Source organism: Phoca vitulina, unplaced genomic scaffold (assembly GCF_004348235.1).
Source record: "Phoca vitulina isolate PV1807 unplaced genomic scaffold, GSC_HSeal_1.0 scaffold1, whole genome shotgun sequence".
Classification (NCBI taxonomy): domain Eukaryota; kingdom Metazoa; phylum Chordata; class Mammalia; order Carnivora; family Phocidae; genus Phoca; species Phoca vitulina.
In genome coordinates this window covers 524,502-587,404 of record NW_022589704.1, presented here as the reverse complement: position 1 = coordinate 587,404, position 62,903 = coordinate 524,502, and the positions used below count along the sequence as shown (strand labels likewise).

General features: G+C 61.1%; 4 protein-coding genes across 4 annotated transcripts; 3 read left to right on the top strand and 1 right to left on the bottom strand.

The window, feature by feature from the left end:
• Positions 1 to 5,920: 5,920 nt before the first annotated feature.
• On the top strand, positions 5,921 to 21,850 carry GAL3ST2 (galactose-3-O-sulfotransferase 2). The gene is made up of 4 exons (XM_032413105.1): positions 5,921 to 5,976; positions 18,862 to 18,945; positions 20,096 to 20,360; positions 21,032 to 21,850. The coding sequence occupies exons 1-4, from the start codon at positions 5,948 to 5,950 to the stop codon at positions 21,848 to 21,850; spliced, it is 1,197 nt and encodes a 398-aa protein (XP_032268996.1). The 5' UTR covers positions 5,921 to 5,947.
• Positions 21,851 to 25,824: 3,974 nt separating this feature from the next.
• On the top strand, positions 25,825 to 35,324 carry NEU4 (neuraminidase 4). Its single transcript, XM_032428577.1, has 4 exons — positions 25,825 to 25,907; positions 29,040 to 29,243; positions 29,340 to 29,595; positions 30,684 to 35,324. Exons 2-4 carry the CDS (start codon positions 29,043 to 29,045, stop codon positions 31,667 to 31,669), a joined length of 1,443 nt encoding a protein of 480 aa, XP_032284468.1. The 5' UTR covers positions 25,825 to 25,907; positions 29,040 to 29,042; the 3' UTR covers positions 31,670 to 35,324.
• A 1,752-nt stretch (positions 35,325 to 37,076) lies between these two features.
• Positions 37,077 to 48,466, bottom strand: PDCD1 (programmed cell death 1). Its single transcript, XM_032428704.1, has 4 exons — positions 48,366 to 48,466; positions 40,832 to 41,191; positions 40,133 to 40,332; positions 37,077 to 38,714 (listed from the first exon to the last, which is right to left on the bottom strand). Exons 1-4 carry the CDS (start codon positions 48,439 to 48,441, stop codon positions 38,484 to 38,486), a joined length of 867 nt encoding a protein of 288 aa, XP_032284595.1. The 5' UTR covers positions 48,442 to 48,466; the 3' UTR covers positions 37,077 to 38,483.
• A 7,562-nt stretch (positions 48,467 to 56,028) lies between these two features.
• RTP5 (receptor transporter protein 5 (putative)) lies at positions 56,029 to 60,097 on the top strand. The gene is made up of 2 exons (XM_032428448.1): positions 56,029 to 56,436; positions 58,359 to 60,097. The coding sequence occupies exons 1-2, from the start codon at positions 56,069 to 56,071 to the stop codon at positions 59,779 to 59,781; spliced, it is 1,791 nt and encodes a 596-aa protein (XP_032284339.1). The 5' UTR covers positions 56,029 to 56,068; the 3' UTR covers positions 59,782 to 60,097.
• Positions 60,098 to 62,903: the final 2,806 nt, after the last annotated feature.

Genomic DNA, 62,903 nt, shown 5'->3' with positions numbered 1-62,903 from the left:
CACACAGTACACGCAGCCCCTGCACAGATGTAGTGCACACGTACGGTACACGCGCACACAGTACACGCAGCCCCTGTGTAGATGTAGCGCACACGTACGGTACACGCGCACACAGTACACGCAGCCCCTGCACAGATGTAGCGCACACGTACGGTACACACGCGCACACACACAGTACACGCAGCCCCTGCACAGATGTAGCGCACATGTACCGTACACACACGCGCACACACAGTGCACGCAGTCTCTTTGTAGTTGTAGCGCACACGTGTGGTACACACGTGTGTACACGCACTCCATGTGTAGCTGTAGTGCACACGTATGGTAGACACATGTGCACACACAGTACACGCAGTCCCTGCATACATGTAGCGCACACGTATGGTACACACACACAGTACACGCAGCCCCTGCACAGATGTAGCGCACACGTACCGTACACACACGCGCACACACAGTACACGCAGTCCCTTTGTAGTTGTAGCGCACATGTGTGGTACACACATGCGTGTACACACACTCCATGCGTAGCTGTAGTGCACACGTATGGTAGACACGTGCACACACAGTACACGCAGTCCCTGCATACATGTAGCGCACATGTATGGTAGACACATGCATACACTATGCTGTCAGGACAGCGCCCCAGACCCACGGAGTGCTGGCCGCCTGCCTTCATGCGTGTGGCGAACAGGCTCTCCAGCGGCCGTGGGCTACCGTGAGTCCCGGGGGGGCGTCTCTCCGAGTGCAGTGAATTCCATACCATCCTGCCTCTCACGGCCACATGGCCACAGCAGACATTATGTGAAAAGAGCAGGAAGCCGGCCTGTCAGGAATGTTGACAAAGCAAAGCCTGTCTCCAGACGCGAACCCGGCTCCCTCTGGGACCAGCTCTGCAGCAGGTGGGGCTTCTGCCGAGAATAATCCCCGGACGTGCCTGGAGGAGTTGAGGCGTGCTCTTGTATCTGGATTAGGAAGACCTTATGATTTTCGCCTTACGCCTCTAAGCTGCTGCAGCACAAGAAAAGGGTGTACTATGGAGGGACCAGTGCCCCTCACCGCTCCTGGCCGGTGCCTGCCAGGCCCCCAGTTGGAGGGGCCCAGGGCGTAGCGAGGAAGAAGCCCTGGCCAGGGGCCTGAGCTGCTGGTTGAGGGAGGGAGGGAGCGGGCCTGGCGGTCTCAGCCCAGGGAACACTGGGGACCCAGGAGGCTACCCACCCCTCAACCCCAGGGACGTGGCTGGGGGCTAGGCAGCCCTCCTCAGGCCTGCAGGGAGCAGAGTCCTTGGGGGAGCTGACTTCCTATAAGCTCAGAGCTGTGCTCTCTGATGATTTTGGGCCCTGAGGGCTTGGAGGAAGAGTTTGGGGGTCCTGTGGCCCCGTAGGGCCCCTGAGGGCATCCATCAGGGTGCTGCCCTGTGGAGGGGAAGAGGTGACAGGCTGTAGGACACTGTGCCCACTGACCAGTGACTGTGCTCATGCTGGACATAGTCCCAGGACTGACCCTCACGGGGACTGGGGGTACACTCAGCAGGCTTCTCCCACCCTGTTCCTCCCTAGTATACCACCTGCCATCCTAGGCTTGAGGCCCTTTGGACCTCAGGAGTTGGGGAGAGCCACTGGGTCTTGTCCTGCCAAAGGTTCAGGCCCCAAAGGCCAGGTGGGCGGTGGGGACATGGCCTGTTCCCTGGGGTGGTGAGGAGGAGTGTGCTGGCTGGATCCCCCCGCCCCCCCGGGCAGCCGTGCCTCGCAGTGGCCCCTGGGCGAGCCTCCCATGTGCACTCACGTATCCTGCCCCCTGCTCTGTGGGGACAACCAGAGTCACTGTGAAGTTTCTAGAATAGCTCCTGTGCAGGGGTGTGTGAGGAGGGAGCTTCCTGGGTAGGTCTGGCTCCTGGCTCCCCTCCCTGCTGGCTGTGGCCCGTGGGCATGAAAGTACGTGCTCCATGGGACGGTAGCCCAGTCAGATCATGTCCCTTCATTTCTGGGCAGAGTGTGCATGGCCCAGAGCTTCTTCCGGGTGCTGTGGCTGTGGGCCTTGGACAGCAAGGGAGGTGGGTGGCAGGTGGATCCGAGAGGGTGCAGAGACAGGAGGGCTGGGACCTGTTTGACCTGGCTGCTTGCGTATTTACTCACCCTTGTCCCCAGAAGCAGAGAAATGGGGGGCAGTACCTCTTCCCCAGGCTCTGGTCATGCTCCCAACTCGGGCCCCAGGGAGAAGTTCGCGTATGTGGTTCAAAGCCAGGGCCCCAAGGGCATGCTCTGTGGACACAGGCTGGCAGAGGTCCTGGCACTCCCTCTCCTGGGCCCTGGGCCAGCAAGAAGGGCGTGCCTCCACATCCGTCCATCCCCTGCAGGACCAGACTGCACGCCCAGCACGCGAGTGGGAGCCCAAGCAGGGCCACGCGGTGGAGGCACCCTGCCCATGCTAGGTGGCCCCTCCTGTGAGGCAGGCCAGGAAAGCGTGGACAGGGACCCTGTAGCTGGGCAGCATGGAAGTGACCATTGGGCCCTCCGGGTGTGGTTCTGCACCTGCTCCCAGCATCCTCTGGAATCCTCTTGCTGTGGGTAAGCTAGAGCCCCATGGACCCTGCTCTCGTGGGGGCTCCGGGCCACGGCCCATGCGCCACGATGGTTCCTTCCCTCCGTCCCTGGGGCTGGGCCGCTGAGGCTCCACGTCACGTTGCTTTGTCCTGTTCTGCTCCCCAGCCCCAGTCCGAACTGGGGTGTGCAGCGAATGGCCTCGAGCCTCAGCCCACTCTTCCTGCCCGGATCCACGGGGAGGGACCCCAACTGCAGTGCCACATCCCCGGGCCCCAGCATCTGTAAGTGCGGGGATTGGAGAGGTGACTCCCGGCTGACTCCTGGCTGATGACATTCTCGGTTTGGGCAGCTGGGTGGAACAGCAGCGTCCCCCTTAAAGGTGGAGCAGCGCGGCCCCCCATGACTTCATGGAGGGCAGGATGTGGGGGCTGCACGGTGTGTCCAGGTGGAGAGTTGTCTGCCACCTGCCATCAGAATCACGACTTTGGGCCACAGGCATGGGAAATTGGGGAAGGGAGGCAGTGGGGCGTCTCTGGGGGCCCACATCCACGCTGCCCTCTGGGCCTCCCCGGACAGCCTGTGGAGGGTGACGTGGTGCTCCCCCATCCAGGGCCCTCCTCAGAGTGGACGCTGGGGCTTGTGGGTGCATCGCAGCTGAGGGGCAGCAGGACCCCCTCTGAGACTGGCCATCCCCACCCTGTCCTGCCTGTGGGGTCGCCCGGCCACAGGGCACAGGGAGACATCCGCCCCACGTGGGGCCTCTGTGGGGGCTGGACAAGAAGCCCACTGTCCTCTCACTGAGCCCACCACCTTGATAGGGGCATCCCAGGGTGGTGCCAAGGCCCCTTGTCTGCCCCATCCCGGCTCCGGGCCTTGGAGGGTCGAAGAAAGGGTCATCCAGCTAGGCCTCCCAAGTTCAGAGCCTCGTGATGCCGCTGCGGGGTGGGCTTGCGTCCCCAGGGTGGCTCCCGTGGGCGTCTCCTCCCCCGGAGCCCCCGCCCCCGCCTTCCCCACCCCGTGGTCAGTCCTTGCCCTGTCCTCCCGAGCTCAGCACCATCCTTCATTGTCTCCCCACCCCCCTTCGGCCTCCCAGCCCCCGGTGGCCCTCCAGCCTGCAGGGCTCTCCCGGGTCTCGTGGCTCCAGACACCAGGTGCCTCCAGCCGCAGCGCCCCTGGGCCCTGAGTCACTGCCCGGGCCATGGCGGGGCCAGGCCTCAGGACCGGCAGCTCTGTGGCTTCTCCAGCTGCTCAGGATGGAGCCGGGCGCTGCTCATGGGGCTTGGCACGGCGGTCTGACCACCATGTGCCGGAGAATCTGGCCCCGGGAGGGGCAGTGGATGCCCACCTGGGAGCTGGTGGACAGCCAGGGTCACAGAAGCAGCACATCAGGAGGAAGGGAATCGTTCCCAGCAACCACGACATCAGCAGCCCCGGCAGGCAGGGAAGTGGGGTTTCCGTGCTGGAGAGCCCTGGCCCTGTGCCCATGTGGGGGCTCCTTCCGTCTCCAAGTGGACAGACGGATGGCTGCCTGTCAGCCAGAAGGGTTCTCTCCCTGACGGGGCCGGGGGCCCTGCTGATGGGGATGCAGGACATTTTGAAGCTACAGTGATAGCTGTTTGCCCTGCTTTATCAGCCCCACGGTGGCCCTTCCCAACGGCCAGGCAAGCACCTGCATCCCCGCCCGGGGAGGGGTGACCCCAAGGAAGCAGAGGAGACCCTGCGCTGCAGGAAGGACCGGGCATCTCTGGACTGGGCTCCCTGGTGTGGGGAGGGGGCCGAGGACACGGTGGCCAGGACTGGACGAGGAACTCGGGCAGAGGGGAGGAGGGTCCACAGTTTGTCCAGGGCCCGGGGCCAGGCCCCTCCATCTGTGAGCACCCTCCCTGGGGCACCTGGGTTGGGCCTGGGGGTGTTGCACAGGATGCCCCACGGATCACACCCACCCCTAGGAGGGGCCTCCCGTGGGGGAGCTACTCCCCACCCCCTCCGTGGGCCGTCGCTTTGTGGTGGCCCCACACCCTTCCCCTTGACCTTGGGCTTAGCCATGTGGTTTCGTGGGTTCTGAGGTATAGGGCCTGGTTTGCAGTGGGGGGTGAGGTGCGCTCTGGCCTCCCTGTGACCCTCCTGGAAGCGAGCTGTCTGAGCGGCTGCTCGGGCCCAGAACAAACCCCCAACCTGCAGCGGCGCGGTGGGCCGAGCCCCAGTCCCTCAGACCCACGAGCCCGGGGATGGGTGCCTTTGCTCCAGCTCCCTGAAGACCCCTCCTGGAACCCCAGGGATGGTGGAAACAGGCCTCATCCTTCCGTCCACCCCATTTAGTTGAGGGTTGTCCTGGGGGTGCAGACTCCCTGCCCTCTGAGCTGGACCCAGGAGTTGTGTGATGCTGCATGTGTGGTGGGGAGATGCTCCCACTGGCCGATGAGGGGATGGAAATCCCGGCAGCAGAGGGCGTGGGCCGGTCCCCAGCCTGGCCTCCGCCCATGGCACCCCTCTCCTCCTCCAAGCCCTCGGCCCACCCACCTTATTTCTAATGCCCCCACTGTGCCACCCGGCCAGGGCGGGGAGGCTGCTGAGGGGCTCGGACAGTCTGGGGACTGGTTGGCCCGGAGAGGGGGCCGTGTGGGAAGGGGGCTCACGGGCCGGGGGGTGATGTCCTGTAGCTCGCTGGCTGGCCAGGACGCAAGAAACTGCAGGTGCTGGGCGGCCAGTGTGGTGAGGGGCCTCCACCGAGTGCCGCCTTGTTAGCTCTTATGGGGTTTTCGTACTTTTCTGATGGACTTAATGCTTGGGTGAGAGCTGCAGGCCATTTCCCCCTGCCGTCTGTCCTTTGTCTTCAAAGTGTATTTACTTATTTCCTGAAGTGAACTTGCATGCAGTACGATCTACTCATATTTCTGTCTTGCATTGCAATGTTCTTTTTCTAAAGTGCTTTTCCATCCCAAGATGTAAAAAAATAGTTAAACTTTCTCCCAGCATAAAGCGAGCTTTGAAGAAGGAGAGGAAGAGAACAGGTCTTACCTTTGATCTCGTGTTTCCCTTACTCATCCTCCGAGGGATCACTGACCCTCAGGCTTCACCTCATGTATGAATATTCCCATCTCACCCTGAGCTCTGGATCCAGAGGCCCTTGAAGCTGCCCACGGCTCCCCAGCCCACCCTGGGCTGACCGACCCCTGGGAGTAGGTGGGAGCCTGGTGGGGGGGCGAGCCCGACTCCCCGCGTCAGCCGGGCCCCAGGGAAGTCCAGTTCTTCCTAGAAACCGAAGTCTAAGCTGTCCAGCTGGGGTGGAGGGTGGGGCCTTGCACCTGAGCCATAAGCCAGCTGCCCTGGGAGTCAAGTTCACGTTCTGCCTGGTGCCTGTGTCCAGGGGCCAAGAGCCGGCTCCGTCCGCCTGGCCCGCCAGCATGCTGCCCCTGCCAGGGGGCACACGGAGGTAAGCTGGGGGTCGCTGCGTCAGCACAGAGACAAAGCCCGTCTTTAAGTCCTGGGTAGTCTGAGGACCTGGCAGAAGGAAGCTGTCCGTGTCTTTGAAAGGGAGTCGCTAGATTTGGAGCTCTTTCTCTCTAATGCTGCCCCAAACTCACCGTGCTGGGGCTTCATTTCAGACAGTGAGTGACCCCTCCCTGTCTTCCCAGGCCCAGCTCTGGTCCTGGGCCTCTGAGGGGATATGGGGCCCAGAGCCAAGAGGACGACAGTTTGGTGTCTGGGCTCAAGGCCTGGGTGGGTGGCGGCTGGGGGTCCGGGACTTCCGGGCCTCGTTCCTGTAGTCCCCGTGCCACAGCCAAGTCCCCGTATTTGCAGCAGGGGCTTCCCCGCATCGGTGGAGTCGGCAGCCTGAGCCCCTGGTCCTTCAGGCCGGTTACCTGTGTGTGTTAGGGTGCTCGCTGGGGTTCCGAAGGGCTTAGAGCGAGTCCCCTTTACAGGGTCCAGGTGCCCGGCCCTGCCGGCTCTGGGCCATAAGCGCTATGTTTCCTCTTGTATACACAGAAAGAGTTGGATGTTTTGACACAGTTTAGGTGTGGAGGGGAGGTGGAAATGTGTGCCTGGAAATGCTCTGCATTCTCCTCCTCTGTCTCACCCCACATGCTCTGGGGAGAAGCCAGTGCTTCTGGGTGCCCCCCCCACCGTGGGCCCCGGGCTTGGGCATGACCAATCTCTTCAAGACGTGACTCCCTCCCTCAGGTGAGGACCAGGGTCCCCCAGGAGCCAGCCGAGGGGGAAGGTCCAGGTGTCCCCCTTCCGCGGAGGTGGATGGGGTCAGCGTGCTGTGAGGAGGAGACATGGAGGCTTGGGAGGGATCGCTCTGTTAGCTGGAGGCCAAGCCCGGGGCCCACTGGCTGCTGGGCCTCTGGTGACGTGGAAGGCGAGGGGCCCCCGGGGAGCCCCAGGAAGCAGACTGCCTGGTGGGGCAGCAGGATGGTGTGTCTTAGTCCTGCCGAAGGGAACCATCTCACACAGGGCTGGAGCCACAGCGGCTTCGTGTGCCCCGGGCTCCCCGGTTTGGCTCAAAGCCCAGGAGGAAGGGTCTCCCTGGGTGGTTGTGGCCACATCACTTACTAGCCCCACAGCCTAAGAGGCACGGACCACCCAGAACCTCTTGTTTATTTTCCTCAAATTGTGCAAACGTTTGGAGGCTCTTCCCGCGTAGGCCAGTGTGCTTGGCGGGTTGACAGGTGAACTGAGCCACGGCCCTGAGGGCAGGGGGACAGTCCCAGGCGGACCTGGCCAGGTGGGTACACAGAGGCCCTGGGCACAGGGAGGGGACTGGGCAGACATGGCCGCACGGGTATCCAGCGGCCCTGGGGGTCTGAGGAGCTGCCTGGAGCAAAGACAAGACCTTCCCCACCAGGGGGTGTGGTCTCAGTGAGTCCCGGGCTTGTGATGGATCAAAGCACAGTCCTCCTCAGCTGCCTCAAGGTTTGGAGCAGCCCTGGACGTGGGTGGCATCCCCAGCAGGCTCCTGTGGCCCCGGGTGGCAGAGTCCCTGTACGGCAGAACGGAAACCCCAACGTTCCAAGTCCTGGTCCTGAGAATTTCACGGGGGCGCCTCCTGAAAACCTGTGTGTCAGCTCTGTTTCTGGGAACTGAGTAGCCGCTGGAGTGCTGAGCCCTGAGGAGTCCAGCCCGTGGGGGCTGTTGACCCCGTGTGTGACCCCGTGGGAGAGGTGTGTGACCCATGGGGGCTGTGGCTCCAGGCCTTGGGGTCAGTTCTAAGAGTAGTGGGGGGGGCGGTGCAGGGGGACCTGGGAAGAGTCTGCTGGTGCCCAACCATGGGGGCCGCGAACGGGCTGGGGCCCAGAGGGAGGGTGCGGGAGCGGGAGCCGGGGTGGGGGCTGACCGCCGCAGCCGGGACGCCGCCCCCAGTCTGTGGTCCGGTGGGTTAGTGCTGTTAGGGGTCACCAGTGCTCCTGGGAAAAGCCTGGCTTCTGCCTGAAACCTGTCCCCCCGCCACAGTAAGTGTGCTGGCCTGTCTGTGGGCATCCCTGACTGAGCCATGGACGGGTGTCCGCTGAGCTGGCTGGCTGAGACAAAGTGCCCCCTACCCCGGTTGGTGCAGGTCTCCCGGAGGCTCCTGCTCGAGGAAGGGGCGTGCTGGCGGGGCATGTGGGTCTGGGGACAGTGGACCAAGGAATGAACCATCTGGAAGACACCCTAGAGGGGCGCTCCTGCCGTGCTCAGGAGCAGTCAGGCCCACGCCTTCCGGAAGGCACTGTGTTTGCAGCTCTGAGATGTGGCCGCCCTGACCCCTGTGGCTGGTGCCCCGCGGGCCTCGTCTGTGCTGGGCAGGAGTGGGGTGGGAGGAGGGCGGAGGTCTGAAGACTGTGAGGTTGTGTCCTCCCCACTCCTGGCCCCGGAAGAGGCTTGGCTCCCAGCCTCCCGGCCAGGCACCCCTTGAGGGCTGGGCCAGGTCTGCCCCGAGGCTTCTCAGAGCCATGGAAGCTTCTGGGAGGGACAAATGGGACGTGCTTTGCAAGTTGTCTCCTATCTTCCCAGCATTGCGGTCCACCGGTGCCCGCCCAGGAGACAGGAGGCAGCAGCCTCGTATTTGGCCTCTGCAGCAAAAGCCACGACCACTGGCCGTCCCGGACTCCTGCCTGTTGGCCGTGCACGCTGCAGGGGTCCAGAGGGCAGGGCTGCAGCCCTACGGCCTTCACGGTGCTCTAGCGGAGGCAGGGTGTGGCCAGCACGGGACGCCACCCTCCACGGGGTCTGCTGAAGGGACCTGATGCTGCCTCCCCCCTGGAGGCCACCCCGGGAGCTCAGGGGGACCGGGAGGCCCTGCCTGCCCCCATCAGACCCTGAGAGGGTCCACTTGCCGGTGTGGCAGGACTTCTCGCCTCTGCCGGTGGGGCGTGGGCGGCGCCTTCCCTGGCCCACCGAGGCAGCAGGTCTCTGGGTCTGCGGGTCCTGAGCCCAGGACGCTGGCACCTGCGGGGCCAGAGGAGGGGCCAGCTACATGGCCCCCGTGCCCACAGCCCCGTGGCCGCAGGGCGGGCAGGCATCAGGCAGACTTTGGGGTCCCCTGAGGTCAATGAGGGGGGTGCTGCAGAAGGGGTGGGGCCTCCCTGGCTGCTGATGAGGAGGGAAGGTGCAGGCCAGGCGGGGGGCGGTGTCTGGCTGCGTGGGGCTCTGACGGGAGGGCCTGGCACAGAGGGGGCGTCCTCCTGGCTGGCCTGGTGGGTTCTGGGTTTGAGGAGCTGGTCAGCTCGCTGTGGGAGGCTCAGGCTGAGGAGGGCCTCGGGGACCAAGCTCTGCCCAGGTTGCTGGGCCGGGGCCTTGGGGTGTGGCGTCCTTTTCAGTGGGAAACGGACAGGGCGTGGAATCACCTGGGAGTCGTGCCATCCCATGTGGGCTCACCTGACACCCTGACCCCGCCTCACAGCAGAACACAGACGTTCCCGGCTTGTAAGACTGGCAAGAAGCTATTTCGCTCTTTAAAAATGTACACACATGTCAGGGGTACAGAGGAAGAATTCACAATTACAAGTTTTTAAAGTCCATGCTCTGAGAAAAGGAAGGGGGTCCCTTTTCCTTTCTGCACCAGGGAGGATTACATTTATTTTCAAAATGCTGGTGTTTGTCCTTGCACAACTGAGTGCCGGCTGGACTGGGCTCGGAGGTGGGAGGGTGGGGGCGGGGGGTCTGCACTGTGGTTGCTCATCCTCCCTCCTCAGGCAGGGTGGGGGAAGCTAGGGCGCCGAGCGGGAGCAGGGCCAGGCTGGGCACCACCCTCAGGCTCACCCACCCAGGAACCACCCCCAGCTCTGGGGTGGGAGGGAAGGAGGGTCTGAAGCCGCCCCTCCAAGCAGACGGCCTGTCCTGCCACCTGGGGTGGGGGAACAGGAAGGAGTCTGTGCCAGGGCACGTGTGGGGCTCAGAGGCTGGCCAGAGAGGCTGGATGAGGCTGGCTGCAGGGTGAGAACTGCCCACAGCCCGCACGTGTCCCACCCAGACTCGGACACCTGGGCCTGGGGCAGCCCTTCCCCAGGACTAAGCATGATGGGGGCGGAAGCAGGGTGGCACCTGCCGTGGAAGAGCAGATGGGAGGGAGGCAGCTGGGGGGTGGGTGTAGGGACGGGCGTCTCTCCTCTGACACACCCAGCAGACAGTAACGATGTGGCCTGCTCTTCTTTTTCTAGAAGAAGCCCCTGGGTGGAGGGTGGCCCACATGCCCCTCTGTTATTTGGGAGACGTTGAGTTTGGAGGTCTGCCACGCCATCCCTGTTCCTTTTTGGTTTGTCCTTTTTGTGGATGGCTCTGTGCTCCAGACTCCCTGGGCTGTAGCCTCTATCCACCCTGGCACTGACGGAGTCTTCAGCCTGGGAGCTGTGCCCAGCCTCGGGGAGACCTTGGGCAGCCCTGCCCTGGCCTCGCACTCATCGATCTACCGTGGGGGTCCCAGAGGCCAGCTCCTCACTGCGGTTTCTTGGGCTGCTGAGCCAGGGAGGGGCCTGCAGCCTGGTTTTCTGAGGATGCAGTCATTCAGGCCAAGTGTTTGGCTGTGGGGAGGGAGCCCTGGGAAACGGTCAGTCCTGTCCTTGGCCCCCACTAATTAATTTACCGCACCTGCTCCCCTGTGCTCTACGGTGCACTTGCGGCTCAGTGAGGACCATGTGAAGGGTGAACAGTGCGGGGGCTGCTTTATCTGACAACTTTGGATCCTACACATGAGCTCTGAGTCGGGGCCCTGGATGTGCTGAGGGAGAATGTGTTCTACGAAAGCCCGTGGTTGGGTCCGGAGGCCCAGAGGACAGACAGAGGGCTTTGTAACCTGACCATTGTGTACACGAGTGTGTGTGGGGGGCTAGCTCTTTCTAGTCCGTTCTGCTTCCCTCAGGCCGTGGGGCCACCGAGAGCCACCGAGGTAAGAGTCAGAGTGGCTGGGCAGGTGGCCAGGTGCATTTTGTGGGGCTGAGTTGTCAGCTCCTGAGATGAGGCTCAGTATTGTTCTTCTAGATTTTGGCTAAAATTGGTTGGCTACTGGATGTCCATCAGACACGTGTCCTTCTACAGTCCCAGTGAGGCGGATGTTCGTCTATCAGGAGCTGCTCAGATGGGACTCTGTGTGTTTGTGTGTATGTGAGAGATCCTGGATAGAAAAAATCCATTTCCATAAAAAGCCTCGTGAGTCTCCCTCATAGTAAACAAGCTCAGTGAAACCAGAAGCTCCCTGAACTGGTGATGGGGATGTCTTAACACTGTTTATTATCCATGATTTTAGATCTTTGATTGGTTCTTACCCAGATGCCAGGGAACTCTGCCTGAGGGACCAGAGGGCAGACCCACCTGGGGTGCTCCCCGTCCCCCGGCTGCTCACCTGGGGCTCAGGGGCTCCCCGCCCCCCTGGCTGCTCACCTGGGGCTCTGGGGCCTGGGGACCTTGAGTTCTCCCTGGGTCCCATCGGAACCGGGCCAGCACCGCGTCTGATGGACGACATTGGCTGTCAGGTCTCTGCTGCCGGGGTTCTGGTGTCACGGGCTGGGACTATGTGGCCCCTAATGGCAAGGCTGACCGAGAGCCTGCTGGCCCCCTGGCCACTGCTGGAAACGAGCCTTGCAGACATTCCTGAGGCAGGCAGCAGGCCCATCGCCTGGACTCTGGACCTGGAGCCCCCTCCCCGGTGATTCCAGATGCAGGAAGTCTGAGACTCTTTGGAATCTGTCCACTGAGCACGCAGGCCGACCCCCGAAGGAAAGGGAGCTCGGCAGAGACCCTCGTGCTTGAATGGCGAGGCCCCGGGGGTTGTAAGAAGCCCCTTTCAGCTAAGACCCCTTGGAAGCCATGTCACATGGTAATCATTTCCAGCTATATTTATTTATTTATTCCCACAATTATTTGCTTTCAATTTTTTTGGCAGCTGAGCTCTTTAAGAATATTTTTTAATTTTTTTTGATTGTTTTAGACAGTCTTATTGACGTGTAATTCACATACCAGACGATGCACCCATTTAAAGTTGCGCATGCACTGGGCTCTCCTCACAGAACGTGTGTCTGTGAGAAGCTCTGTGTGTGAGGAGCGCACAGGCCCTAGGGGGCTCGGGCACCCCATCTCGCCCCTCGGCAGAACATGCTGCCCACCTGCAGGCCCGGAAATGGCTCCCGGCCGCGGCCCCAAGACTTGGCCACCTGGCGCCCTGGCGGCTCCAAAACCCAGGACCCTGCGGACCCCGTGGCTGTTTGGACCAGAGGGCCTTTCGGCAAAAGAGGAGCCTCCCTTTACAAACAAACAGATTTCTCTGAGGACTGTTTGTTCCAATCGTACAGCTGGGAAGAGCTGAGACAGATTCCTGTTGCCTCAAGGCCAAAGGGGTGACTGTAAATGTTGAAGCAGAAATCTCAAACAGAAGGTCAGCGTGTGCCGGAATTTTACTGAGCCCCTCTGCAAGAGGCCAGTAAACACTGGGTTGGTAGAAGGGAGTTTTCTGTGGTGGATCAGTGCGGTGTTTGAGTAAGTTCGTGGGGTAGAACCAGCCTGGTTGACGTTCCTTGTGGACCTTACCCAGGTGGGGTTACAACACTCCCATATGGGGCTGTAAAACCATAGCCGGCCGGGGTTACAACAGTCACATGTGGGGCCGTAAACCTCTGTGGCTTCCTCAGCACTCGGGTCCAAGGGGGCCCCAAACTACCTTCCCCGGGAGGGAAGGGTTCAGTGGAAACAGCTCGACTAGTGCAAGAGCCCGTGACTGTGTAACCCCATGACCACGGTGTGGCCTTCTGGAGGACCCCTCTTTGGTCACTCGCTGCAGGTGCCCAGGCCCCCTGAGAATCACGCACGCCCAGCTGGGGCCCCGCTCCCGCACTGGTGGTGTGGGCGAGGGACAGAACATGCCAACGCGTGGCCTCGCTTTGGTTTTGTGTGTGCAGTGTGGACGGAGCAACTGAGGAAGTACGGGAGACTCCGATTCTGCCTTCTCCCATGAGGTTGAGACCACACTGCTGTTCAAGAAAGGGGGCGAGACGCAGTAGGAAGAGGTTCCTTCCAAAAGCTGCAGGCTTGGGGTTTTAGCTGAATTTGGGGCTGGACATACCAGTGTGAGCTCATGAGGGATTTTGGCCTCTGTCGCCCGACAGGGCCCCGAAACTACCACCTTCCCTGAGCAGGGAGCACCCCGGCCCGCCGATGGTGGTCCCTAAAGACCATTCCTGCCAGTAGGACCCAGGGCCCCTTTGAGATGCAGCTGGCTCCGGGCCTGGGCCAGGAGCGGCACAAGACAAGCCCGGACGGCAGGGGCACCAGAATTGTGGAATGAGACCTTGGCGCATGGTAAACAGGTGGCGTGGTGGCGTGGCCGGAAGTGGCCGCCGTAATGTGTAACACGTGGTCTTCTTCTCTAGTGGTAGGCTCCCAGAAATGGGAGCTGGATAAATATTTCATTGACAGCGGCAACGAAAGCTAGCAAACCAGGATACTTGCGATGTGAGGCGCAGGACCTCCGTCATGAAAACAGCCAGACTGTGATCCGAGCTCCCAGGTTGGCAATCTGGTTAAAGAGGACACAGTGCTTCCGGTGAGAGGGCAACATTGTAATGAAGCCCCGCCTCCACGTCTGCACCAACATCCCCCCATCTCCATTCCCGGGCTTCCAGGATCCCCCAATTTCTGCCCGCCCCACAACGGCGCTGCTCTGACCTGGCTCTCTCTACTGGACACCTGGCTCTCGACCACGGCCACGTCCTCCACCTGGAGTCCCAGCCCTGCTCCGTATGGAGGGACGCTGACGCGCTTCTTTGGTTGCCCAGCTGGGCCGCGGCGAAGGCTGCACACGCGGGGACGGTGGGGGCCTCTGGGAGCACAGCTCTGGGCCACAGGCCTCTTCGCTGCATCCTGGCGTGGGGCCTCGGGCCGGGCACGCGACTTCCCTCCGCCCAGTGGCTGGCAGCCACCCGTGGGGCCTCCACAGGGTAGAGCAGGTCGGGTGCTGAGGTTGGGGATCCGTGGTGACCATGGGATGAATCCTGGGGCACAGCACAGGGCTCTGTGCATTTTAATTCGGAGGTCCCAAGAGGTGGTGCCAGTCGGGACACCAGTGACAGCGAGGGACAGCCTTGGGCTCTCCACACCGGCCACGTTGAAATGTGGCCCATGTGGCCTGTATTCTGATTGATGGCGTGAGGTGGAAATCCAACCTCATCCTTTCCGAGAGCTACGCTCGTGCCGTCTGCTGTGCCCCCTCTGCCCCCTGCCCAGAAAGCCACCTGCCCACCCCCCGCCCCTGGGCTCCTTCCGTCCTGCACAAACACCGAGGAGCTGATTTTCTAGGCCTTGTAGTATAGACAGGGCGCTCCTGTTCATTATCACTTAGAATTTCCCTGGCTCTTACTGTATGATTTGCTTCCATTTGAACTTTAAAGTTGACTTACTAGTTAAAAATTTTCTTTTGGGAATTATGTTAAACTTCCAGAGTGTTTTGTATTTTATTTTATTTTATTTATTTTTTAAAGTAGGCTCCACACCCATTGTGGGGCTTGAACTCACAACCCTGAGATCAAGAGTCACATGCTCTACCAACTGAGCCAGTCAGACACCCCATTTTTTTTTTTTAAGATTTTATTTATTTATTTGACAGAGAGAGACACAGCGAGAGAAGGAACACAAGCAGGGGGAGTGGGAGAGGGAGAAGCAGGCTCCCCGCGGAGCAGGGAGCCCGATGCGGGGCTCGATCCCAGGACCCTGGGATCATGACCTGAGCCGAAGGCAGATGCTTAACGACTGAGCCACCCAGGTGCCCCCCCATTTTTTTTTTTTATTAAACATTGAGAGCGTCTCTTTCCTCCCTGAAAGATTTTGTTTATTTATTTGAGGAAGAGAGCACAAGCAGGGGAAGGGTCAGGGGGACAAGCAGACTCCCCACTGAGCAGGGAGCCCGATGTGGGGCTCGATCGCAGGACCCTGAGATCGTTACCTGAGCTGAAGGCAGACGCTTAACGACTGAGCCACCTGGATGCCCCTAAACTTGAGAGTATTTTCTGCAGAAATATGGTCACCTCCTTTCCCCCAGGATGGAGGGGTGCTGGGCACAGCCATGCAGGGGTGAGGGCCTCCTGTTGCTCTTCGTTCAGGCTCAGGGCCAGACGGCTGTGACTGGGCATGCTGTGCCCTCCTCCCCACTCCCCTGGGTGGTGCGTGGACAGACATTCCACCACTGAACCGTCAGCCCGTCCTAATCCACTTTTATGCCAGGGGAAGGTTAAGAGAGGTGTCCTATTAACCAAGTCTGGTCTCCCTGCTGCTCCAGTGTCACCCTGAGGGAGGTGCCCACCTCTTGCCTGGTTCTCCTAGGCCAGCTTCTCAGTCCTACTTCCCCTTAGTTGGAATTCCTTCCCCATTTGCTTGTCACACTCCTATGCACTCTGTAAAGCCCTATGTAAAAACCCCCGTCCAAGCAGGAAGCTCCTCTCTGTGTCCTCTCCAGATGCTAAGCTCTAGAGTCCAGCTGTGGCATCCAGTCCCCTCATAACCTGTGACTTGACCTCCTAAGGGCCAGGGACCCCATGGCAGAGCCCGCTCGGCCCCACTTCCCCTGCTCAGTGGCCTTTTTGGTACCTGTTGCTCCTCCATGTTGCTGGAGCCCATGAGACGTCTGACCTGCTGGGCACAGCCTGTTGGGGAGACTCAGGCCCGGGAGTCAGGCTCCCGGAGAGACCCATCTGTCCTTTTCCGTCTTCAAACACAGGGAAATCTGCAACTCTTCCTCTGACCGCAGATCTTGTCCAAGGAGAGGCCTGGGAGTCTGCTCCGTGGTATCGCATGTCTGTGCGGAACAGGTGGCCGGGAAGGTGTTCTGGAGAAGGCTGTGAAAACTCGGAACCCACCTGGGAAGGACAGTTGTGGAATCTTCCTGGGCGTGTCTGCCCAACCTGGAGGCAGGGGTCTGCGCTGGGCAGCCCCTCCCGGGTCACCCCTCTCAGAGCTCAGAATCCAAGCCCTGGTCGTCATCCGCAAAGTCGGTCTGTGTAGGTGCTTCCGCTCTCCAAGAAGTCAGGATGCAGAACGAATCTAGTCAACAGTCCACTAAACCATATAGGTCACTTGTCGGATGGCCGGGCCACATGTGGGGCGTGACGGGGGCTATGGGCTCCAAAGAGTTTGCAACCCCTCCTGGCGGCATTCTGACTCAGGCAGAAGAGCCCCCTGCCTCTCCCCAGCTTAACTCCCGTCTGCACAAGGGCAAGGCGCTGGTGAGACGTGCGGGGGTGGTACTGTCCACTGTCGAGTGAGCAGGTCCACGTGGTTCTCCGCCGAGCAGCCACGTGGGAGGTCAGCTTGCTGGAAATCACGGCCCAAGATACCTCGATGCACATGGACGTTTTCAGTGCTCGAGGGCTGGAATCAGTAACAGGCAGCAACATAACGGACATTTATCAGTCAGATGTCAGGAAAATAATTGGAAACCTGGACCGCCCGAGGCCCTGCAGACGGGGGCTTTCCCAGCTTGCTGCTGTATGCCCGTAGGTGGGGGGCCGCGGCTCCATGTCCCGGGCTGTCGGGCTCATGAATCCTGTCTGCAGAACCTGGCGTCTGGGAGGTGCCTGCCACCCCAGTGTTGGGATGAACAGAGGGCTGACTGCCGGGTAGCCCTGGGCTGCGAGGGGCCCTGCTGCTGGCCTGGCCATGTGGGTCCCGGGCCACCAGCCAGGCCACATCTGAGGCAGCCACTTGTATTTCTTTCAGAGATGTGTCTGCCTCCATGAGCAGGTCCAGCTTGGGCCCAGTCGGCAGCCCACCATTCCCACAGATTTACAGAAATAGAGCTATATAGACACTCACCACCTTCTCCCTGTTTCCCCACCACAGAGGCTGTAAACACTTGGATAACGCTTTCTCAGCACCCTCTTGCAGCTAGAGGTGATCATGTGACCGAATTTTGGTCAAGTAGAGGTTTGCTAGGGGCTTCTAGAAGGCTTTTTGAGTCTTTATCATGGCTGGCCCTGTCCTTTCTCCCTTCTTGTTGATCCAAATGTTGATGTGATGTTTGGAACTTGGCAGCCATCTTGTGACCATGAGGCAACAAGCCTGGAGAGGGAGAGATGTCAACGTCCTCAATGTGGAGGGGCTGAGTCTGTCAGAACCAGCAGCCTCCCCTCTCCAGACTCCTAGATTGGTGAGGAAAATCCGCCATTGTTTTCTGATTCTTGGGACCAAAGAGCTAAGTGACATGGCATTTTTATGCTGACGAGCAAATGTGTGTCACAGCCCCCACAATTCCTTGAGCTTTGACTCCTTTTCCAGCCACTGGCTGGTATCTCCACTTGGGGGTCCCAGCACATTTTGTACCAACAGATTTGCTCCCCCACCTTCCAAACCTGTCCCTGCCGCATCACTCTCTCTCCTCCATCCCATGCCATCTCAAACTGGGAAGTCTACAGCAGGGGGAGGGAATGTGTGCTTGGCTTCATTTATTCACTCAGCAAATGTGACCTGAGCATCTTGCACATACCAGTTGCTCTTCCAGGGACCGAGGAGCTTACGCACCAGTGGGCAGCACAGACTATAAGCGGACAGATTCGTATGCGACCCCTCCGGTGGCAGGGAGGCTGGGGCAGAAACAAGTCAGGGTGGTGGGCACTCCTGCAGGAGGGTCAGGGAGGTCACTGGGGAAGGTGGGGATGGAGCAGAGACCAGAGGAGCTGGGGGTGGGGCATGCAGCAGCTGAATCCTCCATAAGCACAGAGGCCCTGAGGCCTGATGTATGAGGAGTAGAGGAAGGGGGTGGCTGGAGAGAGGAGGGGCCTGGAGAGTCGCTTTTTAATTAAGGGTGTGGGTTTGAGCACACTGGGCTTCCGAATGCAAGGGTCATTTGGGCTGCTGAGGGAGAGTGGGCTGCGCATGGGAGAGCAGGAACACACGTGGACCACCGGAGCAGCAGGCTGCCATGGTCCCGGGAGGCTTGGAGGAGGAGGTGAGCAGCTGTGGCTCAAGACTGAAGGTGGGACAGATGGGAACTTTGTGGGGCCACAAAGCCAGAGCAGGTTGAAGGAACCGCTGTCCACCAAGGGCAAGGGGCTTTGGGGGGCAGATCAGGAGCTGCAGTCTGGACCCTTTGCCGCCCCAGTGGGGATTTGGGGCTAGCTCAGGCTGGGGATGTGAATTTGGGGTGGCCTGCACACCAGTAATACTTATAGAGGAGACCAGCAGATGCTTCCCCTCCCCTAACAGGGGCACCTTGGCGGGTGGAAGGCAGGTGTGGGGCCGGGTGGGATGGTGGTTTGGCTGCTGCAGCTCCCTTGTCCAGGGGATGGCAGGACAAGGGGTTCCCCACCTGACTCCGTGGGGCTCCCCTTCTCCCAGTCCTGTCTCTTCCCTGATCTGGTCGCAGCATCGCCCCTGGGTGATGGGGATTGGGAGGGACCCTTGCCCCCACCCCACCTGCTGAGTACCTGGCACGCACACAGACCCTTCAAAGAGCCTCTCTTGTGGGCCCCCCCCCAGTGGTAGAATACCAGGATGTCCTATCTCTCAGCCCCCTCCCCTGCTGTGCCCCTGGGGGTGTGTGAGCTCAGGGACCTCTGTTGGGCCACAGTCTCCCAGGCGACCCTGCTCAGAGCCTATCAGCTCGCCCATCTCCATACCCCCCGCCCCAGCTTCTCTTGGCTCCTGAGCCACGAAGGATGCCCTAGGGGGCCGAGGAGGGGTGGAGTCTGATGATTCAGGCTCTTCCTGGGCCTCAGCTCCCCCACCCCAGGGCCCCCATGGGATGGGTGCAGGTACATACTCAATAGGAACAGATACACAGTGATGGCTGGGGGGTATGGGGGGTGGCACTGGCCCTCCCATGCCCCTGACTGGGGGCTGAAGGGCTCCCTCTTCCCCACAGGTGCTTCCAGGCCGTTTTCCTCCTGGCCCTGACCATGCTCCTGCTGACCGGCATCCTGCACATGGACATGGGGCAGCTCACACAGTGAGTTCTGCGTTGGGTGCCTGCTCCCAGGGCAGTGCCCGCGACCCCAGCCTGTCCACCTCTAGGTCGCACCCAGCACTGGCTGGTGATCATGGAGGTTCATGTCTCTCCACTGGGCCTCAGCTTCCTCCCCCTGTGAGGGGTGGGCCCTTCCTTTTGGGGATCCAATAGCCTTCTGGAGCCCTCCAGTGTCTCCTGTGGGCAACAAGCTGCCCAGGCCTCTGGGCAAGGCTCTGGGAGGGTGGGAGTGGGCCCGGGCTGGGCATGTCTTGGGCAGAGCTGCTGTCTGCAGAGGGTGCCCAGGTGCTAGGAGGCAGGGCTAGGGTCCATGGTGGGTCTGGGAAGGTCAGGTCCCCTGCTCCCCTGCCTGCCGGTGGTTCATCCTCTGTGAGGCCCAGGGTCCACAGGGATGGCCATGTAAGCCCAGTGTTTGGCCTGGCCACTGCGAGGTCTTGTGGCTCCAGGCCTCCTCTCTCTGTCTCACCACCTCTCTGGTTGGGTCTCCTAGGGGGACACCAAACTCCCTGGGTCTCTCCATTCATCCCCCCATTGTCCCCAGGGCTGGCACAGGCCTCTGGACCCTGCCCCCCTCTATCCAGGGTTATCACTGGCCTTGCACTGGGGCCGGAAAGGTACCTGCTGCTCCAGGCTGGAGTTGCAGCTGGGTCGGTGCCGTCTTGGGATCACAAGAGTGGGCACCAGCACCCCTCTGAGCCTGCAGTCAGGTTGGCCGGTCCCGGCATGGAGGGTCAGCCAGGAAACGCTGGATGTGTGGTCCAGGCCACAGGGCCAGAGCCATACCGGGTGCCCTGGGGAGCAGAGAGGAGGCTGGGGGCCAGAGAGGGGGTGCCAGGGCCCAGGGGCCCAACCTGTGGTATGTGGGGGGACACAATAAGCGGCCACTTAGGGAGCCATCAGGTCTGTGCCAGTGGGTCCTCTGGGGTTGCAGTGTTGGGGGTCTCTTGGTGCGTGGAAACACAGTGATCGAGCGAGGTTGGAGGTGCAGAGTCTGGGTGTCACTGGTAGGGAGAGTGTGGGTTAAGGGATCTTGGATGGGGGAGAGGTTGGTGACAGAAGATGGTTTGGGGGTCTCCGGGGTTGGGTGTCCACGGACCCTCCCTGGTTGACAGTGGCCACACTCTCCTCCCAGCCTGCTTGGGGGCCAGGCCGAGGGGCCGCCCGTCATCAATGTCATGTTCCTCAAGACACACAAGACGACCAGCAGCACGGTGCTCAACATCCTCTTCCGCTTCGCGGAGACACACAACCTGTCCGTGGCACTGCCCGCAGGCTCGCGCTTCCATCTGGGCTACCCCTGGCTCTTCCTGGCACGCTACGTGGAGCGCTCAGAGCCCCACGGGCCACAGCAGCGTTTCAACATCATGTGCAACCACCTGAGGTTCAACCTGCCCGAGGTGCGGGGCGTGGAACGGAGGGGAATGGTGCGGGTGGTGGGGCTCGATCCCAGGCTCTCCATGCGGTTGTGCCTTCGAGGTGTGAGCATGCGGGGTGGTCGCGGCCTCGACCCTGGAGAGACTGAGGCCGTGCGTGTGTGCACGTGCAGACCCTGCCCAAGCCTCACCTGGGGGCAGGGAGAGGCCGCCGCGCACCCTGCTCCCCTCCCCCGCTGACAGTCGGCTGCCATCACTCTTGGAATCAGATGCAGGCACCCTCTCGGCCGGCTGCTCTCTCCATCTGCTTCTCTGGACCCCTGCTTTTGCTTCCCAAACCTGCCGGCCTCTTCCTACTAAGGACATTTGCACATGGTCTGCTTTTGAGGGGACACTTCACAACTCCTCATCTGGGTCATTCGCATCTCTCAGTTTAGAGGTCACTTCCTTGGTGGGGGTTTTCCTGATCTGCCTTCCAAAGGCTTGGGGGGGGGGAGAAGAGGATGGGGGTGCTAGGGGAAGGGCGGGGCCCACATCAAGTGTTTGAGGGTCCCTCTGGACAGTGGTGGAGGGTGCGGCCGGGAGGCCGGCGGCCTGCGCTGGCCGAGGGGAGGTGGAAGAAGAGAGCGTCAGCCTCCTGGGCTGCCCCAAGGAGCCCGAGAGTCACCAGCCCTTCCCCCCACATCTCCACACAGGTGCAGAAAGTCATGCCCAGCGGCACTTTCTACTTTTCCATCATCAGAAACCCCGTCTTCCAGCTGGAGTCCTCCTTCATCTACTACAGGGACTATGTCCCCGCGTTCAGGGACGTGGAGAGCCTGGACGCCTTCCTGGCCTCCCCCTGGACCTACTACAACCAGAGCGCGGGCTTGCGCAACGCCCCGGCCAGGAACAACATGTGGTTCGATCTGGGCTTCGACGGCGACGCGCCGGCGGACGACGAGGGCTACGTGCGCGCGCGCCTGGCCGACGTGGAGCGGCGCTTCCAGCTGGTGCTCATCGCCGACCACTTCGACGAGTCCATGGTGCTGCTGCGGCACCTGCTGCGCTGGCGGCTGGACGACGTGGTGGCCTTCCGGCTCAACTCGCGGAGCGCGCGCAGCGTCGCCAGCCTGACGCCCGAGGGCCAGGCGCGCGCCAAGCGCTGGTGCGCCCTGGACTGGCGACTCTACCAGCACTTCAACCGCACCTTCTGGGCCCGCGTGCGCGCCGAGCTGGGCCCGCGGCGTCTGCGCTCCGAGGTGGCGCGGCTGCGGGCGCGGCGGCGCGAGCTCACGGCCCTGTGCCTGCAGGACGGCGTGGCCAAGAACAAGTCGCAGATCACCGACCCCCAGCTGCGCCCCTTCCAGTCGGGTCAGGCCGACATCCTGGGCTACAACCTCAGGCAGGGCCTGGACAACCAGACGCAGCGGATGTGTCAGAGGATGGTCATGCCTGAGCTGCAGTACGTGGCCCGTTTGTATGCCCTGCAGTTCCCGGAAAAGGACCCCAAACGCATCCCCTTCCTGGAGTAGAAGGACAGCGCCAGGGACAGGGTCCCCGTCCTAGCCCCTCCTCCCCCCCCCCCCCCCCCCCCGTCATCCCTGGGAGACCATGGCACCAATTCGTGAGGAGGGGGGCTCCTGGGACAGCTGCTGGTCAGGGTGAAGACCCCTCTGAAGGCACCCACCCGTGATCCATCCTCTTGGAGGCACTGAGAACCCCACTCTGGGACAGTAGGCACACTCGGTCCGAGGGTATGAACCTGGTTAACAGGTAGAAAAGACTTACAAGGTGGGAAAGTCACTGATACTAAATTACAAGTTGACAAACTGCCCCGGGAAAGAACACACGTAGGCACATTGACCATCAGAAGAACTCAAACCCAGGGGATCCAGCAGGGCCTTGGGCAGCAGTCCCCGAAGGACCCCAGGTGGCTCCCTGAATGTGCTGGCTGTGCGACATGGTGCTGGTCACAGAGACCTTGTGGGACACCCACTGGCAGCCCTTGGAAGCTGGTATGAGGCAGCAAGGATCTGGAATGTTCGGCTTCCCATCTAGGGCTGGATGAGGCTTCTTTGCAAGTAAAGAATGGCTTTAGGTTGAGAAATGTTGAAACTGCTTACGAGACAAATGGTTTAACCGGAGTGAAAGCTGAGGAATTGTGCCGCAGCTCCCTGTTGGGGTAGCCCCCCTGGAATGTGTGGCGTCTGACCTGCTAGAGGAGCTCCCATGGACCTACAGCAGACCCCGTTGTCCTGGAGACCACCTTGGATGCAGTCCCAGAGGAGGCTGGCTTCCAGGCACCCCTGTTTGTCAATTGCAGGGAGGGACTGAGGGTCCCCTGCCTAGTAGGACATGATCCTGGCTGCCTGGGGGCCCAGAGGTTAGAGTGGGGTGCATACCAGTGGCGTAGACCCTGTGTCCCTTCTGCCCAGTACCCACGGTCTTCTTCCTTCCACGTGAGGGTCCTCAGCCGTGAAGACCCCAGGAGCCTGGCCGGGGCACCTGGGGAGGGGCTCCGTGTGTAGGCCCTCGCACGAGTTGTCCCGGCCAGCCTGCCAGCCAGGGTGAGGGAGACAGGTGGCCACCCCCGTCCCCGCCACCACAGCAGGGCGTCTGTTCTGGCACACCGATCAGGACCACGGAGTTACAGTAGAAATTCGAGGGTGTTTGCTCTGCCCTTGTGGCTGGTGGGAACGTAGACTGGTTCTGTCTCTTTGGGAGGAAATTCGGGGTTATTTATTACAATGTAAAGTGCGTGTGGTTTGCAAGAGAGCTCGGAAAACAGCCCGCTCGGGAACTCCATCCAGAAGGGAGGTTTCAAATGCTGAAGTCATCTGCAGCCGATAAACGTTGGGAGCACTGAGTCTGCAGAAACTCCCTTTAGGCGGGGGGATTTCGGGGCCTTGGTGATGCTGAGGGGGGGTTGGGGGGGCAGGTGGCCCGGGAGGGTCTATGATGGCCACGGAGGACGGAAGACGCCCAGGAGCCAGACCTTCTGATTTTTCAAGAGAAGCTGGAAATACAGGTTTTTATGTGAACTCTCCACATTTAAAAAGGCTGGTGTGTTAAAACATTAAGGGGGTGGGGAGGAGGGTGAATAGGGGGAGGGGATTAGAGATACAAACGTTCGGTTTAGCAGTGAATAAGTAATGATGATGACCAGGGGAGAGCATGTAGTCTGTCACTCTGCAGTGTCTTGTGTGCGGACAGACGGGACCACTTGTGGCTGTGGGCGTTTTGTGATGTCCCTAATCGCTGGGTCACTGTGTTCTAACGTGACACTAATATGATGTCGTATGTCCACTATACTTCAACGAGGAAACAAAAAACAAAACAAAACCCACAGATCTCTTATTCTGTTTGTAGAGGAAAGGTGATTGTAACATAGGAAAAACAGCGAGCTCCTAGACTGATTGACACGAAAGAGTGTTAATAGCTTACTTATAATTTTTTTCTCACCATATTGTTGAAAGCTTCTATGAATAAAAGTTTCTCAAATGATTAAATTATTTATTAAGCATTCTTCGGTGTTGTTAAAAATGAAAAAACAAACAACAAACCAAAACCCCAAATCCCTAAGCAGAGGGAATGAGGCCCGTGTGTGGGGCGCCTCCTTCCATGGCCCCAGTGGGCATCCTGCTTAGACAGCCCTGCCTGGACCTGGGGGCTTTGGGGGCTTTGGGGGCTTGGAGGCTCAGCAGGGGGCCCATCAGTCTGCACCAAGCCCGGTCGTGGGTGGCAGGGGAAGGGAGATGGTTTGGGTGAGGCCCTGAGAGGTGGGGAGATTGTACTTGATGTGGAAACGTTGGGGTCCGGAATGAACAGCTAAGGACGAATTCTTGAGACATCTTTGGTGCAAAAAGGTGGTTTTATTAAAGCACGGGGACAGGACCCATAGGCAGGAAGAGAGCAATGGGGCCATGAGGAGTAGCCCATTATATACTTTCGAGTTGGGAGGGGGTTAGGGATAGGGTAAGTCTCTAAGGAATTTGGAAGCAAGGTTTCCAGGACCTTGAGGGGGCTAGCTATTGGGAAAATGTCATTTATTACCCTCTAATAAAACCTGAATCATGAGACCCTCCAGATGTATATCGGTGGGTCATGTGCTTGGGGGATGATTGCCAACATGTATCTTGGGGGGGTTAGAGATAAAGGAAGTTTCCAAAGGAATTTCTATATGTTAAAGTAGACTTACAGGATCCTGGGGGTCAAGGTAAGGTTGTCTTTTGCCCTTAGCAAAGTATGAACGTTGAGGCAGGTGAGTCCCTAGAGGAAGGCCACTCTGCCTATTTCAAGGACTTGTCCATGGGCTGTGGGTAGGAAGGACATTTAATTTTTCTTTTGCCTTTGTTTCCCACATCAGTGACTCCTTCCCACAGTCTCCCCCTTTCCTACTGCGGCAGAGCCCTGGGCTTCCATCCATCCCCTTCCCAGCTCCTCTGAGGACCTGAAGACTTGACAGGTTTATTATCATCTCCACCTGGACATCATAGGATGTCTCCATTTTCCCAGAGCCCTGCTTTCCCTTTGAAGTCCTACTGTAACTGAACGGACCTGAGTTTACTCCTCGGTGAGTCACACAGAGAAACTGCACAGGCGTGAGTCCATGAGTCGCGGGTTGAGCTCCCACTGGTCCGGGTGGTCCGAGCAGTTGTTACTGCCTGGGGCGGGGGGGGGCAGTTTCAGTGTCCATCACCGAATACTTTACGTGTCGGGTCTCTGCCTGAGTTAAGAGAGCAGCTGGAAAGAAGAGCTTCAGGAAAAATGTGGGATGAAAGTCATTGGATACAAGCAGATGGGCAGTAAAGGTCAGGTCTTGGGGTCTATCATGCGGGATCCTGCTGGTGCAGGTGGGGCCCAGGGAGCCCCTGAGGGGGACGGCCCTCCAGAGAGCCCTCTTCACTGATAGGGCTGGGATGCTGAGGTCTCCCCTGAGGCCCTGGCCTGGGCAGCGGTCACCGGGACGTGGTCACTGGTGAAAGGGGCCAGCTGGCAGGAGCACTGACAAGGCGGCTGGTGCTGGGGAGGGGGTGGGTGCAGTCTGAGCTGGGGGCCTAGCATGGACATGGGGCTGGAGCCCAGGGAGAGCCCAAGGGGCCGGTGTCCTGGGGCCCGGTGGGGGGCGCAGCTGGGCATCCAGGCTGTGGTGGGAAGAACCTCCCCAGGGGTCTGAGTGCTCGCTGGGGTTTTTGTGGGCGAGTGTCTCTGGAGGAGGCTTGGGGGCAGTGGACATCTGTGTGCCCCTCAGAGGTCAGCTGTGGCCCCTCACAGCAGGCTGCCCAGCACTGCCTTGTGGGAGGGGGAGCCCCTGGATCCCAAGCATCCCAGGGCGGAGAGATGCGGTCATGGCGCTGGGCCCCTCCCCCGGGTGCTCCTGCACCAGTGCCCTCTCCCTGCACTCCCTGAAGCCACACTGCTGGCGGGAGGGTCCTGGGCCCTGGGTCCTGACGCAGCCCTGGGATCCAGCCAGCCCCAGGTCCCGCCCACACAGCGGGCCCTGGTCTCTGCCCTGCTCGGCCGCCGCCGGGTTGGAGAAGCAGGCGCTCCTGCCGCCGCCCCAGCTCTGCAGCCCTCCTCTGGTGCCCGGTGAGTCCCCTCCCTGCTCACCTGCACCCCAGCCCTTGAGGGCCAGAAATGGGCTCCTCTGCCCTCCCTGGCTGCCCTTCTTTGGGCCGAGGGCAGAATGCATGGACTGAGGGCTGCCCAGCCAGAGGCTCCACATGGATGCCCCCCGTGGGATCATTGCCTGGTCCGAGGGGCAGGGGTGCCGAAGGGCCCCAGGGGTAGAGTTAGAGGTTGGGTGATGTACACTGGGCTGGGCCTGTGGGAGCCGACGGGTGTGGGGGCTCCGTTCCACCAGGCCCAAGCTTTGTAACTGAGTCCTGGCCCATCACACGGCACAGGTCCTTCAGGTCAGACTGGAGACCCTTCCCGAAGTGACAGGGCCAGGAGGCCCCTCTGCCCAACTTGTATTCAAAGCCCTTTGCTCTTTATACGCGGGCCTTTAAGTGCCCTATAGGCTGGGATCCCGGGCCAGACGACAGGGGCTGTGCTCACCCGGAGGGTGTGGGTGGGGGACCTGGGCTGTCCGGAGGGCTCCAGGGTGGAGCCCGGACAGGATGTTGGGACACAGCCATCCTATCCTGGTCAAGCCAAACCCCTGGACCCCGCTGATTTGGCCAAACTGGGCCAGCTGCCCATGAGGCTCTGTTCTTCCTGTTAGATTGGGGGGTCTCCCCAGGACTTTGGGGCTCTGCAGAGACCTGGGGCCTAGGCAAGGGTGGCGCTGGGTGCCCTCATCCTGCTCGGTGCAGCGGGCAGAGTGAGGAGCTGGTCTGTGCAGCTTTGCAGGCTGGGCGGGGGTGGGCCCAGACCCCCTGCTCTCACTGACAGCAGTCCAGGTGGCTCCGGCCCTGTGGAGTAAGCCAAGGGCAGAGAATGTCCCCTTGTGTCCATCCAGCCTGGAGGGACATGTGGCAGCTGCAGCTGCTTCCCGCTCTGGGGCACAATTGCCCTTTGGAGGCAGGCTGGGGAGGAGCCCAGGGCTTCCAGACACACGAAGCTGCTCTCGAAGCCCCAGAGGCTGGGGAGGGGGCAGGCCTGAGGTTGGCAGGGGGTCTGCTGGGCTCAGCGGGCTGTGGAGCGGGCCAGTGTGCTGCCCACGAGAGCCTTTCAGGAGTAGGTGGCCTTGGGCAGAGGCGGACGGAGGTGGAGGTGTCTGCGTGTTTTGGGGATGTTGGGAGCGGAGGCTGAGCCAGGCGGCACACCCTCCCGCGTGCCTGAGCAGGGCCAGTCTTTAGGGGTGTTCGTTCCTGTCATCGGCCAGCCCCTGTCCATCCCGACTGTCTCCTCTGACATGCACTGCCCGTGCCCTGTGTGCAGGGGCTGGAGCTCTGAGAGTGGTGCCCCCGAGTACGATGTGGGGCGTCTTGCTCTCTCCCTCCTCCCTCCCTCGGTGCTGTGTGTAGTCACCGTCCAGTGCCTGGCCACGGGCTCTGCTTGGTCCAAGTCCGGCACGTGGCTCCACCACCTTCTACTGCCTGCCGCCCGCAGCACCACCAGGGCGCTCCTTGACTTGCGTCCCTCCAGGGGCCCGGGCCAGCCCACATTTGCCTTTGTGCAAATCAGAGAAAGAGGCCCCCTTCCGGGGGATTGCAGACCCCACGTGCACCCCAAATATGCCCCTCATGAACCTCCCTTGGGAGCATACTCCCGGGAGTGAGGCTACCTCCAGAAAGGCTGCCCTAGGCCGCTCCCCGTTACCCCTACAGGAGCCCTGACTTGTGGTAAGGGGGGCCAGGTGGCCAGCCAGGGTTCAGAGAGCCGGGCCGTGTGCGGGCACAGGATGCAGGGGCAGGAGCGGCTGGGGCCTGGGTTATGGAAGAGAGGCCAGGACTGCAGCGGGAAGGGCCTTCTTTGTCCTTGCTGAATCTCCCCTGGGGTCCTTCCAGCCAGGGCTCCCCTGGTGCCTGGAATGTGGCCTCCTCTCTGTCCTTCCCCCATCCCCTCTTAGCCTTAGGCTCCAGGAAGCCCCCAGGCTCAGACGCCCTCCCGCAGCCTGGAAGCCCCCAGGCTCAGCTCGCCCTCCCGCAGCCTGGCTTCTGGCCTCTGTGGGCAGCAGCTTGTTGGGGCTCAGACGGACACTGGGGGTGTGTATCTTCCTCCCATCACTGTGGGGAGCAGCTGCTTTCCAAGGGCAACCCCCAGTGCACAGACTAGAGTGGGCTGGCCCCCCTTTCTGCCAGGAGGGGGTGGGGCAGGACAGCAGGGTGGGTGACCTCTTTGGTCTCCGTGGGGTCCCTATCACTGCTCCCCTGGCCTGCACTGCCTTTAGCTCCCTCGAGGCACATGTGGGAGCCATTTGGGGCACCTGTGGGTGGGGTGACTCTGCTGGACCTCCCATGACCCCCAGCTTTGCTCAGGAGCCCAAGGGGCAGGGTGTTTGGTCCCCTGCACCCGCAGATGTCCTGCTAGGATCTGGACTTCAGGCCCCTTCCCTGCAGGACACCCACTGGCACCCCCCTCTTGGCTTCAGCAGGCCCCGCCCCCCTTCCGCCCCCATCCCTCCTGGCCGCTCCCAAGAATCCCACAACCCCACAGGTCTGAGAAGGGTGCTAGCGGCAGCTAGGGCACCTTCGCCAAGAAGCGTGTGTCTGAGTGTGTGGAATGCAAGTGTCTTTCTGTCTCCCAGGGTTGTGCGTGGTGAGTGTGCGTGCGTCTGTGTGCGCCTCTGTTTCGTGCCTAAGTCTCTCCCTGTGTCACTTTCTGTGCATCTGGTGTGTCTGTGTCGCCCCATGCTTGCGCGGCCTGTGGTCATCGGGCCCCTATTTGGGGAAACTGAACCCCTGAGTGTCCAAAACTTTGGGCCCTGATTGTCCACTTGGCCAGCGTCCTGCTGGGCAGGTGTCCCAGGAATAGGGTGGGCAGAGTCAGGGGACTCTGACCAGGCAGCCCCTGCTCCGGGGACCCGGTTGAGAGGAGGAAGGGCAGACTACAGACATTCTGGGGTGCAGTGGCAGGGAGGGAGTGGGGTAGGGGCTGCCCTGGTCTTGGGATGGGGAGCCTGGGATGGCGCGGTCTCCGAGGAGGCCCGCGGGGCTGGGGGTGTCTGCCCCTGCAGGGCCCTCTCCCCACTGTAGGCGGACAGGAGGGGAGCGAGCACGCCCCCCCGCTGACCCTGTGCTCTGCTGACCCCGGGGCCCTGGGCCCGCTCGGCAGAGCATGGAGGCCCCGCGTGTCCCCGAGCGGACCGTGCTCTTCCAGCGCGAGAGGAGCGGCCTGACTTACCGCGTACCCGCGCTGCTGCCCGTGCCCCCCGCGCCCACCCTGCTGGCCTTCGCGGAGCAGCGGCTCAGCCCAGACGATGCTCACGCCCACCGCCTGGTGCAGAGGAGCGGCACGCTGGCCGGGGGCTCCGTGCGGGTGAGTGGCCGGGGCGCGCACCGCGGGCAGGACGCGGGCGGGGCACCGCCGCGCGCACAGGTAAACTGAGGCCGCCCGCCCTCCCTCCCCGGGCAGTGGGGCGCCGCGCGCGTGCTGGGGACGGCGGCCTTGGAGGAGCACCGGTCCATGAACCCCTGCCCGGTGCACGACGCCCGCACGGCTACCATCTTCCTCTTCTTCATCGCGGTGCGGGGTCGCACACCCGAGGCCACGCAGATCGCCACGGGCAGGAACGCCGCGCGCCTCTGCTGCGTGACCAGCAGGGACGCGGGGCGCAGCTGGGGCGCCGCCAGGGACCTCACGGAGGAGGCGGTGGGCGGTGCCGAGCAGGGTAGGCGGGGTGTGGGTGGGCGGGTGCGCTGTTCACAGGGGCGCAGGGCGGGACTCCCAGGGGAGGGGCTGGCGTCCGCACCTGGCCGTGTCCGCACTGGGAGGGGGCCCGCAGAGCGGCGGGCCGGGTCTCGCTGGGAGGTGTCTGCACAGTGGCGTGGTGGTGTCCGCACTGGGTCCGGGTCCGCACGGTGGGGGGGCGGGGAAAGGGTCCGGCTACAGGTCACAGGGCTGCCTACTCCGCCCCCCAAGCCAAGGGCCACCCACAGCGCTTCCCTGAACCCTCAGTCCTGTAAATGGGTGTTGGTCGCCCTCACTGGGCCTGAAGAGCAGGCTCATCTAACTGAGACTGTCTCTGCCTGAGCGCTGAGGCCCCTCCCTCTTAGCACCCCAACCCCACTGCCTCCTCACCTCCCTTACCACTTGCCCTCTGCCTTCTTACCCCACCCAGGGGTGTCCAGCCTAGGGTCCAGGGCTGCCCAGGTGGCCTGACCCTAAAGCTTTTCCTCCACTCCTGCTGAGGGGCCTGACTACCCACTGCCCTCTGAGGCCACCCCACCCTTGGCATGGGGACACTGACCCAGGGGTCACCCTGACCCTTGTAGGTGGGATCTAAGCTGAAGGGTGTGGCAGGCTCTGAGGCATGGACAGGACACACAGAGCTGGTCCAAAGGACTGTCTGCTCCTGTGGACCCTACTCCACGGGATTCAGGCCCAGGGCTCGAGCCCGCCCTTAGGTCCGCATACCCCCTCCGCCCTTTGCTGCCCCCCTGTCTGGAGAGGGCTCACACTGGGCACTGTCGATGGCTGTCCATCCACATGCAGGGACTAGCTACCTGCTCACAAGCTGAGAACTTGGCCGAGTAGGCTGCCTGGGCTCCCGGCTCCTGCTGATGCTGGAGAGAGGCTTGTCCAGCCCTGGACGATCCAGAGTGGCCAGCAGGAGTGGGGGGTGAGGGCACAACCCGGGGTGGCTCCCTCTGAGGCACCGGCTGCGGACCCTCCCCAGCCCCCAGGGAGGGAGGTGGTGCCTGGCAGCGGCGGTGGCCGTCTCCTTGCTGGGATGACCGCAGGCCCTCTCCTCTGCAGACTGGGCCACGTTCGCCGTCGGCCCGGGCCATGGCATCCAGCTGCGCTCAGGCCGTCTGCTGGTGCCAGCCTACACGTACCGCGTGGACCGGCGGGAGTGCTTCGGCAAGATCTGCAGGACCAGCCCCCATGCCTTCACCTTCTACAGTGACGACCACGGTCGCACCTGGCACCGTGGAGGCCTTGTGCCCAACCTGCGCTCAGGCGAGTGCCAGCTGGCTGCGGTGGACGGCCAGCAGGCTGGCAGCATCCTCTACTGCAACGCCCGGAGCCCCCTGGGCCGCCGCGTGCAGGCGCTCAGCGCAGATGAGGGCGCCTCCTTCCTGCCTGGGGAGCTCGTGCCTGCGCTGGCCGAGACGGCCCGGGGCTGCCAGGGCAGCATCCTGGGCTTCCCTTCCCCACTCTCCAGCAGGCCCAGGGGTGAGGGATGGTCGGCAAGTGCCAGGAACCACCCCGAGTCCCCACACCTCCGTCCTGGAGTCCAGCAACATTCAGAGGAGGGCACTACAGACACCCAAGGGGACCAGGGGCTCGGCGGGATGGAGGGATGGAAGGACAGCCCTGAGGAGCCTGGCCCAGGGCCTGGGCTCAGTGGGACCAGGGACGCCTGGGCCCCGAGTCTCCCTGGGCCCCCTGCCACCCTGTCTCAGAGCCCCACCTGGCTGCTGTATTCCCACCCGGCGGGGCGCAGGGCTCGGCTCCACATGGGAATCCACCTGAGCCGGTCCCCCCTGGACCCCCACAGCTGGACAGAGCCCTGGGTGATCTATGAGGGCCCCAGTGGCTACTCTGACCTGGCATCCATCGGGCCCACCCTCAAGGGAGCCCTGACCTTTGCTTGTCTGTATGAGAGTGGGGCCAGGGTCTCCTACGAGGAGATCTCCTTCTGCATGTTCTCCCTTGCTGAGGTCCTGCAGAACGTGCCGGCGGGCCCTGTGCCGCCCAGCCGCGGGGGCAAGCCTCGGGAGCGCTGCCGGCCTTCCTGATGGGCTCTCTGGCCAGACCCATTTGTATGTCCCTAACACTATGCTTCAAAATATGACACAAAAGTGGGCAGACCTAGAGGAGAAAACAGAGCCATAGTTGTCGTAGAAAATTTTAGACACACGTCTCGGTAACTGATAGAGCAAACGGACAAAATCACTGAGGACACAGAAGATTTGCCAACCTGCCCAACAAACTTGACTTAATTGACACGTACAGAACACAGCACAAAACAACCGCAGAATACTAACGTAAGATAATAATAAAAAACCCCGCAGAATATAGTCTGTTCAAATATACCGCTTTGTAAATTTGACATCATGTTGGATCATGAAATCAAGTCTCTACAAGACTTTGAAGGATTGAAAATTGCAGTGAAATTGAGCTAGAAATAAAAATGAAAGGAAATTTAAAATCTTCCTGTGTCTGAAAATTGAGAAACACAATTCTGAATAACTCCTGGTTCAAAGAAGAAGCTCTAGTGAAAATGAGAAAAGAGTTTGAAATTAATTATGCGAACATGTGAGATGAGCTGAAGAGGGTCCGCCGCTGATGCTCCCACCTTAGAAAGGGGCAGGAAACTGAGTCCAAGGAGAGGAGAAGGAAGAGAACAATCCAGAGCAAAACTAGAGGGATAGGAAGAATCATATGGTAGAGGGAACGAATGGAACCAGGTCCGTTTTTAGAAAACTAATAAAGCTGATGACCCCTGTTGAGACTGATGATAAAAAAAGAAAGAACACACGAATAACCAGCCTCAGGAATGAGAGAGGGCATGCGAGGTTCCTACAGATGTTCGAAGATTTCAAGAAGATATTAGGAGCCATTTTATGCCAATACCCTTAAAAATTTAGATGAAATGCACAATTCCTGGAAAAATACAACTTATTAAAGAGGAACTAGAAAGTCAGAAAAATCCTGTTAAAGACTCTGAAGTCATAATTTAAAATCTGCACACTAGGAAAAGCTCAGGTGGCCTGGCTTTCCCTGTGAATTCTGTCAAACGGTTCGGGACGATGCGCTGGCTTACGGGAGAGTCGCGCTTTGTAAGAAATTGCAGAGCCTGTCTCCCAAAGGGGCTGCACCAGCTGCATGTCTTTCCGATGAGTGTCTGTTTAGAGCTTTGGCCTCTTTTTAAATTGGGTTGTTTGTTTTCTTATTGGCGAGTTTTAAGCGTTGTTTGTATATTTTGGCAACTGAGCATATTGAAAGATGCTCCGCATCCTATGTCAAGGGGGTGGGGGTTGGTAGGGTCCCCCTGCACGCGATTAGAAGGGCCAGAATCCGGAACGCGGCCAGCGCCGCCTGCTGGCGAGGATGAAAACGGCAGGCGCTCTCCCTCGGGGACCGGGCAGCCACGTTGGAAAACAAGTTTGATGGTTTCTTACAAAAAACAGCCTCTTACCGTAGGATCCAGCAGTTGTGCTCCTTGGTAATTATCCAAATGAGCTGAAAACTCATGTCCACACAAAAACTTGCACATGGATGTTTATAGCGGCTTTATTCATAATTGACAAACCTTGCAAGAAATCAGGATGTCCTTTAGCAGATGAATGGACCAGCAGTGGTCCATCCATCCAGAGAAGACATGGAGGACCCTGAAATGTGTGTCACTAAGTGAAAGGTTACATGCTGTGTGATTCCATGTGACGTTCTGGAAAAGGCAGGCCTTTGAAGACGGTTGCCAGACGTTGTGGGGAGGAGAGATGAGCAGGTGGGGTGCAGAGGACTCCGTGTGAGGCTGTCACGGTGGGGACGTGTCACTGTATGTTTGTCCAAAGCCACAGAGTGCGCGACACGGAGAGTGAGCCCTGGTGTGAACGATGGACTTCGGTTAATGATACTGTATTGCCGTCGGCTCATCAGTTACAGCAATTGTACCCCACCAGCGGGGGAAGTTAACCGAGGGGAAACTGTATGTGTGGGGGCGTGGGGGTGTGATGTAAGCTGAGAACCATGGCTTGTATTTCTGTAACCTAAAACTGCTTTAAAATGGGTCTACAGTTGTGACAACAGTGTAGCCATAAACTGAGAAAGTAAGAAAAGAGAAAGAAGGAAGTGCATAGTGATAGTTGCAGAATCCTGAGCCTATTCAAGCGGCCAGTGGACTCGTGAAAATGGCATCAGCCTTCTCACCACGAGTCAGTCAGCTCGGACACAGACCGTACAAGGGGCGGGGGGGCTGCTGGACTGGAGTCAGAGGGCATAGGATCCCCCGCCCCCGCAGGGGGGGCGGTTGAGCCGCAGTGGAGGGGCTCCAGCGATTGGGGTCAACATCATGTTGGCTCTGCCACCTTGATTGCCCTCAGGAGGAACCCCCCCCGAATTCTCCAAAACTTCAGGAGCCTCACCCTGACATGAAGAGGCAACTGTCCACACCAGACAACTAACCTACTGGGGCTGAGACCCCAGGGCCCAGGCCACCAGCTTTGCCTTCATGATCCCAGGCCAGGGTCCCTTTGGGGTCTGTGCTTTTCTCCCACTAGCACCCTCACCTGGTCCTCCAGGGCCCCCACCTTGGATTTTAGGGTAGGGCTCGGACTCCTGTCCTTCTGTCCTGCATGACCTCGGATTCCTCACTGGAGGTGACCAGCTCTTGTCTCCAGCTCTGCAGACCAGGCGAGGGTGAGCACAGGTAGTGGGAGGGGTCATCCTCCTGGGCAGAGGGGTTCCAAGAGCAGGGCTCTGGTGGGCCCGGGCTGTTGGGGGGGCCACAAGCCTTATGCTCTGCGTTTCCTGTGCCAGGGTCTCAGGCCTCATTTGAGAAGCCCAGGCTCACCCCCGGGTCCTCCAGCTGCCACCCTTCGTGGCATGCGCAGGGCTGGCAGGGAGGGACCTGCTGGGCGGGTGTGGGTGGGGTGGGCGAGGTGCCCCAGCCGGGGCCGTTGACACATGGGGCTGGGGCAGAGCAGGGGACGGAAAAAGTGAGTGGGGGCGGGCTGCAGAGGCCGCGTTCCGGGAAGGTGAGCAGCAAAGTGCTGACTGTGCCCGGCTCGCTGGCTTCTTATCTGAGCCGCCGTGCTGCCAGTGGGTGGCCCGGCCGGCGGCTTGCTGAGGCCACCGCTTCCTGCCCTCTCTGCTGTGTGCATTTTTGTCTTTTTTTTTTTTTCCAGAATATGAACTCATTTTTTAAAAAGCATACTCAAAATGTGTTAATCAATTAGATTTTTACTTTTAATTTTGGTACTTTTTTTTATGCTCAGAGTGCTCCCTTGTCTTTTGATAGGACGCCCACTCGGTTCCTTTTGGGGGCAGCGAGTTGCCCACGCCCCGCACTGACCAGCATGGGCAAAGGTCCCAGGATCCCTCTTCACTCAGAGCCTGAGTCAGGCCCTCCTGCCCCAGCCGCCTCCCCTGGGGCCTCCCCTGGCACATGGCTCACCCCTGGGAGGTATTTCACAGGTGGGGTTCGTGGGTCAGACGGCAAATGCTTGGCTAACTGCTGGCCAGTACGCAGTTCTCCAGTCTGACCTTCCCACCCGCCACGCTCCCAGTGCTCGAGGGGCCTGCGTCCCCAAATCCTCGCCAGCAGTATGGAGTCATGCGCTCGGAGTGTTGCCCGTGGATAGGTTCATTGAAATCCGCATTTTTCTTTTTTCTTTTTAAGATTTATTTATTTATTTGACAGAGAGAGACACAGCGAGAGAGGGAACACAAGCAGGGGGAGTGGGAGAGGGAGAAGGAGGCTTCCTGCGGAGCAGGGAGCCTGATGCGGGGCTCGATCCCAGGACCCTGGGATCATGACCTGAGCCGGAGGCAGCGCTTAACGACTGAGCCACCCAGGCGCCCCATAATCTGCATTTTTCTTATGAGTAAAATGGAACATCTGTTTGTTGCTTAAGGGGTATGTATATACATACATGGAATACACGTATGTATAGCGTTTGTGGCTTGTGTGCACGTGTGGATGAACATACATGTGCATCCGCATGCACACACGTGTGCAGGGCACACCTGTGTGCACATATATGCACGTGCAGTGCTTGTGTATGTGCACATGCACGTGTGTATATGCGCATGTGTGCGCATGCACATTTGTACTGCACGAGTGCACACGTGTATGTGTGCACACGTGTGTATGGATGTGTGCATTGTATGCACACTGTGTACATGTATGCGTGTACATGTATGTGCATGCATGTGTATTGTGTACATGTATGTGTGCATGTGCGCACATGTGTGTACGCATGCACACTGTGTACATGTATGCATGTACACATGTATGTGTGCGCATGCGTGTATGCATGTGTGCATGTGCACTGTGTACATGTATGCGTGTACACTTGTGTGCACTTACATGTGTACATGCACGTATGTGTAGGTGGAAAGTGCCTCATATCTTCTGTTCACTTTCCCACTGTGATTTTGACCTTTCCATATTTTAGAAGATCTTTATCTAATTGGAGTATTAACCTTTTATGTAATATTACAAGTACTTTCCCTTAGTTCGCTTTGACACTTTTTTTTTATCACATTAAAGTGTTTTCCCTGATTTGTAGAATTGAATGTCTCTATCTTCTTTTTAATGGCACTGTGATTTCGAGCCAGCCTCAGGAAGGTTTTCCTGCCCCGTGGCGAAGGAAGTCACCGGCCTTCTGGGTCTCGCAGGGTGTCTGTTTTATACTTCTATTTGGGATCTGTGCAAGTCCGTGGCATGAGGGGGGAGTCTGCCTAATACTTTTTCAAAGAGCTCTTAACACCACTTACTACCATGTCTGTCTTTCTCCGCCAACGGCCGTCCTCTGGTGTGTGCGAGCCACCGTCCATCGCGAGTCGTACATCTGATAAAGCTGCTGTCTTTCACTTTCTTTTCTTGGTTTCCTTGGCTCTTACCTGCTTGTTTAAGTCTCCGCGTGAACTTCTCAGCTGCAGAGATGTGGGTTTTTATTGGGACCGTGTTACATCTACAAGTTAACGTGGGGAGAGCTGGCCTCTCGATGGTGTGTTCCCGCCGGCAGGACTGTTCCGCCCTCCCGCCAAGCTGTCCTGTGCGTTTGTGCATCTCTCATTAAACCGGTGCCTCAGGCATTTCATCTTCTCTGTTGCTGTTGTAGGTGGAAGATGCTCTCGGCCACTTTTCCTTCTGACTGGTTAGTGTTTGAATATATTTTAGATGCGCCACTTGACTACATCTTCTTGTTCCTGTCCTGGTTTCTCCACAGGAGCCGTCGGGTTCTCCAGGCAAGCCTGCAAACTTCAGCGTTCCCTCGAGGTGTGATCTTGCCTGGCAGCCCCAGAGCAAAGCGGCATCCTTGCCTTGTCCTGGACACGGTGCTCCTACCTCCTGGGCCACCCAGGACAGGACCCCAGCGTGGCAGGCCGGGGTGTGCGCGCAGGGGGCTGGGGAGTGGGGAGGGGGGCAGCTGTGTGCGTGGCCCCTGAGGGTTTGGACAAAGAGCAGCGGGAAGGGGCGAGGCTGGGGGTGGGTGTCTGTCACTGCGGTCGGGACGAGAACTGAGGTGCTCACGGCGGTGCTGTATCTTGTATCTTCGTCTGGAGGAGGGAGCCGACGTGCCCTTTGCGAATGGGAAGGGCTGTGTTCCCCGCTGGTGCCACTCCCACTCACTCCCCCTGTGCAGCCCGCCCCCTGCCCCGGTCCAGGGTCCAGGGTCCTGGCGCTCCCTGGGAGGGACTCTCAGGTGGGGGCGGGCGGGCCAGGCTGAGGCGGTCTGGGGACGGGCTTCCTGGGGGTGGCGCCTGTTGGCATCCTGAGGTTGTAGGGACGTCACCCCACGGAGGCCGTGGGTGTGCATGTGGGGGGAGTGGACACGAGAGGCCTCGGTGGGTCTGTGTGTTTCTGGGACAGTGAAGGCGAGGGCCTGGTGGGTGAGGGCCAGGCCTAGGGAGGGCTGGCTGCGTCCTCCATCTTGGGGCAAACCTTACCCCCCCTCCCTACGACCACGAGAGCAGGAGAGAACTCGGGCTTTCCTTAGAGTTTTGTCATTATTTAATTATAATATAACAGAACAGGGTGAGGGGCTCTGAAGTGTTTGTGGGACCCAGGATGATATGTGCTCCTGAGTCCCCGACACCCGGGTAACCACTGGCCAGCCTGCCCCAAGCTGACCTGCCATGCGCCGGGCTGAGGCCCCTTTAAATAGCACCGTGCATGGGCGCCAAGGGGAGGGCAACTCCTGGGGGTCCCCAGGACAGCCTCGCTGGGGTGACTCCAGTTCTGCCTGTTCCCCTCGTTGCTACCATCCCCCCCTGCCCCCGCCGGCTGCTTGGTGGGCTGGGCCGGGCATGAGGGTGGCCCTGGGCACCTGCTCTGCTGTGCTGGGAGCTCTTTCCCAGGCAGGCCTGGATGAGCACAAGGCCCCCACCCCATGCGTGGGCCCCTCCAGGTGCACGAGGGACCTCTTGGCTGTGGGGGCATGTCACTGGGCCACTCCAAGGCAGGGTCTCCAGCCGGTGTCCCTGTGCCCCCGTGTCCAGGCATCAGGCTCCCCTGGAGGCGGTGGGGGGCCGCAGAGACTCCTGCAGCCTGACCCTCACGAGGCCACAGCGCTAGCCCACCCTCACCCCTGGGGAGGCACAGAGCAGCAGGTCTGGAGAGTGACCGGCTCAGGGGGCTGGGCCTGGAGTCCTGGATGAGTCTCCTTTCCCGACCACAGCCACACAGACAGGGACACCTCCTGCCCCCAGGTCGCGCGAGTCCTGAGAGGAGAGCAGCAGGGCTGGTGCAGGCAGGGCTGGTCACCGGGCTCAGCCCCGGGGCGGCCCCCCTGCCTCCCCAGTACACGCTTCTCCGGGGAAGGCACCCGTCCGGGCTCCTGGTGGAGGGTCTGAGGGACTCAGGCTGGCCAAGGAAGCCGGTCAGAGGGGCCAGGGGCAGGGTCCGTCCTCGGGGCTCAGAGGCTGGGGTCCCTGCGGGCTGTTGGCTGAGGCCCTGCGGCCCGGGGACCCCGGCCTGCTCGGGAAGACAATTGTGGCATACTCTGTCTGTTCGGGGGCACAGGGGGCGGGAGGCTCCGGCGTCTTCTCTCGCCACTGGAAGTCCAGCTCCCCGTAGTCCACGGTGAACACGGGCGCTGCAGAGGGGCCCTCCTTCTTTAGGGAGAGAAGGAGAGAGGCGTCAGCTGTCCCCGGGGGGCAGGCAGGCAGGTGCACACGGCACACGTGCATACGCGGGGCCAAAGCAAAGCCAAAGCAAGGCCGGGGCGGGGCCTGTGCTCCCGACCCTTTCTGGGGCCTGCTGTCCCCACGCTCAAACTCAGTGGCATGGCTGGAGACAGGCGTGGCAGCTCCTGAGCCCCGTGGACCCCACCCTGCACCACCCCGGGGGCGGCGAAGGGAAGGAAACTCACCAGGGGCTCCTCCTCACTCCCACAGGCGCAGGCACCTATGAAGAAATGCATCTGGACTGAAGAGGCCCGGGACACCCCGCGGTCCACGAGCTGGTGGGGGTGGGGGTTCGTAGCCCCTTCCTCCTCAGGGGCTCCCACCTGGGGTGACCGAGGGTCCTCTCAGCCACCCGATGGTCTGGCTAAGCCCACTCCGCACACAAGGACACTGAGTCCCTGCTCATCAACCAGAGTTCCCACGTGGACCGCGAGTTGCGCGGGTTGGACCGCTGGCTTCCAGTCTCCGCCCCTGCCATGGGCACCTGCCGTCTCTGGCCACAAACCCCCGACTGAGATACGAGCCCACGGCAGGCGCCAAACCCACAGCACAGCGGGCGCCTCATCAGCGAGGCCGCGGCAAGCGTCTCTCCAATGGAGGCCACCCAGAAATGCCACACGTACCCCCGCCCGTGGCCAGCAGAGAAGTGAACGCCCACTGGGGACCGGCCACAGGGGCGCAGACCTCCTGGCCGGCGAGCAGGGGAGATCGTGGAGGGCAGCGGCTGCCGGGGGGCTTGTCTGGGACCCCGTGGAGCCTCCTGTCCTCTGGCCACGTGTCCCCCGAGGTGCCTCCTGGCCCAGGAGACCACGACCGGGCCTGCGGAGGAGCTGGCCCCGGGGCTGGGTCCCCTGTGGGCTCCCCCTCCCAGCCCCAGCCCCAAGCTGTGTGGGACCGCCAGGGGGCCAGGGTGTGTGCAGAGTGGGGGTGAGCGGGGCTGCGGGGGCCTCGCGGCAACCACCCCAGTGGCTGTGGCTGTCAAAGGCAGAGCCCAGCCGCTGTGAGAGGCGCTTCCAGTGTTCTGTGGGCTGTGGTGTGGCCTGAGGTTTGGGGGAGGCCTGGCTGTGGTCAGTGTCAGTGGCTCAGCCTGTTGGGGGGCTGCTTCCTGCCTTTCTGTGCGACCTCGCCCACTGCCTTCCCCCTCCGCACCCCCCTCAGACCCCCCTTTAGAGCCGGTGCCGGGGGAGGGGACCCCAGAACCTGGGGGGCCCACTCCAGCCCCAGGCCCCCGCGGAGGGGTGCTCACCGTGGAGGGCACTGGGCGCGAGACTGGACGGGGAGGACGGTGAAGCAGGGTGGGGTCCCCGGTGCATGAGGCTGGGGGTGGCGCTTTGGGCTCTGACGGGCAGGAGACAGCCGTGGGGTTGGGCCGGGGCCTTACCTTGGGCGGCCCTGGGGAAGGCAGCGGCCAGGACCCAGGTCAGCAGTAGGAGGAACAGGACCCCCACCAGCACACTTGTGATGCCAATGACCAGCCCCTGTAACTGGCCAGTGAGTCTGGGTGGGGGGCTGGGGCTCTCTGTGGGGGGCTCCAGGGTTCTCTCTGGGGGGCAAACGGACAGAGACTCATGGAGGCGACTTAGTAATGGGGACACAGGGAGGGGGACTCAGGGAGGGGACACAGGGAGGGGACACAGGGAGGGGGCCCCAGGGGGGGGCTCAGGGGGGGGACACAGGGAGGGGGACTCAGGGAGGGGACTCAGGGAGAGGACTCAGGGAAGGGACTCAGGGCCCTCCCCTCCCCCTCCCTGTCCCGAGAGGCCTGGCTTCTAGTCCTGCACTAACCAGTCTTGACCCCCGTGCACCTCCGCTGTGCTTCCCAGCTTAGCCTTATCCTGAGAAGCGCCCCACCTGCTGCCCCCCTCAGGCTCTGCCTTCCCTTAAGGAGCAGCGGTTCTGGGGGTGCTTCCCATCCCAAAAGCTGGGGCCATTGGTCACTGCGGGCCTGGGTGTGGACAGAGCTGGACATGAGCCGGGGGAGTCCCTGCCCACTGTGCCCACACTCCCCCCTGCCCCCCGGTCTTGGGGCTTGAGGGCCACACCTTTCACAGTGAGCTCTGCGCGGGGACTCTCGTTGATCTGTGTGTTGGGGGGCAGGTAGATGGCCCCGCAGAAGTAGGTGCCACTGTCGTTGACCCGGGTAGCCGCGATGCTCATGTGAAAGTCCCGCCCGCTGGGTAGCCGCGTGACGTGGAAGCGCTTGTCCGGGCCTGGCTGGATGCGGTCCTCCTGGAAGGCGGCCAGTTTGTCCGTCTGGTTGCGGGGGCTCATGCGGTACCAGTTGAGCACAAAGCTCTCGGGGATGTTGGAGAGGCTGCAGGTGAAGGTGGCGTTGTCCCCCTCGTGCACTGTGAGCTGCGCTGGGGAGAAGGTGAGGGGGCTCCAGGGCCTGTCGGGGGAGTCTGGGGGGGAGAACCAGCAGCTGGTGAGGGAGGGGCGTGGGCATGGCGGCCGTCCAGACCCTCCTCCCCTCCCACTCTCCCGGCCACACTGCCTCGGAGCCTTGCAGCTTCTCCTTACACACCCCCAGGGATGAGGCGCTCACTTCTCACCAGGCAAATCCACGGTGGGGTTTGACTGTGCTGAGACCTGAGGCCTGGGCTGTGTTCCGGCTCTGACCCCCAGGTCCCTTTTTCTCCCCCCTAACTGGTGGTTAGGGCCTTCCCCCCTCCCTTGTTGACTCCAGGTTGCTAGTCCCCGCAGGCCTAACCGTCATGTCCCTAGCTCCACCATCCTGGGTCCCTGGCTCATCGGGGGCTGGCTTGGTCCTGTGTGCACCGTGAGGGTGGAGGGGGTGGGCATCTGAGATGCTGGGGCGAGCCGGTGTGGGCCTCCCATGGAAAGCTCAGCGTCCGGCAGGCTCAGTGTCCAGCCCTTGGCCCATCGCAGGACAAGCTCAGAGCTGGGACCGGGTCAGTGTGGGGCCCTCTGTCTTCTGCCACAGCTCTGGGACTGAAGCTCAGAGGCCAGCTGGGCCATCGCCCCTGACGGTCCCAGGCTCTGGCCCACACTCCACAAAACAAGGCTTTACAAGAACACCCAACTGCCAGGCCCTGGCCCGGGGACACCACCACATCCTCGGAGGGCTCCTTCCACCAAGGGCCTACCTCACTAACACATGCACCCACGCCTGCCCTCACCTGTGTGCATGCCCTCACCTGCTCACACTCGGCAGCGGAGGAAGCCCCTCCCACCTGGGCCCAGGGGACACGCCAGCAGCACCCCACATGGTCAAGGTGACACAGGAACAGGCCAGGGGCTCCCAGGGCCTTGGGCTGGGAGCCATGGCCAAACCCACATGTGCCGAGCCTTCCAGTGTCTGTCGTCGGCTCACCGGGGAGGCTGGGCCATGAGCCATGATCGACACATGGGGAAACTAAGGCTCAGAGGGAGGACGCAGCAGGCCTCAAGCTGCTCTGTCCGAGCCCAGCTCTGGGTCTGCAGCCGGCTGTCCTGGCTCCTGCCCGGGGGCCTTGCCTGGGACCCATGGGCTCCTCCTGGCCACGCTGCTCTGGGCCTTGGCTTTCTCACCCGGGACGTAACACCCAGACCCGAGACGCTGCCCAGTGAGGTCATTTCCTGGCCCACCCAACACGTCCCACGCCCCTCAGCTCCCCCAGCACTGCGATGACCAGAGGCCCACTGCCCTGTGGAGCAGGGCATCTGCTCACGGACCCCGCCCTGGCCTTCCCAGGGGTGACCCCCACACCAGGGGGGCCACACTAAGCCCCTCTCTTATTTGTACCTGCGTGTCCAACCCACGCAGAACCGGCCCAGCACAGTGGGACTTCCCTGCCGGTCCTAACGCACGTCTTCTTTATTCGTTTATTTGAGAAGCACACACGTTACAAAGAGAGCGTCATGTAACAGTGCAAGCAGATGGGGCAGAAGCCGGCGTGGCGTCACAGCCTCGGCCCTGAACTGCTGGACCTGCTGGCCCAGCTTGCTCTGTGCGTCTCCCGCCCAGCACCACGCCCCCCGGCTCCCACCCAAGGTGTGCGTGCACCTGCCTCCTCGCAAGTGCCCTCCAGGAATCCCCACTCTGCGTGCCCCGCCCTCAGACCCACACCCCCACCGAGGCCTCCAGACAGACCCCTGCCCTCCCGGGATCAGGGCCCCTGAGAAGTGGCCCTTGGGGGTCCACGTGGTGCATGGCATCCCCTCCCCTCCTGCAGAGGCCCCCCCCACCAGCAGGCCTCCCCAGGACTCCCGAGTAGACTGGTTCAGGCCCTCATCTGCCCCACCCTTCACCTGAATTTGTGACCATTTGGGTCACTGCCTGTTGGTTGGCTCTTTGTGGTGCCTCTCAGGGAACCTGAACTTGGCAGGGAAGGCACACTGGGCGGCCTGGACCCCCGTCCACCCAGCCCAGCCTCTGCCTAGGTCTCTCCATGGCAGCCTCCCGGTCCTGCTCTGGCCCCGCGGACTGAGGTCCCTCCTGGTGGCCTTCGAGGCCCCGCTCCCTCTGGGCGCCACGGCTTCCTTGCTTCTCCTTGGACCCCTCCCCAGGGCACCCCTGTCTCTGTGCCTGTTGCCCCCCCCCCCCCGGGGCCTCACGGCATGCTGGGGGGCAGGGGCTGGATGCAGCGGCTGCTATGGGTCTGGCCCGAGACAGGTCAGGGTAGTGTTCCCTGTGGGGAGTGCGGGAAGGGGCAGCCTTTCATCCTGCAGCTGCCCCGGAGCCCGCTCTGACCAGGGAGCACCCGCCGCTCTGACCAGGGAGCACTCACTCTGACCAGGGAGCACCTTGACCAGGGAGCATCCGCTCTGACCAGGGAGCACCCGCTCTGACCAGGGAGCACCTTGACCAGGGAGCACTCACTCTGACCAGGGAGCACCTTCACCAGGGAGCAGCCGCTCTGACCAGGGAGCACCCTGATCAGGGAGCACCCGCTCTGACCAGGGAGCATCCACCTCCCCGAAGTCACAAGGTGCGCGGCCGTCGAGGGCTCTGGCGGTCTGGCTGGGCTGCAGGGCCACGGGGGAATCCCAGCTGGGTGCTCAGCAGCCTGTCCAGATGGAGAAAGATGGGCTCCCTGGAACGGGAGCTAAGGGACACCCAGGGAAGAGGACCAGTGGGAGCACGGGGCCGAGACCTCACTGGGGTGAGAGCGGGGCTAGGTGGGCCCTGGGCTCTCTGCTTCCTGGGAGCAGGTGGGACAGCAAGATGGGACTGGGACCCTGCGTACACACACCTTTAAGTCAACCCAAACTCTTTCCCAGAGAAGTGCTGCTTGCAGAGCCCGCTTCTGAGTGCAGAGGGTGGGATTCACTTTATCCCTACAGTAGGAACATCTGTGAATCTTGTGTTGTTTGGATTTAAACATTGAAATGTTGTCTGTTTACTTCATATTTGATCCTAAAGTGTCAGCGAGGGGCCCCAGGGTCGTTACTGTTTGGGGAGTGGGTTAGGAGGGAGCAGTGTGTGCTGGCCGGGTCTGGAGGGGAGATCTCAGGTGGGGCCCAGCGTGGTGGGACAGGCTGCATGGCATGAGCTCAGCGCCCACAGCGACCGCTGCGGTCCCAGAGGCCACATCCACCAGCTGGCACCTGATTACACAGACCTGCTGGTGTGCTGAAGTGTTACCCGGTGGACGGTCGGGGTTCCAGCAAGCCCCACGAGTCTCTCACTCATCAGGAGGGGGCAAGGTGCTGCCGCCTCTTTGCTGTGGGGCCCCTGAAGGTGCCGCAAGAAGGACCGACACGTCTGTGATCTCCCACACATGTCAGACGCGCCCACCCGGCACGCGCCTGCCCACCTGGCTAGGACCCCTCAAGGACGCCAGGGCCATGCACAACAGTGAAAACAAACAAGTGGGACTACACCAAACTCAAAAGTTGCACACAGCAAAGAAAACCATCAACACAACGGAAAGGCAACCTATAGGATGGGAGGAAATATTGGTAAATCATTTATCTGATAAGGGGTTAATATCCCAAACATGTAAAGAGCTCATATAACTCAAGAACAAAAAACCCCAAATCATCTGATTAAAGAATGCACAGAGGACCTGAACAGACATTTCTCCAAAGAAGGCATCCAGATGGCCAACAGACACGTGGAAAAATGCTCAACATCAGTGATCGTCAGGGAAATGCAAATGGAAACCACAACGAGATACCACCTCACACATGTCAGGATGGCTAGAATCAAAAAGACAAGAAACAACAAGATTGGTGAGGACGTGCAGAAAAAGGCACCCTCGTGCACTGGTGGTGGGAATGCAAGCTGGTGCAGCCACCATGGAAAGGGTCCTCAAAAAGTTAAAAATAGAGCTACCCTAAGATCCATCAATTGCACTACTGGGTAATTTACCCAAAGAGAACAAAAACACAAATTCGAAAAAAGCTATGTGCACTCCTGTGTTTACTGTGGCATTATCTACAAGAGCCAAGATACGGAAGCAGCCCAAGTGTCCATCCAGAGATGAATGGCTAAGGAAGGTGTGGTGTCTACACACAATGGGATATCGCTCAGCCCTAAAAAGAATGAAATCTTACCACATTTGTGACAACACGGTGGACGAGGAAGGTGTTATGCTAAGTGAAGTAAGTCTGTCAGAGAAAGACAAATACTGTGTGATCTCATTCACATGTGGAATCTAAAAACAAAAACCAAATTAAATAAGAACCGAGCTCATGGATATAGGGAGCAGATTAGTGGTTGCCTGAGGTGGGGAGTGGGGTGTCTGCGGAATGAATGAAAGGGTCAAGAGGCACGAACTTGCAGTTATAAAATGAGTGATGTGATGTATGGCAGGGCTACTGTGGCTAATAATCCTCTATCGCATATTTGAAAGTAGCTAGAAGAGTGGATATTGAAAGTTGTCATTACAAGAAGAAAATTTTGTGACTATGTGTGGTGACGTGTTAACTGTTTGTTTTTCAATATATACAAATAGCGAATCATTTCATTGTATACCTAAAACTAATATAATGCTGTCAATTATACCTCAATAAAAATATTCCCAATTCTAAGTTTTCCATATCTAAAATAAAATTAAGATTTGATTTAAACAAGGGGGGAAAAAAAAAAACCAGAATGCCAGGGGTGGTGACAGAGAGAGCTGGGGTCTGGCCAGAGTCAGAAGAAGCCAAGGACAGTGACATCCAACGAGGCAGGCGGCCCTTGACTGGGCTCCCATCAGGGAAAGATAATCCAGCCAGAGGGCTGGACTGGGATGCGGGAGCATCTGAACGAAGGGACTGGGTCAAAGCTACCATCCTGGGAGGAGAGCCTCTGGAGTATTAGCAGAGAGGTCTGAACTCTGTGAGCGAGGTGAGCTGAACCGTGCCCCCCAGTGCATGTGCTGGAACCCTAAGCCTCAGCACTGCAGAATGTGACCTTATTTGGAAATAGGGTAGGGGCGCCTGGCTGACTCCCTTGGTAGAGCTTGTGACTCTTGATCTCAGTGTCTTGAGTTCAAGACCCACACTGGGTGAGGAGACCATTTAAAAAAAAAAAAAAGGAAATAGGGTCATTGCAGACCTAATTACTTAAGATAAGCTGGAGCCCATGGGTCTCTAATGCAACATGGCTGGTGTCCTTACAGGAAGGGGGAAATTTGTTCACCAACGTACGAGGAGAGCGCCGTGTGACGCTGGAGCAGAGATGGGGTGATGCATCCACAAGCTGAGAAGCCCCAAGGGTTGCCAGCAAACGCCAAACGCTGGGAGAGCCTGGAAGGGACCCTCCCTCACGGCCTCAGCGGGAACCAGCCCTGCGCACACCTGGTCTCGGACTTCCCGCCTCCAGAAATGCCAGACCACAACCTTCAGGTGCTGTGCCTCCCGGGGGCTGGTATTTGTTCCGGCAGCCCCAGCAAATCAATACAGAAGCAAACGTGCCAATATTGTCAACTGACGACCCCGGGTAAATGGTGTTCATGTGACTTTTCTGTATGTTTCAGACATTTTTCAAAATTTAAGTTGGAAAAATAACTAAAACAAATCTGGCTTCAAAAGACATATCCTGGGCTGTGTGGACGGTGTTTAGAATTGATCGGATTGAGTTCTCAGTGCAAGGCAGGTAGGGTCCCCCGCCACAGGTGAGAGCACCCATGCTCAGTGGGAGGAGATGACCTGCCAGAGATCTCATCAACCGTGCCTTCGTTTGAACTCAGGCCTGTCCTCTTCCACTCTTCCTAACTCTTGCCCACTAGGATCGGGGTCGGCCAACTACTGGGTTTGAGATAGTCCATAAACTGCAAGAGAAACCTGTACGTAAGGAGGTATGGCGGGGAGACATCCACGGGAATGACTAAAATCGTAAGAACAGCGAATAAATTAGGAAGTGAGAGAGATGGCGCGAACCAAACGTCCCCACAGCCAGGAGCGCCCGAATCTGCTGCTTCGAAGAGCAGGAGGACGACCCAACATACGATATCGTCAACGTGCAGTGCTCAGGGCTGAGATGGGGAAACTGAGGCATGCTGCTCCACAAGCAGGTGCCTCTGACTCTGAGGAGTGGCTGCAGAATCTTGTTCTTACCTTCCCCTGCTTTGGGAAGGGGTCCTAGTGAGTCGCGGGCCACCAGGGGTGAGTCAGGGCCCCCCTTTATTCCTCGGTTCCCCCTCCTGGGGTGATACCCACACCTCTGCCTCTGTGTCTGGGCTCCCCCGCAAGGACCCCCCCAGGCCACTTTTTGGCCACATGCCCTTGGACCACCGACCTCTGCTCTGAGTTTCCTCCATTGATCCTGAGAGCCGCCTACAGGCCTTCCTGGAGAGGCAGGCCAGGCTGGTGCACCCACCATTGCCCAGCAGGCCCGGGAGGGACACCAACACTCCAGGATGGGCAGCCCCAGTGGGGACCTTGTCGTGGTCCTTCTGGGGGCCGTCACACCTCCCAGCCCAGCAAGGTCCAGAGGAAAGACCCTGGGCCCATCCCAGGGACCCACCTTCTGTGCAGTAGCCGAGGACAAGGGCAGCTGGGCCCCCCTCCCCGACCATCGGGGCTTCGACCAGGGGCCTGCAGGGCCTGCCCGGTGATAGACAACTTGTGCAAGGGGGCTAGGGGCCAGGGCCCCCTTGCCGGAACCCCCCATGGATGCTCGCAGCCATACCCAGGCACTCTACACCCAAGAGTCTCTCTCGACCAGAGACCCCAGGCCCACAGCAGGTCGGTTGGAGAGGTGAACAGTCTCCACTTGAATGGTTAACACTTCTGATATAATTAGAGAAATGTCTCTTGGCCATCCAGCCTGGGACCTCACAGAGACAGTCAGTCCCCTGGGGGGCTGGTCCCATCCCCAGGAAAATATGAGGCATCTGGGCTGAGGTTTGGGGCTCTGGTCAGCCCAGCCCTATCCTCCTACAGATGGGCAAGTCTGTCCCACGGGACCCTGAGGAACAGCTGAGACATCCTGCCTGCTCAGAGGCAAGGCCTGGACTCACCACCAGGTAAGGTGGGCAGGCAAGAAGCTGGAGCCCAGAGATGGCACTTCACCTGCCCAAGCCACACAGCGCCCAAGCCTGGCCCCAGCACAGCCCCCTCCCTATCTATCTGCCAGGGACCAAGAGCAAGAGGTCTCTCCCTGAGACCTAACCCCGTGCCACCCAGCCCTGACCCACGTACCTAGGAGCCATCCTGGCCACCAGCCCAGCTGCAGCACGGCCCAGATGAGCGGCCAGGGCGCCCGTGGGGTCCCCATGCCCAGAACGCCTGCCGGCCTCCCCTGCCAGTCTCCTCCACTGCTCTGGCAGAGGTGCTAGCGGAAAGGAAACTGCCCGGGGTTAGGACGGGGGACACGCCCCAGCCCCGCCCCCTCTTCCTCCTCCTCTTCCTCCACGTGGGTGGAGATTGGAGGAAGCCTGAGAGAGACTGGGGGATGGAGGGAGAGAGAGATGGGGGAGATGGAGTAGGGGACGGGGGGGATGGGCGAGAGCGAGAAATAGGGAGGGTAGAGACGCAGAGAGAGAGGCAGAGGCAGGGGAGGAGGTGGGGGCCCAGCCTCTCCATCTGAGCGACTTGTCCCTTTATTTGCTGTGGCTTCTTTCCCCTTCTGCTGAGGCTGATGAAGGGTACTGGGCCCTCTGCCCTCCCCCCCCCCCCAGCCATCGTCCTGCCCTTGGGAGGTGGATTGTCTGGGTTCAGGCCCCTGGGGCTGCAGTGAGGGGTGGGCTCAACCCCATGCCCACGTTGTCTCCTCTTGAGGGGCTGAACCCACCACACTGTGCCACTACTGGGGAGGGTGGGGGCACGGCCACTGCCAAGGGTGCGCCCCTCCCCCCAGGACTGCAAGGCCACCACACTGGGGCAGCTGAGGGTCTGCCTGAGCCCGGGGGCTGCGCCCTGGTAATTCGGGGTAATTCCGGTAGGCCTAGTGAGACCTCTCTCCTCCACTCCTGCCCCAGGCCTTGGAGTGCCCTCTCCCTGCGGGGGGGGCGGGGGGGAGGGGAGGGGCTGCTGCAGGATGTCTGGCACCCCCCTCCCCTCACCCCCAGCTTCAGGGGGCCACCTGCTGGGCCTCTTGAGGACACCCAGTGCTGGGGCTTAACCTGCAGCGTCGCCCCGCCCCCCCGCGCCCCCTCCCGCTCCCCCCCCCCCCCCCCCCCCGCCCCCCCCCCCCGCGGCGGGGCCGCCCCGGCCGGGGGGGGGGGGGGGGGGGGGGGGCGGTCGTGGCCCGGGGTGTCCAGGACGCCGGCCCGCTGCGCAGCGCACGTCTGGCCGCTCGGGGGGCGGGGGGTTTGCTGTCAGCGGTTCTGGGCGATGAATGGAAAGCGGTAAAGGAAACTGCTGACACCCGCAGCCCCGAGCGCCGTGCGTGGGTCTCGCAGCCCGAGGAGCAGCCCGACAGCTGGCGCCGCCCCGGCCCCGTTCACGCTCCGGCTCGGCTGCCGAGGGAGAACATTAAAGAAAACTGAAACGGTGGAAAAAGAGCATCAAAGCTGGTGCTCTGCAGGCGAGCGCGAGCGGAGGAAGCTTCGGCGGCGAGCGCAGGGCCACTCCCCGAGCCCCGCGCGGCCCCGTGGGCGGCTGGCGGGCGGGGCGCGGCCCGTGGGCTCCGCGGTGCGGGCACGGCCGGCCTGCGGGGGCGTCCCTCCCGGACAGGTGTCCCCTGGCCCGCCCGCCCTCGTGGCTTCCCCTCAGCGGTCAGGCGCGGGGTCCGGGGCCGGGGACGTGGGTCAGGTCAGGTTCGGGGCTGCCAGGCGCCCAGGAAGGCTCGGACCCCGTGGGCACCTGCCCCTGGCGCCCCCCACTTTGGAGCCTGAGGCTCTGCGCTGGGGGTCATGCCGCCCTCGGAGGCCTGGGGCTGGAGGGGCCGGTGGGGCAGTCTGGGGGGTGTGCTCTGGGACGGGAGACGGGGTCAGATCCCTGGCCACCTCCCACCCCCCAGCCACACCAGCTGTGATTCCATCTGCAAGAGCTTGGATGCGTGTCCAGAGATGCCCGCCAGAGAATGTGGGGATGCACTGTCCCCTTCCTTGCCCACCACCCTCTGTCGCTTCCTTTCTCCTCCCTCCAACCTCTTACCCCTCCCTTGGGGTGGTGGGCTGTGTGCAGGGCCCACTCAAGAGGCTGGAAGGGGCATTGCACCCTGGGAGTATTGGGTCGGCAGGCCCATATGGAGGCACGGGAGGGCACAGAGACTGTGCAGGCCAGAGAGAGAGGGGACACAGCCCGGAGGAGCCTCACACTCCACCCTGGGGTGGGCAGGACCAGCAGGTGCTGGGATCAGAGCCTGGGGAGGAGGCTGGGACAGTGGGAGACGGGGCAGGAGTCCCAGGGACTGTTGGGGTGCTGTACTCCCAAGGGGAGCTCCCCACCACTTGTCAGCACACTTTCCCCCAAACACATACTCTTCCTACCACACTGTCCCTGCAAAACACACATGTCACCCCAAAACACACTGTCCCCATCAGTGTCCCCATCACACACACTGTCCCCATCACACACACTGTCCCCTTCCCTCACCATCTTTCATTAGGGACAGGACAGGCTCCCTGGCTGGAGGGAAGGGCAAGGTCAGGGTCCCGTCTGCCCCCTGCCTGTGTCCCCCGCTGGCTAGCCCTCTCCTCCCTGCCCTGTGTCCTGGCTTCACCCCTTCGGGTTTGGGAGGTCCCAGCCTGGAGTTTTCCGTCCCTGTCCCCACCTGTAACCAGGCATCAGGGACAACCCAGGACCCCCAGTTCATGGGATCTTTGATGAAGAAGGATGTTGCTTGTGGTCACTGAGGTAACCACGTTCTCTCGCAGTCTCAGAAACGGGGGAGAGCCGGCCCTTCACACGTGCCTGGGGTTCTCTCGGTAACACGTTGCACCTCCGGCCCTGGTGTCTCAACCAGGATGCTGACACAGGCGCTGTCCCCTGCGCACAGAGCTCCGTGTGGGGTTATGGTGTGTGTCGTGCGGCCGGTGCCCGCCCCGGGACGACCCTGCGCTCCGCACACAGGAGTCACAGCCCCTCCCTCCTGTCCACGCATGTCTGCGCACCGCCGCGCCGCGGGTGATCCTGCGTGTGCCCTGTTGGGCTGGGTTCCCTGCGGCACGACCCCGTGTGCCCTCCTGCACTTGCACGTGTGCGTGTCTCCGGAGGGCTCCTTTTTGTGCCCGCACGGTGCTCTGTGCGGGCTGAGCACAGCTGGGCCCTTCTGGCCTGAGGCCTGTGACCGGGCGGAGACGCTCAGGGAGTCCGTGAGCCGCCGCCTCTGTCCCACGAGGGCTGCCTGTCCCGCGTGCTCCGCGCCTTGGGCCCGTGGGCCCGTGGGCCCGTGTTCCTGTCCTGGCTGTGCGCTACCTGGGGAAGCCCGCCACCAGCTACCGAGGCCGCTCAGGAGGCCCCGAGGGTGGAGGGTCGTTTGCAAGGTGGGTGCCGCCCTCCCTCCCGAAGCAGGGTCTGGTTCTCGGGGCGGGAGAAGCTTCCTGCCCGGGGCCTCCCACCCTCCCCGTCTGAGAAGCGAGTCTGGTTTCCAAGGTGCCAGGCGGGCAGTGACTGTGACGCCAAGCAAGGGTGTGCGGGCGGGCGGGGGAGCCGGAACATGAGCCAGCACGATGGAAAGTGGGGGAGAGGGGATCCCCCTGCGCTTTCCCGAGGCAGCAGCCCAGTCACAGGGAAGTTTCCATTTATGGTAAAACACAGGAAGCAGAAGGATCATCCCGAAACTGCCTCTGAGCCGGCAGGGAGGTGATGTCACCCCGCCTGGACCGACCGTGGCCCCGGGAGGCGGCGGCAGGTTCGCAGCTATTTCTGAGGTCGGAACAGGAAATGGTTAATAGTGTTTGCAAATAAAAACTTTTTGTTCTATCCTGTTTTTGAAGCATTTCCCAGAAGTTAAAAAAGAGCACCCAAATTACCTGCCCAATTTAAGAACCCGATTTTAAAAATTTGAACAAAATATGACACCATTTGTTACACACAAGAATAGAGATGGTTGGGTTGTCTGTTCGCTAAGGTGGCAGAATCCCAGATTTCCGACTCTCCTTACTTGGTCAACTTTCTACAATGCTGTTGTTTGAACGTGAACTTACACTTTAAGTTCCCACGTTTGTTTGTGTGTATGCGTGGATGTGTCTGTGTGTTCGTGTGTGTGTGCTCGCATGGGCGTGTGAGATGCGCATCACGTCTGACCTCTCGCCGTGGACGCCGCTCGGCCTGCCTGCTGGCTGGTCAGCCAGGTGGGGCAGCTGCAGCCCCCGCAGGCTGGGACGCCGGCCACCCGACCCCGGGACTGCCGCTCTCCACACGGCGGACGTGGCCGAGGGAGGGTCCCCCGCCCTGCTCTGCGCACACCTGCTTATTTCAATGGAGACATGAAACCAAACTATCCACCAGCGTCAGGAAATGGAACTGTCAAACCAAGCTGTTAGTAGCCAGTTATTTTTTTATCCTTCACAAAATTGCCGTGTGGCCAGTTAGTTATGCGGGGAACATGCTTACAGCCAAGATGTCCATGGCCAAAGGGCCAGCCACCCAGGTCCCGCCTCGTTGGCCCTGAGGTCCCCAGTCTGTCCCTTCGTGGCCCAAGGCCGGTCTCTGTGGTTCTCACTGCTCCTTCCAGGGCGAGCCCCCACGCCACCAGGGCTTGGCAGACATGACTGGCCCCCTGCCCGGCAGCAGCTCGGCGGACAGCAGAGCGAGGAACTTGGGGAGGTGGTGGGAAGAGCCCGTGGGACAGGACGCTGGACGAGGGGTTGCTGGCATGCAGACGCTGCTGTCCCGGCCGCCGACTCCAGGGCCCCTGCCCGCCGGCAGCCCAGAGACACCCGCCGTGCCTGCATGCTGGGGGCTGGGCCTGGGGTCTGCCCAGCTGCCCTGTGTCCCTGGAGCCGAGGTTTGGGGGAGGGCAGGGGTGAACCCGGCATGATTATTTCTACCTGATTTTCTCTCCTTGTCTGTCTGTCTGTCTCAACTCCTCTCCTTCCAGACACACAGGGTAGGGTCCATTCAGCTAGCTGGCCTTGCTGGAGCTGGACCCTGGGATGCCCTCCCTCTCCCAGCCTGGTCTCCTGCTTTGACTCCTTTACTGTGCTGTCCTGTCCCAAAGTTGGCACTTCTCTGGTCCAGCATGGCATGGAGCGGCTTTGGAGGAACCTGCCCAGGCCACGCCCAGGCCAAGAGGGGGACAGAGGCTCTGAGCATCGTCACCTGCAGGAGACGGTCCTCATGGCTCATCGGGGCTGCCAGAAGGTGTGCTTTCAAATGCTCCAGCTGGACACCACCCAGTGGTGAGGGCTGACCCCTGCCTTCCAGCCACTTTCTCCAAAAGCTGAACTCAAGAAGTTGAGTGCCAGGCAGGTCGGTGTGAGCCAAAAGGAAAGTGTCCATGGGGGAGAGGAGAGCGCTGTCTCCGTCAGGTGGGGCAGTAGCATTGAAACGGTACCTGGTTGCCCCTGACATCACTCTCCGTCCCGAGCCCAACCCATTCTGGAGTCATCGAGCGTCGGGGAGGCTGGTCACAGAGTGGTGGGCAGAGGGTGGAGGACAGAGCAGGGGCGGAAGGGATATCTAGCAAGCCTCATTCCTAGAGTCCATGTCGGAGAGACCCGCGTCCATGCAGCTGGACCACACACAGCTGGCCAGCTTCAGGGTCACGCCACAGACCTCGGGCGTCGGCTGAGCGCTGTGCGTGTTCTGCCTCATCCATCACCCCTCTGGTCAAGAAGCCAACTGACTTGTTAGCTGACCGTGTGAGCAGCTTTTGCAGAGAGCTTGGTTTGGGGGCTTGGGGGGGACGGATAAACGGGCGTGGGGAGAGAGGCACGTGGAGGCTGGCTTCCCTTGGGTCTGCCCCCTATGCCTTTCTAGCAGTCTCCTGGGAGAGGCATAAGGAAGTTCCCAAACCAAATAGATTGTTTTTGGGTGGCGGTCAGTCATGATACCAAGACTCTTCCCTAAACTCAGAGTCAGGTTGTGGTTTCTAGAGCGAAGGAGGCTGCGGGGTGGGCCGGGCGGACGGGGCTGTGGTACGGCCCTAGGGCCGAGCGTGGGCTCCCACGCCCAGCATGGTGTGGAAGCAGTCAGGGTGCTGGGTCCAGAGAGGCCACGTGGAGAGGAAAAGCCCTGTGGGGACCTCCGCACTGCCTCCAGGCTACAGCCATTCCCTCGGATCCCTGCTGGCCACGTGACCAGGACCACACGCATGCCCACCTACACACAATGGCCCTAGACCAACCGGCAAAACCCAGGGCCTTAGGCACAGCCCAGCATATCAGTTAGAAGTGCTGTAATTGGTTGTCTGATGAGCCAGAAAACCCAGAGCACAGGGCCTTATGGTAACAGTGGGAGCTGGATGTTTCCTTCTTTCTTGAACAACGAGTCCAGAGGTAGGTGATCCTGAGGTGGTGCAGTGACCCCGACTGTCATCACGGGTCCAAAGTCTTGCTTTTCTGCTTCCTCCACACGTGGCTTCCATCTGCAAGTTCACCTCATGGTCCAAGGGGGCTGCAGGAGTGCCAGTCATCACATCTGCATCAACGAACAGAGGCAGGGGACAGTGCAGGGGGCGTGGGTCTTCCCCAGCTAGCTGCTCCCACAGGATGGAGCCTTCCCAGGAGCACATCCCAATAATTTCCTCTCCTATCCCGTGAGCATGCTTCGCTGCTGAGAGAGCCAAGAACAAGTTTCAGAAATGCAAAATATGAAAAGGACATCCACTCACTTGCCAGGATTAGCTGCAGACTGGGCAAAGATGAGCAGAAAATTCGTCAGCCGTTAAGAAAGGAGAAGGATCGTTCTGTGCGCAGGTCAGAGAGACAGTCGTGGAGGCACCGAGGGTGAGTGAGGGGTTTTGGGCACCACAGGGGATGAGGCCGGTGGTGGGCAGAGCCTTTGCTCTACCCTCTGAAGGATGGGCTCCCTTCACATGCTGGAGCTTCTGGGGCCACCACCAAAGCAGCAGGACCAGAGCGCAGCATCCGAAGCCCTAGAGGGACAGTGAAAGATGAAACAGTGACCTCGCCAGGATGCAGGGGGATGGGGACACGGGAACAGGTGGACGGTCCTCCAGAGCAGGGGAGGCTCAGGTGGCCAGAAAGGCCCAGGGAGCCCAGCTCCTGGGAGGCGTGGAAGCGGTAGTTCTGAAGCCTGAGGATGGTGGTCCAGCAGGTGCATGACCCTCACCTGGGGCACACAGCAGCCTGGCCGCGTGCGTGAGAGGTGGCTGGTTGCAGCGATGCTTCTGTCCGCCCACGGGGAGGGTGGGGGCCCAGACTCACGTGCACAAAATGTGTCCTGCACGATTCTGTGTGCATAAAGCCCAAAGCAGCAAAGGGGAATGTCTCTGGTCGTGGAGCCCTGAGGGGTCTCGGCCAGGCTGACCGTACCTCTGCAAGGGAGGAGCCCATGGAGCGCGGTGGGGGGTTGCCCTTCAGGTGCCCAGCGAGGCTTTACGGTAACTGTGACGCTCTGCGTTATGTTTTAGCCGTTGTTTACATAAACGTTCTACATTCTAGCCAATATGAAGTTTGAGAAAAAACCATGGGGAACTTTGCAAGGACCCATGTTCAGGGCACTTCCTCCCGGGCTCGTTTCCAGTGGTAAAGGAGCACTGAGCAGCCGGGACGGAGGCCGGGCAGCAGATGCGGCTCAGCTGCGGGCTGCAAACACGGCAGACGCTTACACGCGGACGAGTGGGCAACACTGTCCGAGGCATGTTGTGGGCTAAGGAGGCCACGTTGAGTGCGATTTCCTGCTTGTGAGAAACAGATACGAAGATTTACACATGCCTGTGCGTGGGGCCACATGCGGACGTCAGCACCACAGTGATGATTACGTACCAGTTTATTTTCTGTTGTCTGTTTTCCTTTGTGTTTATCTGTTTGTTTCTTGTTTTTCCTAAAATGAAAATGTATCGCTTGCGTAACAAGAAAACATTCGAGGGGATGAGAAAAAAAGGCCTGTTTCTCATTTCCTGGAGCCAACCCTGGTTGCCGTGGAGACTGGACGGTTGTCAAGGCGGTGATTGGCTGGTGAGGACGCAGGCTGTGGGATCCCAGGCTTCCCTGGGGTGGCAGCCGGCGCAGCTTCCAGACCGCACTGCGGAGCCCGGCGCCAGCATGGATGGGGTGGACGTGTGGGCCAGCACCCTGGCCCAGCTGATGGCCAAGAGGAAACCCCAGGACACCTGGGAGCTGGTCCCTGAGGAGAACCTGACCTCCGGGCACATGGAGGGCGGCGGTTTTCAGTACCGGCTGAGGGGGCTTTCCAGGTGCGCTGCAGGCGGGGGGCCGCTGTGGGGTGCTGGGCAGGGAGGGGCTGAAGCTGCTTAAGCACCGGCCGGGGAGGCCCTGAGTCCGGAGGCCGGGCTCGTGCAGTCCGGCCCTCGTGGGCCCGGAAGGGGCACGCATCCCGCCGGCTCTTGGCCTCCAACAGGTAGGTGGACCAGGCGTTCGTTCTCCCTTCCAGGAAGTGGGGGGCTGGGGAGCCACCTCTGTTCAGTCCCTCGGTGCCGGCCACCCCAGTCGGGGGCTTCGCAGAAGTGGGGGCGTGGCGGATGCTGGGGGGTGACGCGGCCACCCACGCGTGAGAGTCTTGTCTGCTCACCGCAGCATCTCCTGGTTTCCATGGCAGAGCTGACCGCCAGAGCAGGGGATGGGCAGGTGCCTGTGCTCACACCCCACCCTGCACAGGGGCCTGAAGAAAGGGAGGCTAAGTCGTGCCCGAGGGGGGCACAGGCCCAGAGGGGGGAGCTGTGTCTGGGCTGGGCTGCAGGCCAAGCAGGGGCTGGGTTGGGAGCCCCAGTGTCGTGGGGGTCACCATGTGAGCCCCGTTCCTCATTGTCATGGGGACAGCCCCAAGGATGGGCCAAGCCTGCGGGGACCCCACACAGCCAGGCATGCCCTGCCCTGCAGGGGCCTGCAGGGAGGGGGGCCGTTGGGGGAGGGGGCCTCACGGACAGGTCACCACGGGGACTCTGTGGGCAGCCACCCTTTGACAACGGACACCTCAGCCCCCACCCAGTGTCTGAAACCCCTGGGGCCAGGTGTTTAGTGGGACGCTGGCTTTCCCAGGTGTTAGGAGAATTGGCCCTCGGCGCGTCTGAGAAGCACCTGTTCCCACGGCCAAGCTGGAGAACTGCCTTCAGTGGCCGAGGGTCACAAACACTGTTCCCTTGCCTTTCAGCTTTCATGCAGCTAGAAACGCCGGGGAGTGTGGGGTCACAAGGCACCGTCCCTCGTCCTGCACACAGCAGCCCTGGCCACAGCTGGCCACATTGAAATGGAGCTGAAAGTCCAGCCCCCAGGGCACTAGCCGTGTCCAGCCCCACCTGTGGCTGCTGGCTGGGCCGCGAGGACGGAGCCCATCCTCACCATCACGGAAAGTCCCGCGGGACGGCGCTGCCTGGGAGATACTGGGCAGGTTTCCCACGCGCACGTGCATGTGGTCGCTCGTCCGTGACCTAAGGGTCTTGGAGAGAGGGCCCCCCTGCTGGCCCTGGGGCACACGGCCGCAGAAGCCCTGGACCGGCACCTTCTTCAGCCCCAGTGGTGCCGGCCATCTTGCTCACGTGTTTGGAGCCAGAGCGGATCAGTGGAAGGGGCTCACTCGCCATCGTCCTGGGAGCCCCCAGCCCCTCCCGGCTCTCCCCGCCTTCTGTGTCCCGAGACTCCCCCGCCCCTCCATCTCACTTTCTCTCCGTGGGGATGGGGCTCTTCCTTCCAGGGCCTCGCCTCGCTTCTCCGCATTGTCATGGGGACAGCCCCAGGGATGGGCCAAGCCTGCGGGGACCCCACCCAGCCAGGCATGCCCTGCCGTGCAGGGGCCCGCGGGGAGGGGGGGCGAGGGGGAGGGGGCCTCCCCTGGGGGAGCCAGGCTCTCCCCCCCTCACAGGTATCTGCAGGGCTGGCCTTGGCTCTTGGTGACATGTCCCCAGGGCAGAAAAGCAGCAGCCGGCTGCAGCGGGGCAGTGACCTCCCACAAGTGTCAGGCCCGGCTCTGCCACCGAGGGAGCCAAACTGGTGAAAAGGCCTTTGTTTTTCAGCTTTCCAGATTATGCGCGCAGGAAGGGGCGCACACCTGTGGAAGGGGTCTCGGTCCGGAGCTTGTGCTGGGCCGGCCTCCACGCGGGCGGGGGGCCAGGGCCGTCCCCTCCCCTCCGCTCACTGCCGCCTCTGTCCTCCCCACCCCCAGGCTCCAGTGTGGCCGCTGCCAGTGGGGCTGGTCCTCGGCCCACGTGCACATCCTCTTCCACACGTGCTTGGATGAGGACAGCCGCCTGGGGCTGGTGAAGATGCGCATCTGGGGCCAGCAGTGCAGGCTGTGCCCACCGGGCATCCAGGGGCGCTGCCAGGTGAGCCTTCTCAATGTGCGGCTCTTCCTCAACAAGCTGGTCCTGTTCATCCTGCAGAAGTGCTATGGCGAGAGCCTCAGCTCAGACCAGTGCCCCGAGATCTGCTTTGGTGAGCGCTGCGAGGCCTGCGACCTGGGCATCTGCTTCTTCCAGAAGCCCCCAGACCCAGCCTGGGGGCCCGAGGTCAAGAGCCCCAGCACCATCAAGGGCAGGTACACCTTGTACGGAGGCGGCGGCTTGGCCACCACCGCCCCCGGCAAGCAGCTGCTCACCCTCGGCAGCGGGCCCGTGGTCGACCGCGCCGGGGGCTACACCCCCAACTCCATCACCATCCCCCTCTCCGTGGCCGACTTCATCAGGAACCCGATTTCCGAGAGCAGCAACTTCTTCAGCCAAGATGACGACATCGTCACCGTCCCCTTCTCCCTTGTGGATGTGGGGAGGGACAAGGGTCCGGCCGCCGGGGCCAAGGGCCGTGTCAGCCCGGGGCCGGGCTCCCTCCCAGCGGCTGACCCCGGCGGGCCCCTGATCGTCGGCAAGGGCTCCATCTACCTGCTGGCCAGTTCCACAGCCACGCCCAAGGGCAGAGGCCTCCTGGTGAACATCAGACGCCCCATCTTCCATGGCCGAGGCCTCCTCCTCAGCAGCATCAAGCCCTTCGCGCTGAAAGGCTTCATCTTCAAAGGCCGGGGCTCCGTCCCCAGCTCCGCCGGAAACGGCCCACTGCCGGTGTCCTACGTCATGGGCCTCACGGATGACGGAGAGGGCTCCATCACCTTCCCCTCGTCTTTGGCGAACATCATCAGAGACGACTCCTTCCCCAACATCAACGGCTCCGTCACCTTCCCCTTCATCTTCACTGATGAAGACAAAGGCAAGAATGCTCCTGCCAACACCACCCAAGGCAAAGAGAAGGAGGATGGCGGTGATGGCCCTGCCCCTGCTGGCCGTGAGCCCCTTCTGGGGACCCGCACCCGTAGACCCGTCACCATTAGTGAGGGCTCCATCACCATCCCCTTCTCCGTCTTCGACATCATAAAGTACAAGGGCCCCGGCTCCATCGTCAGTGGCTATGACAAGAAGAGGAGACAGCCGAGGGCCGGGCTTGGCAGGTCCGGCTCCCAGCCCGGCTGGGAGGAGGACTTCTGCTGGGATGACGACTGTTGCGCACCGCGTTTCGACCCCTACGAAGAAGTGTGGATCTGGGTTTCCATGACCGTCTGCATCCTCTGGATCATGTACCTGTACAAGGTCAGCCCCTGATGGCCAGTGCAAGTCCTGACGCCTCCCAGCGGGGTCCCCCGTGCCCCTCCAGCAGGGCCGCCCAGGCAGCCGAGCAGTGGGACACCCTGCCCGCACCCCCGGGGCCCCCAGGCCACCCCTGCCTGCCCTCCCTGAGCAGAGTGTGGGCCCTCAGCCTTCTCCTCCACCTCCTGCTTCCGTGTGTGTAGTTTCTTGATGTGAGTCGTGGCCTCATGGATGTCCACACCGTGATTATCCGCCAAGCTGCCCACGCGTGGTCCAGGCGCTTGTCTGTGTGAGTGTTACAGTCCAATAAAATAAAAGCGAAAAGGAAAAACCAACATGGTGTGCTTGGGCTGTGAGGAAGCCAGTCCCCGGGACAAGGTTTTGAGGTGGGAGGGTGTGGTGGGCATGTCACTGTCCCCCATCAGTCCCTGTGGGGAGTGGGTTCTTCCTCTGATGGCTTCTGGATTCCTGGCCAGGGGTGACGGGACAGGACGCTCAGGCCAACCTGTGCCTTCTCAGCACAGGGCTGCCCCTCTACACATCAGCCACGTTCTGTGGGCACCCACAGGATTTTCCTGGGTGCGCCCCCGACTCTGGGGAAAGATGAAAGCCCCCCTTGAGGCTTGGCTGGTGACCCCCCAGCATGCATCTTTACTGAAGTTGTCCCCCCTGACCTCCAGCTGAGAAGGCACATCCCACCCAGAGGGGAGGGGCCGAGACACAGCCCAGCCAGCCCCCCCCACCCCCGGGGCCGTGGACCCCCTCCAGCACTGATGTGGTTTGAGAAAGGCCGTCCATGTCAGAAGTCAGAACCCTCCTGTCCGTCAGTCACACTCTGGACTTCCATCTTCAAAGACCAGACGGCCCACTTCTAAGGGGCGAGGGTGGGGCTGCACGGTCCCAGCCAGGTGGGGGCATGGCAGTGGGCACGATGGTGTCAGGTCACCACACCCTCTTCTTCTAGGCAGGGCCTGGCCCTCAGGGCCCCAGGGAGGTTGGGATTTGTCTGGAGGGACCCCGGGGTCAGATGAGACAGTCTGGGGAAGCCTTGCCTTGTGGGGAAGGGTCAGTGTATGGAGACTTCCGTCCAGGGCTCTCTGCCCAGCTGCCCTGAGCCTGACCTGGAAGCTACAAGATCCTGCTGGGGGAGGCGTGAGGAGAGGGGGTGCCCGCTCGGGCGGGCGCTGTTGGCGGGAACAGGGGAGATGCGGGCGAGGCTTCGCATGTCAGCACTGGGACCTCATGTCCAGCCCTGCACACAGAAGCCCGACAGACACCAGGACCCGGGAGGTTCTACCCTACACTGAAGGCCAAACCTGTGTGAGACAGGTTTGCAGACCTCCACCAGCCTGAACAGGAGCCCCCACTTCACACCCCTGGGATCCGAGAAAGACCTAAACCCGGACTCTCCAGATCCTTGTCTACACCGGGTGGGACCCGCACTGTAAGGGCAGGACCCACTGCCCACCCTCAGGGTCCTGTCTACCCCAGGTGAGAGCCCTCTGTCTGAGGGCAGGAAGGTGGCACCCTCCCACCTTGGGTGTCCTATCTACACTGGGTGTGAAGACCAACTGGGTGGCTGGGTAGGGGTGTGTCTGCTTAGGAAGGTCCCACGTGGCCAGGCTCTCTGTCTAGTCCCCACACGGTCGCGGGGGCACCCGCCCCGCTCGCTGGCTTTCCGTGGAAATGGCTGCTTGGGGTAGCCCTGCCCACCGTGGGCACTGCAGCTGGACTCTTCCCAGGGACATCCTGCCCGCAGTTGCGCGGGTCCCAGGGCAAGACGGAACCCATCCTGGGGAGTGTCCCTTTGGGCCAGCGGCTGGAGACCTTCTTGCCCCGTGTGGGCGGGGGTGCTGGGCTGGTCAGAGGCACCTGCCCTTCCCCGTGGAGGACCCCCTCTGGCGCACTTCCCGCAGCTCAGAGACCCTGCCCACCAGGGCCGCCCTGGGGAGGGGTTAATATCTGAAATGGAGGTGTCCAGCCTGGTGTCTCTTCTGATTGAGGGATCCACGCCAGTCCACCCCGGTGGGAGCAAGGACGTGGGGGTCTGCCTGGTCCCTCCGCCCTGCTGGCCACATTGGGCCCTCTCCATCCAGCCCCCAGCCCCCCTCCTCCAGCCTCTGGTCCCCTCCTCCCCGCCTCTGGTCCCCGCCCCCCCGGTTGCCCCTAACCCCGCCCCTCCTCCAGCCCCCGGTCCCTTCTCCAGCCCCTGGTCCCCTCCTCCAGCCTCAGTTCCCCTCCTCCAGCCCCCGGTCCGGAGGCCGCTAACCCCCCGTTCAGCGCCCAGCCCCTTCCTCCAGTCCCCAGCCCCCTCCCCCAGGCCCCCGCACCCTTCTCCGGCCGCCGGTCCCGGACGCCGCTAACGCCTTCCTCCAGCCCCCTCCGCCCGCTCCTCCATCCCCTGGGCCCCTTTTCCGGCCCCTGGTCCCGGGACGCCCCTAACCCTCCTCCTTCAAAGCGGGGCTCCTGCTCCATCCCGCACCTGCTCCAGCCCTGGCAGCCCGCGCTGTCCTGCGGCGCCCCCGTGTGGCCGCTGGTGGGCACCGCAGCCCCGTGATGGGGGATGGATTGCCGCTGTTTTAACTGTTTCCATTTAAAACCCAACAAACTCCACCCATCATCAGCATCATTAACATTAGTCTTTATGAGTAGCTAAATTTCATTAAATCATTATTAATTAATTCATTAAGAATTAAGTTTCATCAGGGGCGCCAGGTGGCTCCGTTGGCTGAATGTCTGACTCTTGGTTTCAGCTCAGGTGGTGATCTCAGGGTCCTGAGATCTAGCCCCACGTCAGCTCCCTGCTCGGTGGGGAGTCTGCCTGGGATTCTCCCTCTGCCCCTCCCCCATGCTCGCTCTCTCTCTCAAATAAATAAATAAAATCTTAACAGAAAAAAATTAAGTTTCATTAATAAAACTGAGAGCGGATGTTGTCTATGCACCTGCTTGGGGGCAGACCCATATGTAAGCATATCAGGTATTTTGAGTGCCATGCTCACCTTCATAATCATGGGAAACTTCGGGCTCAGACACCAGTTAAGATGCCAAGGGCAAGCCTGGGACTCAAATCTAGGACAGCCCACACCTGAGCCCACACCTGAGCCCTCACCTGAGCCCACACCTGAGCCCACACCTGA

What these genes read in the sequence shown, in the direction of transcription:
- GAL3ST2 (XM_032413105.1), top strand. Translation starts at nt 5,948, where the DNA reads ATGCTGCCCCTGCCAGGGGGCACACGGAG. An exon ending in CTGCCAGGGGGCACACGGAG is followed by an intron (nt 5,977 to 18,861) that starts GTAAGCTGGGGG and finishes TCTTCCCCACAG; the next exon opens with GTGCTTCCAGGCCGTTTTCC. An exon ending in TGAGGTTCAACCTGCCCGAG is followed by an intron (nt 20,361 to 21,031) that starts GTGCGGGGCGTG and finishes ATCTCCACACAG; the next exon opens with GTGCAGAAAGTCATGCCCAG.
- RTP5 (XM_032428448.1), top strand. Translation starts at nt 56,069, where the DNA reads ATGAAAATGTATCGCTTGCGTAACAAGAAAACATTCGAGGGGATGAGA. An exon ending in CGGCTGAGGGGGCTTTCCAG is followed by an intron (nt 56,437 to 58,358) that starts GTGCGCTGCAGG and finishes CCCCACCCCCAG; the next exon opens with GCTCCAGTGTGGCCGCTGCC.
- PDCD1 (XM_032428704.1), bottom strand. Translation starts at nt 48,441, where the DNA reads ATGGGGACCCCACGGGCGCCCTGGCCGCTCATCTGGGCCGTGCTGCAG. An exon ending in CGCAGAGCTCACTGTGAAAG is followed by an intron (nt 40,333 to 40,831) that starts GTGTGGCCCTCA and finishes TTTGCCCCCCAG; the next exon opens with AGAGAACCCTGGAGCCCCCC. An exon ending in CCCACGGCTGTCTCCTGCCC is followed by an intron (nt 38,715 to 40,132) that starts GTCAGAGCCCAA and finishes TCCCTAAAGAAG; the next exon opens with GAGGGCCCCTCTGCAGCGCC.
- NEU4 (XM_032428577.1), top strand. Translation starts at nt 29,043, where the DNA reads ATGGAGGCCCCGCGTGTCCCCGAGCGGACCGTGCTCTTCCAGCGCGAG. An exon ending in TGGCCGGGGGCTCCGTGCGG is followed by an intron (nt 29,244 to 29,339) that starts GTGAGTGGCCGG and finishes CTCCCCGGGCAG; the next exon opens with TGGGGCGCCGCGCGCGTGCT. An exon ending in GGTGGGCGGTGCCGAGCAGG is followed by an intron (nt 29,596 to 30,683) that starts GTAGGCGGGGTG and finishes TCTCCTCTGCAG; the next exon opens with ACTGGGCCACGTTCGCCGTC.